General features: G+C 43.8%; 1 protein-coding gene across 1 annotated transcript; it reads right to left on the bottom strand.

Annotated features, from left to right (window-relative positions):
- Positions 1 to 39,698: 39,698 nt before the first annotated feature.
- On the bottom strand, positions 39,699 to 69,091 carry STYK1 (serine/threonine/tyrosine kinase 1). Its single transcript, XM_084618600.1, has 9 exons — positions 69,020 to 69,091; positions 52,789 to 52,926; positions 51,436 to 51,702; positions 50,652 to 50,833; positions 46,051 to 46,134; positions 44,424 to 44,632; positions 44,087 to 44,127; positions 42,740 to 42,836; positions 39,699 to 40,368 (listed from the first exon to the last, which is right to left on the bottom strand). The coding sequence occupies exons 1-9, from the start codon at positions 69,030 to 69,032 to the stop codon at positions 40,164 to 40,166; spliced, it is 1,236 nt and encodes a 411-aa protein (XP_084474726.1). The 5' UTR covers positions 69,033 to 69,091; the 3' UTR covers positions 39,699 to 40,163.
- Positions 69,092 to 72,089: the final 2,998 nt, after the last annotated feature.

Genomic DNA, 72,089 nt, shown 5'->3' with positions numbered 1-72,089 from the left:
CAGGAAAGCACTTAAGCATGTGACATTCAGGCATAAAACCCACTGCGATTCAGGAGTAAAAAGTAGACACAATTATTTTAGTTACTAAAGTCAGCCTGTACATGTGAAATTCTCTCTTTAGGGAGAAAGTGTCATTTTTACACTGCAATTTGTCAGAATAGAGCTACATGTAAAGTTCTTCAGAATATGGTACCTTAACTTTGCGTTTATATATTTTTCAGCATTTTTAAAACAAAGTTTTGTCTTCATGTACAATTTCTTCATGTTCTAATGTTTTTGTAAAATTTCCATCTTTTGATTTGCAATTTTGTAAATTGTGTTTGTTTGTTTTGCTTAAGTTATTGAAATGCATGAACAGCTTTAATTTCAGTTCAGCTAATTATTTTCTCTTGGAACATTAAATAGAGGTCAGACATTTTAAAGATTATAAGAAATACATCTCTCTGAGCTCCCTGCTCCAATTCTCTGCCTGGCTTCTCTCAACCAACCTATTGTGATATGAAATAGGCCTTGATATTATTTGTCTGCTCTGATGATAAATCAGTAGAGTCTGATTCTTCATGTAACTGCACCAGTTTTATTCTGGTGTAAGTCCATAGGTATCACTGGAGTTACACCAACATGAAACAAGTGTAACAAAGGGGAGAATCAGGCCCACAGATCTGTTGTCAGCCACTTCCATCCACTCAATCAGAGTGTAAACATTATATCCTTTAGCCCACCAGAAATGAGCGAGCAGGAAATAACCTACACCGAACTGAAATTTCACACTCCCACTCAACAGCAAATGTTGCAAAGAGCTGAGAAGACCAAGACCAAAGGTACTGTACATAACAAGCTGCTAACTCTGTACATGCTTTTATTTTACTGTCAAGAGTCAAACCTCTTGGTCCAATAACTTTCCTTAACTTAACCCCAGAATTACAATAAAAAAATCAATAATAATGGGGGAATTCAACTGTCCCCATATTGCCTGGGTATATATCGCTGCAGGACAGGTTGCAGAGATAAAGTTTCTTGAAACCTTAAATGACTGCTTCTTGGAGCAACTAGTCCTGGAGCCCACAAGAGGAGAGGCAATACTTGATTTAGTACTAAATGGAGCATAGAATCTGGTCCAAGAGGTGAATATAGCTGGACCGCTTGGTAATAGTGACCATAATATAATTAAATTTAACATCCCTGTGGTGGGGTAAACACCACTGTGGCCCAACGTTGTAGCATTTAATTTCAGAAAGGGGAACTACACAAAAATGATGTTAGTTAAACAGAAATTAAAAGGTACAGTGCCAAAAGTGAAATCCCTGCAAGCTGCATGGAAACTTTTTAAAGACACCATAATAGAGGCTCAACTTAAATGTATACCCCAAATTAAAAAAATAATAGTAAAAGAACCAAAAAAGAGCCACCATGGCTAAACAACAAAGTAAGAGAAGCAGTGAGAGGCAAAAAGGCATCCTTTAAAAAGTAGAAGTTAAATCCTAGTGAGGAAAATAGAAAGGAGCATAAACTCTGCAGATGAAGCGTAAAAATATAATTAGGAAGGCCAAAAAATAATTTGAAGAACAGCTAGCCAAAGACTCAAAAAGTTATTGCAAAAAAAAATTTAAGTACATCAGAAGCAGAAAGCCTGCGAAACAACCAGTGGGGCCACTGAACAATCGAAATGTTAAAGGAGCAGTCAAGGATGATAAGGTGATTGCGGAGAAATGAGATTTGTTGCATCGGTCTCCATGGTTGAGGATTTGAGGGAGATTCCCAAACCTGAGCAATTCTTTTTAGGTGACAAGTCTGAGGAACTGTCCCAGATTGAGGTGTCATTAGAGGAGGTTTTGGAACAAATTGAAAAACTAAACAGTAATAAGTCACCAGGACCAGATGGCATTCACCCAAGAGTTCTGAAGGAACTCAAATGTGAAATTGCAGGACTACTAACTGTAGTCTGTAACTTATCATTTAAATAAGTTTCTGTACAAAATGACTGGAGGATAGCTAATGTGACGCCAATCTTTAAAAAGGGCTCCAGAGGTGACCCCGGCAATTACAGGCCAGTAAGCCTGACTTCAGTACTGGGCAAACTGGTTGAAAATATAGTAAAGAATAGAATTGTCAGACACATAGAGGATGAATATAATTTGTTGGGGAAGAGTCAACATGGTTTTTGTAAAGGGAAATCATGCCTCACCAATCTACTAGAATTCTTTGAGGGGGTCAACAAGCATGTGGACAAGGGGGATCCAGTGGATATAGTGTATTTAGATTTTCAGAAAGTCTTTGACAAGGTCCCTCACCAAAGGCTCTTAAGCAAAGTAATCACTCATGGGATAAGACTGCAAAGAGCTACAAAAGGATCTCTCAAAACTGGGTGAGTGGGCAACAAAACGGCAGATGAAATTCAATGTTAATAAATGCAAAGTAATGCACATTGGAAAACGTAATCCCAACTATACATATAAAATGATGGAGTCTACATTAGCTGTTATCATTCAAGAAAGAGATCTTGGAGTCATTGTGGATAGTTCTCTGAAAACATCCACTCATTGTGCAGTGGCAGTCAAAAAAGCAAACAGAATGTTGGGAATCATTAAGAAAGGGATAGATAATAAGACAGAAAATATCATACTGCCTCTATATAAATCCATGGTATGCCTACATCTTGAATACAGCATGCAGATGTGGTCACCACATCTCAAAAAAGATATACTGGAACTGGAAAAGGTTCAGAAAAGGGCAACAAAAATGGTTAGGGGTATGGAACGGCTGTCATATGAGGAGAGATTAATGAGACTGGGACTTTTCAGCTTGGAAAAAAAGACAACTAAGGGGGATATGACAGAGGTCTATAAAATTATGACTGGTGTGGAGAAAATTAATAAGGAAGTGTTATTTTCTCCTTCTCATAACCCAAGAACTAGGGGTCATCAAATGAAATTAATAGGCAGCAGGTTTAAAATAAACAAAAGGAAGTATTTTTTCACACAACACACAGCCTGTGGAACTCCTTGCCAGAGGATGTTGTGAACGCCAAGACTATAACTGGGTTCAAAAAAGAACTAGATAAATTCATGGAGGATAGGTCCATCAATGCTATTAGCCAGGATGGACAGGGATTGTGTCCCTAGGCTCTGTTTGCCAGAAGCTGGGAATGGGCAACAAGGAATGGATCACTTGATGATTCCCTGTTCTGTTCATTCCCTCTGGGGCACCTTGCATTGGCCACTGTCGGAAGACAGGATACTGGGCTAGATGGACCTTTGGCCTGACCCAGTATGGCCATTCTTATGTTCTTGTGTTCTTGATATTACATGTCAGTATTCAGGAAGTTTAATGTATTTTCCTCTGATGTACCTGCCAATGGCATGTTACTGAAAGCTGATCATAGCCCAGCATGCAAAATGCAGGAACTAATCATGCATAGGAGGGAGAGGTCACAGACTTGGAAGCTAACAAAGGTGTCTGTCTGCTCTAGTCATTCTCATTTGCCCCCGGCTAAGTATCCAACCAGTCAGTTATTACTGGTCTGGATGAACTTGTTTTCTTTCTTTTCTCTGTAAAAGCCCTCATGTTACAGGTCCAATCACCAACTGTCTGTGGTCAGGAAGAAGCTTCCACAGTGGGCAGGCTATTCTATAACTGTCCATTATGTTAAATTCTCTTCTGAAGTAGTCTGTTCTACTCAGAGACAGTGTTCACTTTGCCTGTCTTGGTCTCTTCTCCTTTTGTTAGGTTCTCCCTCTCCATCACCACAGTGGAGGCTCATTGCGGCACTGCCTCTTGGGATCTTTTGCCTGCCTTTGCTGGTAACTCTGGGGATATTAAGCGCTCAGATGTGATACAGTAAACTGCAGGAGTTTACATAAGGAGTTCCACAGTTGTGCATACTCTTATCTGTGTAACTTTGGAAATATACAGTGAAATTTTGAGAGAAATTAGAATCTTCATCTTTTTTCCCTAATCACTGTTTTTTTCACTCTCTTTTCTACCCTCTTTTTTACTTCTGCCTCCCCATCACCCAATCAGGGAAATTAGATATAAAAATTATGTTAATGTTAAAAGTTTAATTACTGAAAAGTTACGGCAGGGAAAAGTTCACTCATTGCATATGCTGTCTAAGACAGAACTCTGTGGTGAGTTTGGGTTACTTTGCACCAAACAAGTGCAAAACAACCTCAAACCCAGTAGATACAGATCCTGGCAGATTCCCTTGCATAATTGGATTCTCAGGTGGTGGTGCAGAAATTCTAGTGACTCCTATGCCACCCACATCCTGGCTTCAGTGGTGTGGGCATAGCTGGGACATCTCTATAACACAATGTCATAAATATAAAGGGAAGGGTAAACCCCTTTAAAATCCCTCCTGGCCAGAGGAAAAATCCTCTCACCTGTAAAGGGTTAAGAAGCTACAGGTAAGCTCGCTGGCACCTGACCAAAATGACCAATGAGGAGACAAGATACTTTCAAAAGCTGGGAGGAGGGAGAGAAACAAAGTGTCTGTCTGTATGCTGCTTTTCCTGGGGATAGAACAGGAATGGAGTCTTAGAACTTTTAGTAAGTAATCTAGCTAGGTATGTATTAGATTATGATTTCTTTAAATGGCTGAGAAAAGAACTGTGCTGAATAGAATGACTATTCCTGTCTGTGTGTCTTTTTTGTAACTTAAGGTTTTGCCTAGAGGGATTCTCTATGTTTTGAATCTAATTACCCTGTAAGGTATCTACCATCCTGATTTTACAGAGGTGATTCCTTTACTTCTATTAAAAGTCTTCTTGTAAGAAAACTGAATGCTTTTTCATTGTTCTCAGATCCAAGGGTTTGGGTCTGTGGTCACCTATGCAAATTGGTGAGGATTTTTACCAAACCTTCCCCCAGGAAGTGGGGTGCAAGGATTGGGAGGATTTTAGGGGGAAAGACATATCCAAACTACGTTTCCCAGTAAACCCAGTTAAAGTTTGGTGGTGGCAGTGGAAATCCAGGGTCAAAGGATAAAATTAATTTGTACCTTAGGGAAGTTTTAACCTAAGCTGGTGAAAGTAAGCTTAGAAGGTTTTAATGCAGGTCCCCACATCTGTACCCTAGAGTTCAGAGTGGGGGAGGAACCTTGACACACAACAATCCCTAAATGCTGTAACAGCTTCTTTTGGTAGTTGGCAAATGGCAAAAATTAGAGGCAGCCTGCTCTAATTTATGTTGGGGACCAGCCTGTGCCCTGACAGCCCCATGACCAGAGAAGTAAAAGTAGTTTTTAAATCACCTTTACAGCATCTGTGCTGAGAGGTCTTCAGCTACAGTTCAGGAACTTGGTCATTGAATATTTGGATTACAAGTCATGCAGATAGATTTTTATCTTATTAAAAAATAGTTGCAACGTCAGTGAATCAACATAAGTAGGTAAATCTTAACTTCCTTGTTTCCAAAATTTTGAAGGACAGATCTTCAGGTGGTGTAAAATGTCAAAGCTCCATGGTATTTAAATTTCTAACTTTAACCATTAACATTAAATTAATATAAGCCTTTGCATTTCATAAAAGCTTTAATATTTTTCCAAAGCAAATTTAATATAAGTAGGTATAACTGAAATGTATAGGAAGGCAGTGATAGAGGAATAAATGTGCTTTTCCTGTTCTGTATTAAATAAAATTATGCATATTTCTATCTTCCTAACCATGCAGAAATCTCACATGGGACTGTAGCAGCTGGGGCCCCTCTTCCTCTGGATTTTTTTTGTTCACCTTTGATCCATTTCACTACAATCTCAGCATAACAGGAGAAATTGCATGGTTACTGCATATTCCAATAATTTCAATTGGATTTCTATTTTACCAGAAGAACAAAAAATAATGGAAGAATTTCAGACCTTGTCTCAAGACATGTCCAAATTCCAGTGGTGTGTTCCAAACAGCTGTGAAACATGAACTGTCCTTTCTGAATAACCACCCTCCCCAGAAATATTGGTGTAAAATATCTGTTTTACCTATTCAGATGATCATTGAAATGTCAGCAAAGTCACTCCTGCTGGGGAACTGAGGGGGGGATTTTATGGCCCTCATGGCTCTGGGAATAACTGACAATTCATTCACCCAAATGAAGTGTAGTGAATGGAGAAGGTAAAAAGGATCAGCTCGATATCTCCAGTGAAAGAAAAATAATTGCATACTGTCAATGCCTGTTATTTTAGGGCTGTTAGTTAAGCCTGGTGGAGCCTAGATACAGTTAATTCCACTGTGACACTGGATTCCCTGAATGTCTTTTTGTTTATTGTTTGCCTTTCCTTCCTGTTAGATTTTGCTTCTCCATCTTCCCCATGGCGATATGTTGCAGTGATTCTGGGGATCCTCTGTGTAGTATTGTTGGGAGCTGTGGGGTTCCAGAGTGTCAAACGTAAGTATTTTCAGGAAAAACAAAGAAAAGATTCCAGAGTCTCCAGAAGTTTCAGCAAAGGGGTAAGTGTTGCTGACAAATTTCAGGTGACTTGAGTGATCTCAGATCAGTTCAATTTTTTTTTCTACCAATATCACTTTTATGAAAGTCTTCCCCAGGCAAATATCTTGCAGGTCTCAGGGTGGCTTGGATGTGGTCTAAAACCATTATCAAATGGCATGATCATGAGCAATGCACTAACAAAATCAATCTATAAAATGTATTTCCTGTTGAAGGAGACAACTGCAGCCTTTGCCCAGAAAACTGGATACAGCATGAGGAGAACTGTTACCACTTTTCTACTGAATGGAAAACTTGGCAAGAGAGTCAAGATTATTGTTCTTCTCGGGGCTCCAGACTTTTGAAGATACACAGCAAAAAAAAACAGGTAGAATTCAATTGTGGGGACTTTTCAGGCTACAAACAGCAGATTAGTCAGACAAGGAGAACAATATTTGATTTCATGTCTGTAGTGTTGCATGGAAGAACCTGATTTGACTCCATGTTCTGGCATCTCAATTTCCGGGTTGCGCAGGTCTGGGAACACTGCAATTACAGTTCAGCTGGTGCTTAGAAAAGCAGGTCCTCACAATGGTCTGCAATGACTCTCATTAAGTATAAACAGGCACTGTCAGTCCCGTCTCCTCCCCACCCCAAGAGGCCTACTTACTCAGAAAGAGCAGGCGCTAAACGGATAGAGTTAAAAGTCCAAATACTGATGTGAGACTAAGACAATTTTTGATTGTTCCCATACAGGATTTCATAAAGCCTCTAGCATTTTCTTATCACTGGATCGGATTATTCCGTAATGGGATCAATGAATCCTGGGTTTGGGAGGATGGCACAGCTCTAACCCTTAACCTGTAAGTCTCTGGCATGCCTAGTTAGGGGCATTAATAACAACTTCTGACTTTGCCAGTACATGCCAGTTAACAGTACATGTATGTTTCATTTCCAGGTTTGCAGAACATCCAGATTTTAATAGCGGTGACTGTGCAGCTTTCAGAATTGGAGAAGCCCACTCCTATGTTTGTACACAATCAAAACCCTATATTTGTGAGCAGAGGGCCACTTAGAGGAAGCCTGTTATACCAGCATAAGAAAGACTGGAGAAAGACACTGAAGCTTCTTCAGTGGCCCTCAGTGCCTCACTGAGGCACAACAATTCATGGAGCTCTTGGTAACTGGAACTTTTATGCTGCCCTTTAACAAGGGGCGGCATGTGCTCCCCTCCTTGGCTGACCATGGACCTGTTTCCTCCCCACCCCTTTTGAGGTGATTAGTGCAGCTAGCTGCTTGAGGAAGGAGCACATCTTGTTATGCGGGGAAGAGCAAGAACTACAATAGCCATTCCCTGCTTGCACACTCATGCAGAAACTGATCAAAAATCTTGTCCATAATAAATCATCTCCATTTTCTGACAGATTTTCTTCCCAGCTGAAAATTACTAGTTGTATATAGATGGTTCTTGTTACCGAGAGATATGCATAGAAGTCGCCATTTTGTGGGTCGGTCTTATTAGTCCTGATTAAACTGACCATATTTTTGTTGTTTAAAAAAGTGTCCTAGTTTTCTATTATAATGCTGTCATAAAGTGGGCTATCTGGGACACGGTGTGGGGAGGAGCATATACAAGACAGTCTGGAGTGGGTGGGGGAAAGAGGATGAAATTAATTATTTTCCTCCAGTAAACTAAATCCAGCTAGCTGCAAGATTCCATAACTTCCTCTGGAGATAGACAGAGATAAGCTTGACATGAACTTTGAACTACTTTTTATTGTTATATTTAAGGAAAAACTTCAGTGATTGGTTATAACAACTTAGGGCCACATAATCTCTTCTGTGCTAGAGAAGTGCAAAAAGATTTTAAAATGTACTACAAAATTGAGCTTTGTAAGTTAATAAATATGTTTCTACTAATAAGAAGTTTGTAGTAATCAACAGTGGGCATAGCTACAAATACTCATTGAAGAAATTGCATATTCTTATGTAGATGTAGAATGCTTCACTACTGTATACATAGCAGAATCTACAGTAAAGAGTCATGATGTACATAAATATATAGCAATTTCTTCAAGATCTTTGTGTCACTGTTCAGAGCAACTGGACCTTTATACCTCCTCGATGGTTCAGCAAGGGCACCCACTCTAAGCTCCTGGCTCCTCAGCCATCACCTCTTTTGGATGGAGATGTGCATCTTTCTCCCTCCTGACTGGAATATTTCTGGATTGCACAGTTCTATGCATATACTGTGACCTCCCCAGCAAATTCAGACTGCCTAAGCCAGCCTGCTTTACTTTTATCCTCAGAGACAGTAAACAGTGTAATTGCCCACAGTTAAGTTACCACACAGCTCTTGCTAAGCAAACACATTCTTAAGGTGAAAGTATTACAGAGAAAACATTAAAAACAATAAAAGAACCTATATGCTTGCTAATAAGCTTACCAACTACAACAAGGGCTCTGGCCCGTGAACAGTTCTTCAAACACTACACAGAGGTTTCTCCTATGGTCACAAGGTCATCACAATTTTTGCTCAGAACCAGCACATCCAGTCTTATGGGGCCTCAGTAGGCCAAAGTCCTTCTAGCCTTTCTCTCAGGATTGGGGCATCCCTTGAACCAAATTCCCTGTCTGCTTGATGGAGCGAAAGAAGGCTTTAAGTCAGTTTGAACTGAGGCTATTTATTTAAAAGTCCTTTCTTTGTTGATTGGTCCCCAGAAATAGTTTGTATCAGTATTTGCTAGACTATCCAGGTGGTGGTATCTCTCTGGAGTTGCTGAGTAAATCTGTTTAATCATCTCCCACTGTTCTTAGTTCCCGGAAGCTGTGGTCCCACTCCTCCATGGAATTACATACAATCCTTCATCCACAATGACAAACTTAGTTCAATAAGGTTTGTCCAGGATATTGTTATATCTCTCACACTTTGCATTCAAAGATGCATTTGAAAATGTCTGCTGAATCCTTATCTACTCACAGAAACATTCTTATTTTCCTAGACTAAGGTGCAGTTTTCTTCCTATAGCAAATTACTGCTATCACATAAAACTCTTAATTGGAAGATCTTGATATGTTCCATCTTCTGCAATGACTCTTTCAGGGCCTGATCCAAACCCCATTGAAGTCAATGGGAGTCTTGGATCAGACCCTCAAACAACACAATCATTAAAAATAGAGGTGGATGAAATTTTCAAGATACACAACTTTCTTTTTTTTCCCTGTCCTTGCAAATTTCAATGAAAAAATAAGTTAGATTTTTTGACATTCTCAAGAAAAATGTATCCTATTTTTCAACAAGCTCCATAGCTGACTGAAACATTTTGAAATTGAAAAATGTTGATGTTTTTGTAAAAATTTCATATTTTAATTAAAAATTTGGATTATTTTTTAATCTCTAACTTAATTTTGTCATTCACTTCAGTCCATTAATGTAGCTTGACTGTCAGATCCCAAGGCTAAATTTCAGGACTGGTAGTTAGAAAAAAGGCATATTTTTACTTGTAGATAGAGCAAATTTGCTCTGAAATCACACAGACACAATAAATATGGGACTCCACAATGACATTTGTGCTATCATTTCTAAGAGCAAAACAGCATTTGAATTAAGTGCATTTATCATTTGAACCAGCAGCCTCTGTGTTTTTTGATCCTACCCTGAAATGCCAAAATAATACAAGAGACAGATAGTTCCTGTGGTGTTTCCAGCCCAACCAGAAGCAGAAAGCACTGGAAATCTAATGTTGGAAGTCTGCTTTCTCACAAGATTTGCAGACATGAGAAGTTCAACTTTTGCCTGCTTATCCAAACTAAGCCTCCAATCATTTTCTCATAAGATTTGTATATCACTAACTATAAGCAGTAACATAAACATCAGCCAAAATAATCCATATATATTTTAATGGATTCAGTCTTCTCTCAAGCTGGTAATAAGGAGATACATTGTACTCAGAGCTGGTTGGAGAAACTTTCACAGAACCATAGAATCATAGAATATCAGGGTTGGAAGGGACCCCAGAAGGTCATCTAGTCCAACCCCCTGCTCAAAGCAGGACCAATTCCCAGTTAAATCATCCCAGCCAGGGCTTTGTCAAGCCTGACCTTAAAAACCTCTAAGGAAGGAGATTCTACCACCTCCCTAGGTAACGCATTCCAGTGTTTCACCACCCTCTTAGTGAAAAAGTTTTTCCTAATATCCAATCTAAAGCTTCCCCACTGCAACTTGAGACCATTACTCCTCGTTCTGTCATCTGCTACCATTGAGAACAGTCTAGAGCCATCCTCTTTGGAACCCCCTTTCAGGTAGTTGAAAGCAGCTATCAAATCCCCCCTCATTCTTCTCTTCTGCAGGCTAAACAATCCCAGCTCCCTCAGCCTCTCCTCATAACTCATGTGTTCCAGTCCCCTAATCATTTTTGTTGCCCTTCGCTGGACTCTCTCCAATTTATCCACATCCTTCTTGAAGTGTGGGGCCCAAAACTGGACACAGTACTCCAGATGAGGCCTCACCAATGTCGAATAGAGGGGAACGATCACGTCCCTCGATCTGCTCGCTATGCCCCTACTTATACATCCCAAAATGCCATTGGCCTTCTTGGCAACAAGAGCACACTGCTGACTCGTATCCAGCTTCTCGTCCACTGTCACCCCTAGGTCCTTTTCCGCAGAACTGCTGCCTAGCCATTCGGTCCCTAGTCTGTAGCTGTGCATTGGGTTCTTCCGTCCTAAGTGCAGGACCCTGCACTTATCCTTATTAAACCTCATCAGATTTCTTTTGGCCCAATCCTCCAATTTGTCTAGGTCCTTCTGTATCCTATCCCTCCCCTCCAGCGTATCTACCACTCCTCCCAGTTTAGTATCATCCGCAAATTTGCTGAGAGTGCAATCCACACCATCCTCCAGATCATTTATGAAGATATTGAACAAAACCGGCCCCAGGACCGACCCTTGGGGCACTCCACTTGACACCGGCTGCCAACTAGATATGGAGCCATTGATCACTACCCGTTGAGCCCGACAATCTAACCAGATTCTGTTAGAATAGAGACATAAACTAAATGTATATCCCCAATTTATTTTTAAGAAAAAAAAACAGAAGACCAAAAACATGTCACCATGGCTAAATAGAGTAAAACAAGCTGTTAGAGACAAAAAGGCATCCTTTAAAAACTAGAAATCAAATCCTACTGAGGAAAATGGAAAGGAACATAAACTCTGGCAAGCCAAGTGTAAATGTATAATTAGGCAGGCCAAAAAAGAATACTAAACTAGAAGCCTAACTGCTGCAGAGGGTCTCTGCCAATCTGACCCAGTGGAAAATTCCTTCCTGACTCCAGATATGGTGGTCACTTAGACCTGCAGCACGTGGGCAAGACCCAGCAGCCAGACTCCTGGGAAAGAATTCTCTGTTGTAACTCAGAGCCCTCCCCATCTAGTGTCCCATCACTAGCTGTTGGGGATATTTGCAGTCGCAGGTCGGCTACATGCCAGTGCAGGCAGTCCCATCATACCCTCCCCTCCATAAACTTATCAAGCTCAGTCTTAAAGCTAGTTAGGTTTTTTTGCCCCCACTAGTCCCCTTGGAAGGCTGTTCTGGAACTTCACTCCTCTGATGGTTAGAAACCTTCACCTAATTTCAATCCTAAACTTGTTGTTGGCCAGTTTATATCCATTTGTTCTTGTGCCCAACATTGGCACTTAACTTAAATAACTCCTCTCCCTCCCTGGATGTATTTATCCCTTTGATGTATTGATCCAGACCAATCATATCTCCCCTCAGCCTTTGTCTGGTTAGGCTAAACAAGCCAACCTCCTTGAGTCTCTTCTTATAAAGTAGGTTTTCCATTCCTCTGAACCTCCCAGTAGCCCTTCTCTGCACCTGATACAGTTTGAATTCATCCTTCTTAAACATGGGAGACCAGAACTGCACACAGATTCCAGATGAGGTCTCACCAGTGCTTTGTATAATGGTACTAACACTTCCCTGTCTCTACTGGAAATACCTCACCTGATGCAGTCTACGACTGCATTAGCCTTTTTCATGGCTGCATTGCACTGATGGCTCATAATCATTCTGTGACCACCAATACACCCAGGTCTTTCTCATCCTCTGTAACTTCCAACTGATAAGTCTCCAGTTTATAGCAAAAATTCTTGTTGCTAGTCCCTGTCGGGGGTTGGCTACATGCTCCAGACTGGCATTGTCACCTAATGATGGCATTTCAGGGTGTAACGCCTAATGGTGAGAATCCAAAGGCTGCCTTGCTATAATTCAGGGAAGTGTTGCCCATTGTTGAGCCACTTTGCCTAGCAACTGTAGCTCAGGGAAGTGTTGGGGTGAGAAGGGTGTAGGGAAACCCAGGCCCACTCTACTCCACCAGGTTCTAACCCAGGCCCCTTTGAAACAGTAGCCCTTGTACAGGGCCTAGGGTCCAATACCCCTAAGCGCCCTCCCTGGGTCACTTCCTATCCTTATTCCAGTCCCATCGATGTCATCATGTGTTGCACTTAGGATCCCTCTTGTGTTCCACTTTTATCCATCTCTGGAGTCTCTTCTGCTGATACACCCCGTCACAATCTTTAAGTGCATGACTTTGCACTTTACAATGTTGAATTTCATCCCTCTTCTATAACTCCATTTTCAAGCTAGTTCAGATCTTCTTGTACGATATTCCCATCTTCCTCGGTACTGACAATACCTCCCTACTTTGTGTTAGCCACAAATTTTATTAGCACACTCCCACTTTTTGTGCCAAAGTCATTAATAAAAATGTTAAATAAGATTGGTCTCAAGATCAGTCCCTGAGGAACTCCACTAGTAACCTCCCTCCAGCCTGACAGTTCACCTTTCAATATGACCCATTGTATTTTACCCTTTAACCAGTTTCTTATCCACCTTTCAATTCTCATATTAATCCCCATCTTCTTCAATTTAACTAATAATTTCCCATGTGGAACTGTATCAAATGCCTTCCTGAAATCCAGGTAGATTAGTTCTACTATATTTCCTTTGTCTAAAAAAATCATTTATCTTCTGAAAGAAAAAGATCAGGTTGGTTTGGCATGATCTGCCTTTTGTAAAATATGTTGTATTTTATCCCAATTCCTCTTTACTTCTATGTCCCTAACTACTTTCTTTTTCAAAATTTGTTCTAAGACTTTGCATACAAGTGAGGTCAAACAAACAGGCCTGTAATTTCCTGGATCACTTTTTTCCCCTTTCTGAAAACTAGGTACTATATTAGCAATCCTCCAGGCATAGGGTAAGACCCCGAGTTTACACATTCATTAAAAATCCTTGTTATTGGGCTTGCAATTTCATGTGCCAGTTCCTTTAATATTCTTGGATGGAGATTATCCAGGCCTTCCGATTTAATCCCATTAAGATGTTTGAGTTTGACTTCCATCTCAAATGTGGTAATTTCTACTTCCATATCCTTGTTCCCATTAGCCACTCTGCCACCAACCCTATGTTGCTCAATACACTTATTAAAAACTGAGGCAAAATGTTTAAGTGTTGGGCCATGCCTAGATTACCTTTGATCTCCACCCCATCCTCAGTGCTTAGGGGTCCCACTTCTTCTTTCCTTGTTTTCTTTTTATTTGTATGGCTACAGAACCTTTTACTATTGGTTTTAATTTCCTTTTCAAGGTCCAACTCTGCTTGGCTTTTGGCAGTCTCACTTTATCCCTATACTTTCTGATCTCCAAGAGGTAGCTTTCCTTGCTGATCCATCCCATCTTCCATTCCTTGTAGGCTTTCTGCTTCACTTAGTCACCTGTTTGAGATGCTTTCTCATTCCAGCTTGGTCTGCAACCCTTCCCTATTAATTTTTTCCCCTTGCTTGGGATGCAGGCTTCAGATAGTTTCTGCAAGTTTGATTTAAAGCAATTTCAAGCCTCCTCCACATTCAGATCTTTGAGTTCTTCAGTCCAGTCCACTTCCCTAACTAATTCCCTAACTAATTTCCTTAATTTTTAAAAGTTTGCAGCTCTGTTTTTGTTTATCCTTCCATTTAGTTTAAATTGAATTAGCTCATGATCATTCAAACCAAAGTTGTCCTCTACAACTAGTTCTTCTATGAGGTCCTCACTACTCACCAAAACCAAATCTAAAATGGCATCACCTCTTGTAGGTTCAGCTATCACATCTAGGAAAATCTGGGCCCTACTATTATTAGTAGCATTTGTCATCCAACATATATCTAGGAAGTTAAAGTCTCCCATAATCACACAATTCCCAGTAGTATTTATTTCATTAAAAACAATAAAGAGGTCTCTATTCATATACCAATTAGGCCCTTGAAGTCTGTAGCATACCCCAAGCATTATTCCAGGAGACACTCTTGTAGCTTTCTTCCCCAAAGTTATTTTGACCCAAACAGCCTCTGTTTTATCCATTCCATCACTTCTAGTTTCTTTACAGTCTACCTCATCATTAACAGACAGTGCTACTCCACCACCTTTGCCTTTATTTCTGTCTTTCCTGAACAGCACATACCCTTCAATACCTGTACTCCAGTCATGACTACTATTCCACTAAGCCTATCATATCTGGTTTCACTTCCTGCACCAGTAGTTCTAGTTCCTCCATTTAGTTACCCAAACTCCCTGCATTGGTATACAAACTTATTAGTTGTTTCTGCTTGGCTTCACCCAGATTCCTCACCCGATTAGGTACAGTCATTCTACTGTGAGTATCACCTACCTGACTGTTAGCTTCATGGGTATTGGCACTATATTTCCTCTTAATGTCCATTCTTCTGCCCACTGCTGTTCCTTTCTCCATTGCTGTATTATCTCCTTCTTGATTTTCCTCCCAGTCAGTATTAGAATCAGGCGTAGACTACATGAGCATCTCCCAACCATCTCCCCCTAGTTCCTAATTTAAAGCTCTTTTAATCAGTTGGACCAACCTCCATCCCAGAAGTCCATTTTCCTCCCTACTCAGGTGGAGTCCATCCCATGAGAACAGTCCTCTGTCCATGAATGCCTCCCAGTGGTCAAACATCCCAAAAAAACCCTTATAGCACCACACCCTGAGCCATCTGTTGATCATCATAATCTTGTCTTGCCCTCACTCTGCTCCTCTAGGGACAGGTAGAATCCCACTGAAGATCACCTGAGTCTCCATTTCTTTAAGCTTCTTCCCCAGCCTGGCACAGTCTCCCTTGATACATTTCAGTGTGAATCTAGCTGTATCATTTGTTCCCACATGAAGGAGAATCAGTGGATTCTGTCCAGCTCCCATTAGGATCCTGTTCAGCCTCAGGTCCACATCCCATATCTTAGGTCCTGGCAGACAGCACACCCTTCTGTTCTCCAGATCACGTGTGGTGACAGGCCTTTCTGTTCTTCTTAGTAGGGAGTCACCAATCATATAAACCTGCCTTTTCCTGGTGTTGGTGCAATTCTATGGCCTTTGCCCTCCTGTTCTTTCTGGCTGCAAGTCTTCTTGTGTTCCAGTCTCACTTGCAATCTTCTGCATGTCATCCTCTTTCCCCTGGGGCTCCAAACTCTGGCTATCTCCATGGACTCTTCCCCTCATTTTGTAGGACTAGAAGCTTTTTTTTTTTCCTTTCTTCCCCTCTCACGTTCCATTGCTGCCTGCTGTGACACTTCTTCATTTTCCAACTCAGCAAACCTGTTCCGGAGCTCTATTTCTCCTTCACTGGCTGGTCTTTTCCTCTGCCTGATTCTTGTAGTCACATACTTCCACTGGCCACTTTCCTCACCCAGCAGTCTCCCCTCAGAATTCTTCAGTCCAGCTTGCATCAGCAAATCTTGAGTTTTCCCTTCAGCTTCCACGCACCTTCCCTCTGCCATCTGCTTGAATCCCCTTCGAAACTCAACCATAGTTTCCACCTGCATCTCCAAACCTCCAACACCACCCATCCACCTGCATACTAAAGCCAGCAACCAAAATCAGACCAACTATTATAACCCTCTGGAGACCAAGCTATTGTGTGTCACAGGCAATGAATAGGAAGCAGCACCAAGGTGCCCCAGTGCTCAAGGGTGGGGTGGGTGTGAGGGGGAAAGAGAGAAGCTGTTTTGCAGCTGCTGCTAGTTTTCTACAAGGCTGGACAAATCAGTTCAGATCCTCCATTAAGTTATGAAAGTTCTTCGTGACAGAGGATTCTTAGATTCTTCACAGAATGACCTAAATATATCTTGCCCTGGCAGCCTTCCATCATCCCACCTATTGTCATCAGAATTGGGACCATCACTAATTTTTGTATATAAATAAATTAAATGCACTTTGGAAACAGAATTGAGAAAAAACAAGTCAAATCTTAGATCCCTTAACCCTGTCAGAATCACTCTACTTCTTAAAGATATGAAAACCCCTTCGCTCTGAACATTTTGGGTAGCGCCAGCACATCAAATTAGCAGAATATGTCTAAGACTTCCTGTGTGGTTTCAGCCAGAACCTTCAAAGGTCATTAATATTTCTTCTATAAATTACTTCTTCCCTCTTATAACCGAACAGCCAATGTGCCTAGCTGTCAAGGGTAACTACCTGCCAGGGAGGAGCAAAAAAGAGGGTTAGCTATGGAGAATGAGGATGGATACACCACTTTAAAATTCTATTCACAAACTCCAGCTTCTGCCTTCAGATCTCCAGGTACCACTTACATATCTAATTATCATCTTATAAGAAGTCTAGCCATCTATTTGGGAAGCAGTGGCTCTGAAAAATATTTGGGGGTTGTGGTGGTTAATCAGTTGAATATCACTGTGGACAAAAGGGCTAATTCAATCCTTGAATGCATAAACAGGGAAAACTCGAGTAGGAGTAGAAAACTTATTTTAACTCTGCATTTGGCACTGGTGAGATCGCTGCTGGAATACTGTGTCCAGTTCTGGTGTCCACAATTCAAGAAGGATGCTGAAAAATTGAAGAGGGTTCAGAAAAGAGCCAGCAGAATGATTAAAGGATTAGAAAGCATGCCTTCTAGTGATAGACTCAAAGAGCTCAATCTATTTAATTTTACAAAGAGAAGATTAAGGGGTGACTTGATTACTATAAGTCTATACTTATAAACTATAAGGAAACGAATATTTAATAATGTGTTCTTCAACCTATCAGAGAAAGGTATTACATGATCCAGTGGCAGTGATTTGAAACTAGACAAATTCAGACTGGCAATAAGGAGTACATTTTTAACAATGAGAATAATTAACTATTGGAATTTACCAAGGGTCATGGTGGGGTCTCCACCATGGGCAATTTTTATTTCAAGATTGGAAGTTTTACTAAAAGATCTGCTCTAGGAATTATTTTGGGGGAAGTTTTATGGCCTGTGTTGTACAGGAGGTCAGACTAGATGAATACAATGGCCTTGGACTATGAATCTTTTCTATTGTCTACGCATTTATAATGTGCTTATCACTGTAGTGTTGTCAAATGCTCCTTTCATTTTTAAAACAGATAACCCAACATCACTTACTTGGCTCTGTGTTTCAGGAAATGAGTTTCAACATTTACACTTAATCCTCCTGCTGTTTTTCCTTCTGGGTATGTCACAGAATGGAAGTGATGTACCCCTTTCAATAGGAATTTTAGTAAAATGAGGATAAACAGGTTGAAACCTTTCTTCTGTCCACACTAATGTGTAATTCAGCTCACTCTCTATGCAGTTGCAAAATTTCACTGTCACAAATTACAAAAAAAAGTCCACTGAACTAGTTTGGAAATCACTGCAATATATCACTGTGACGTTCCCCTTGTGTTATCCGGACCGGTGATCTGCTAGGTCACTCCAAACCTTGACTCTGGGAGCCAGCCTTACCCTGCTCTACTGTGAGAACCCCCACTCCTGGGATGTTCACGCACAGCCTCTGGCATGAAAGCTTCTCCTTGGATTGTGCAACCGAATGAAACTAGCCAATATCTCCGGTTCCAGACACAACCCTAGGAACCTCCGTCTTGCAATGTCCAGTTATGCCCATTGGACGCTGCAAGCTTATATGAGTTCATCAATTTAACAAAGAAATTGATATGTACCAGACTTGTGATCCCAAGGGAAGTCTCTGACATGCTTCAAACTGCTTCAGGTAGAATAAACAAACAGATTTATTAACTACAATGATAAATTTTAAGTGATTATAAGTCAAAGCATAACAAGACAGATTTGGTCAAATGAAATAAAAGCAAAACACATTCTAAGATGATCTTACCACTTTCAATGCCCTTACAAACTTAGATGCTTCTCACCAGAGGCTGACTGGTTGCTCTTTGCCAGGCTCTCCCCTTTGATCAGGGCTTCAGTCGCTTGGTATGGTGTCTGTAGATGTAGGTGGAAGAGAGAGAGAGAGCATGGCAAATCTCTCTCCCTTTTATAATGTTATTTCTTCCCTCTTGGCTTTGCCCACCCCACTTCAGAGTCAGGTGAGCATTACCTCATCGCAGTCCCAAACTGACCAAAGGAAGGGGGGGTGACTCACTCGAGAGTCCAACAGATCCTTTTGTTGCTGCCTAGGCCACTGTCCTTTGTTCCTGTGAGGCTGGGCTGGGTTTGTCTCATACCTGCCCTGATGAGGTGTGAACTGCCTCTCTGCTGTTGGAGAGTTTTTGCCTGGGCTTATTTTAAGCCATGAGGATACATTTTCAGCCTCATAACTACATACATGAAATTATAACCTATAACATTACTGTAACAACAATGCTCAGTGCATCATGAAGCTTCCGAAGATACCTGATATGACAAACTTTGCATTGGATACCACACAATCATTTTACAAGGATGAACGTGGGGGTGCTGGGTGTTCCCCCGAGGTACAGAGAGTCACAATCACACATCAGCAAATTATTCTGTTATGGGAGGAAAGGAGAGGCAAGTTGGCCAGTACGCTCATGTACTGAAGGGGCCCATTGGCCAGTGCTCTCCAGCTGGGATAAGAGTGCATTGCACAGCACGTTCTAATGGCATAGGGGTATGTTGGTTGGCTTGACCTTTCCAATTTCCAGCCAGGGGCTGCCTACCTGGACTCAAACAGCGCAATTACTTTTCAGCCTGCCCATGAGTTCTTCCACCTGTCTTTCTGTTATTTTTCTCCCTCTTACATTCTCTATCACCATCTCCACAGTGGTGGCTCATTGCAGTGATTCTTGAGATCCTCTGTTTGGCTTTGCTGATAACTGCGAGAGTCTTTGATGCCAACTGTAAGTATCAGCAGGTAGATACTAAAGGTGATTGTTCTACTAATAAACATACAGCCACAGCATGGAGAAATCAACTCACATATTTCCTAATGGACATGCATTTAGACATATAGGGCCAAATTCTGCCCATTGTCTCCAGTGGAGTTATACCAGCAGAGAATTTGGCCTATAAACCATGCCAAATGCAAGCATTAACAACGTACAAAACCCTAAATCCAAAGTAAGTTATCCTCTCCCCTATACATATCAGGGCATTAGTCTCCTGTGCTTATCTGTCACCCACAGCCAGCTCTCCGAAACCTGGGGCGGGGTCCTGCTGGCTCAACATAGGTGAAGACTGATGGTTCTCTCTATTCCCCTCCCTCTCCATTCTGCTTCTTTATCACCTTCTATACCCCACTCTGGACTATTCCATTCTCCCTTCTGCCCTGTCCCCTTCCCCTTCTGTCACTTCCCCTACTGCCTTCTCTTTCTCCTCCTTTTGTTCTATCTGCATCCTTGTTCCCCTTCCATTCCCTCCTCTCCCTCAGTTATTCCAGGTCTCTGATTCTTACCTCTCCTGAATTCTTATAATTATTGTAAATTGTTAACAACGGTACCAATGGATTTTGAATAGAAGGGCCACTTAACAAGAAAACAGAAGAGATAAGCAACAGGTAGAGCAATAGGCAGAGGCAAATAAACTTTTCCTCCCTTTTTCCAAATCTCTCAACCATCTTGCATGCCACAACTTTCAATCCAGCAGCTGCTCAGCTCCTCCAATTCCCTCTCAGCCTCCAGTTCTGATGGCTGCATGGTTATTACTGTCCCTGCCATTTTCACCCTTGACCATGCTGGTCCCCTAAACCATTCTTGTCAGCTGCACAGGTCCCAGCCTTGGCTTCTTATTCATCACCATTACATCTGCTCTGCTCAGCTGAGTACTTTTGGAGGAAATTCCAGGATTTTGCTGACTTCCTTTGCTATCAGTTTGTCCTCTCTTCCTTCAGCTCTGATCTTGACCCTACAATCCTATTTCTCCTCTTATCTGCTCTCAGGTCTCTAATCCTTGACAGCTCTTTGTTGCCTTGGCCTCTGGTTAAACTCATCAGAAGTGGTTCCTTGTTCTTCCCTTTTGCACCCAGTATCTTTCCCCTTTATTGATATTCATATGTGAACAGAAGAACAGCCATACAAGGTCAGACAAATGGTGCATCTAGCCCAATATCGTATCTTCTGACAGTGGCCAATGCCAGCAGCTTCAGAGAAAATTAACAGAACAGGGCAATTATCAAGTGATCCAACCCCTGTTGTCCAGTCCATGATTCTGGCAGTCAGTAGTTTAGGGACACCCAGAGCACAAGGTTTTGTCTCTGATCACCTTGGCTAATAGCCGTTGATGGACCTATCCTCCCCAAAAATATGGTTAAAGATGCATGAAATATGGTTAAATATGCATGAAAACATGACTGTGTCACAAGTTAAGGGTTTCATCTAACCAGCCCTTGGCTAGTGCCATTTATCAATCTCTTTTTCTATTTAATGGTACTTTCATTTTACTCTCATTTTAAGATAGTCAGCTCATTTGACTTCTATCTGCTTATCACTCTTCGAAATCTGTTTGCTCCTTTGCACATTTGCTAGCTCACCCGTTTACACAGTAGCCAGACTAGCTTCCCAGTGACACACTGCCCAGCCATTAACTTCTTCTTCGTTATCTTGGCAAGCTGTGCAGGTTTGTGCTTCATTTGGCACAGCCATTAGACAGGAAACTGGCTTTTTAGGGAACTTCCAGTTTTTCACTTGCTCTCTGTAGGCTTGATTCGTCTCTTCATCTCTATCTGCTGATGCAGAACATCGGGGAATGACTGACTCAGGCAGAAACATTCCTTCATGATGTCTGATTCTTTACCAAAGCCAGGTGGATATCTTCCCTTTCCAGACATACATTAAACACAGTGTTCTTCAGCCTATTCACCATAATTCCGTGTTGCTAACTGATTATGCTGAGTCATAGACCTTCAGTGTGTCCAGTGGGTTGCAGCAAAGAGGTGAATGTTGTCAGCAAGTCTCAAGTAATTTCAGTTCCCCTTTCTTCTCACATAATTTGTCCTAAGATGTTCTCCAGGCAGGAGATGGACATCTTGAAATGGAGTATTTTCTTCTCATAAGTAGCTGACTCTCACATTGGAGTAATGTTTATTATCAAACTTTCTTTTACCATACCACAGCACCGTAGGTGTACATGGCTTCTTTCCAGCAAATGTAAATAGATGAGGCCTGATTCTGATCTGACTTACAATAGTTTTACCTCAGTGCAGTTTCTCCTAATTTCACCAGCCAGCATCCCCCCTCATAGCAGGATCTCCATTTCTAGTGCCATAGATGCTGGAACTAGGGATGCTGGGGGTGCTGCTGCACCCCCAGGCTTGAAGTGGTTTCCATTATATATAGGGTTTACAGTATGATTCAATGGCTCTCAGCTCCCCCACTCTACAAATTGTTCCCGCTCCCCTGTCTAGTGCCTCTTGCCAACAACCACTCCAATCCTGCAATGGTCTGATTCTTCTCATGACTTGGCTTTCCAGCCAGGTTGCATTCAGTCCCACCCCTTCCAGGGTAGGAAAGTCCCACAATTAATAGTCCAATGATGCTATGCCAGTTCTTTGGCTCCTAATTGTGGGCTCAGTGTTCCTTATACCCCTTGTCTCCAGGCTTTCAATAGTCCTTACCCCTTGTATCAGGGTTTACTGCCTCCTAGGACTGTTCCTACCTTAGCCTGTCGCTAGGTCCTTTTCCACAGCCCCTTTTCAGGCTCAACGACTTCTTTCCAGCTCCTGTTAGGAGGAATGTCTCCCAGGGCCTTCTCTTGGAGGCTGGCTCCTACCCTTTTATCATAGCTCACTACAGGACTTCACTCCACCACCGTGGCTTCCCTGTGTCTCTCCTGGCCTTTTACCAGAGTTCCCTTCCTAGAAGAGGATCCCAAGGCCTGGTCTCCCTGGGCTTCCTGCCTCCCTACTGTCCTGAAGCCCTTCCTTTATATTTCCATTTAGCTCTGACCCAGCTGGGACTCATCCTTAACTGGGCCTGACACATACTGTAGTTGCCACCAGATGCCTTAGTTGAGCTCTCCAGCTACCCTTAACCCTTTCAGTGCCAGCATGGGGTACACACCCCATCACCCATTAGTCTAAGTGAGATCAGAATATGGTCCATTGTTCCTGCCTAAAGACAACTATGATGCAAAATTAGACCAAAAACATTGCAGCAGCCTTGTTACCAGATGTGCCCGTTACTCTGGGGTATGCTCATTTATTAGGGTTACTCTTCTGGGGGGAGGGGTTTCTGTAATTCTATTAATGTACTGCTTGTGTCACTTGTGTGTTCGTATGGAGCTCTACTCCTTCCTTCTGCAAGTTGCCTCCCAATGGAACTATCCTGCAGGAACTAGGCTCCCCAGGATTGGGTTCCTCCAGCCCTAGGACTAGATGAACACACACACACACACTAACAGAACAAGTCTGAGTGGACCAGGTCATTCAGCACTCTCAAGCTGATCCCCTTATATGTCCCTGTACTCAATCGGCTGGGTTAAGCAGCACTTTCAGCTGCCCCCTGCCCCTTATGTGCCACAGGTTTAATATGTCCCTATCCCCACCTTCACGTCACAATTGTACCAGTAGTAACCCACTTGATGAGCAAACCCCACAGTATTTTGGGCACTACAGGGATCTTTATCTTAGGTAAAAGAAGCGCTGCTGCAGAGTAAATGGGGGAAGCTAAAAACCCAAAAGAGTAAAGTTCAGAGAGAGAGAGAGAGAAGCAACCAGCTTAACCATAAAAGTTATTTATTGAATAATAGTGATAACTACACAAGGAGAGCCTAAACCAACATAACAGTTACATTATTAAAGATTAATACCTGAGGTAGAAAAGAAAACAGAGAGAGAGAAAGAGGGGGATCTCACCCATTCCATGGAGCATGAACTGGTCGGGGTTCCTGGGTGATGGTGGTAGCTCAGGGTCCTGAGTGCTGGAGACAGGCAGAGCCCCCAGCACAATCACTCAGGAGATGGAGTCCCAGTGGAACTGATTCATAGTTTGGATCTAAGCATCAGAACGCTGACTGGAAGGTGAGTAGGGATTTTTGTAGAGAAAATACAGTGGTTCAAGGGAGAACACTAGATTTGTTTATAGGTAAATTGATGACTCAAGGGTTTTCTTTAGGCTAGACAAAAGGAGCTGATCACTCTTGGCACTTTCAAGCTGGTGGTGTTTTCTTCCAGGGAGCTCACAATGCAACTAAGCTGCTTCAGTATTTTGGATACCAATCAAGGATTTATTACTAGAATTGGTCTGATAATTGCTGACCTGGGTGTGTGCAGGCATAGGTTTATTAACATCTGGAGCAGAGATTCCCATGATACAGTGCTTCCCTGCTTTTCTGGTCCCAGAGTTCAGTGCAGTTCTCTGTTCTTCATTCTTTATGCTAATCCCTGTCCCATCTTTCATGCAGATGAGGCTAGGGAAGTTGTCTCTATTCTTCATTCTGTATGCTAATGGAGATGTCTTAATCTTGTCACCCTTGTCAGGAGGGGTCTAGGTGTGTCTCCCAATGACCTTCACTGCTCTCTGCAAGCCTTTTCTCTGATTGGTTTTGGTTCAAGCAGAGACTGGTGCAGGGTGGGGGTGTCTTTCATTAGTCAGACAGGCTAGATACTGCACCCTGATTCCCCAAAAACACAGAGCTGACTGGTATCAGCCTGCAGTGGCTGAGGGCAGGACTATGATGTATAACATAAAACATTACAGCTGTTAGAGTGATCATTGTTCTGTCGATTATTTCATTTCCTCCATGGCCCAGTAAAAACAATGTATTGTTCCCTTATTCTGATCTGAAGCCTCTCAGATGTCCTGCCTGGAAACCAGAGAGCATGACAACCTCACCCAGCAGAGGGAAAACCTGGAGAACCTCACCCAGCAGCTGGAGCTTCTCCAAGCACAGAACTTAAACCTTTCAGAGGCTGTCCAGCAGCTGGCAAGCTACTGAAGTACTAAACCATATTGGGGAATCTGCTGTCACCCCAAGGCAGTTTCATAATTGTATGCAAAACTATGTTTATACACTTGGAGCCTGCTTCTGCTCATGGTGAAATCAATTATAATTTTGCCATTGACACTTCAGTAGGAGTAGGGTAAGGCCCTTAATCATGCAACAGCTAATGCCATTTTTGGCAATAAGTCCTATTACAAATAGACCGAAGAAATAATGATGGGTGAGTGGTACTAAAGAGTTTTAAAATGCAAAAGTTTCCAGCCATAGAATGATATTTTGCTAGGTAAATTACTCTGAAATTAAACTGCATCACCCTCAAATGACTGATAAATATGGTGTAACCCTCAACTTGGTTTTGTTTTGAAGGCTCCAAATGCTGCCTTTGTCCAGATAAATGGCTACAGCACGGAGAGGATTGCTACCACTTTTCTAATGAATTTAAAATTTGGCAAAAGAATAAAGATTATTGTTCTTCACTCACTTCCAAGCTGCTTCAGACAGACAGCAAAGAAGAACTGGTAAATATTTCTTTCTTTTTTAATAGTGGTAGACATAAATCAACAAGATAAAAATGTCTTAATGGCCTAGGGCAGAATAAACTATACAACCCACTGTTATATGGGTAAAGGAAAGCTGCAGCTATTCATTATTTAGAACACAATGTAACTGCAGTATTTATTAGAAATGCTTTTCACTGTTCAATTATCTTCCTAACAGGCTGTAGTGCTGGTGGTGCTTGCTTCATTGGCCCAATACTGAGAATAACCCCACTGGTTTCCCCTCAACTGACATTAAAACACAAGTAACTGCTAGAACAGATGGACAGAACTATTTTCAGCACTGTTACAGAATATTAGTCCTGTAGGGGGTCAAATTGACATGTCCTATGCACCACCTGAGTCCCAATTAAGACCTATTGTGAGGGCTTATGTGGGACTTAAAAGCATTAAGGCTGCATGCTGGCTTTCTGCTTAGCACACTTTCGGGAGCAATAAAAATAATTGATAGTAGGGCTGTCGATTAATCGCAGTTAATTCACACCATTAACCCAAAAAATTAATCACAATTTTAATCATACTGTTAAACAGTAAAATTTATTAAATATTTTGGATGTTTTTCTACATTTTCAAATATATTGATTTTAATTACAACACAGAATCCGAAGTGTACAGTGCTCAGTTTATATTTTTTTTTATTACAAATATTTGCTCTGTAAAAATGATGGTCCACACTGCTTTGGATTGTTATTAAGTAGAACCCATCATCAGCATGGACACACATCCTCTGGAATGGTGGCTGAAGTATGAATGGACATATGAATCTTTAGTGCATCTGGCACATAAATATCTTGCGACACCGCCTACAAAAGTGCCATGCGAATGCCTGTTCTCACTTTCGGGTAACATTGTAAACAAGAAGCAGGCAGCATTATCTCCTGAAAATGTAAACAAATTTGTTTGTCTGAGGGAATGTCTACACTACAGAATAAGGTCAAATTTATAGCAGTCGTTTTTTTAGAAATCGGTTTTATATATTCGAGTGTGTGCGTCCCCACAAAAAATGCTCTAAGTGCATTAAGTGCATTAACTCGGCAGAGTGCTTCCACAGTACCAAGGCTAGAGTCGACTTCCAGAGCATTGCACTGTGGATAGCTATCCCACAGTTCCCGCAGTCTCCACTGCCCATTGGAATTCTGGGTTGAGATCCCAATGCCTGATGGGGCTAAAACATTGTCGCGGGTGGTTCTGGGTACATATCATCAGGCCCCCGTTCCCTCCCTCCCTCCGTGAAAGCAAGGGCAGACAATCGTTTCGCGCCTTTTTTCCTGAGTTACCTGTGCAGACGCCATACCACGGCAAGCATGGAGGCTCAGGTAACCGTCACCCTATGTCTCCTGGGTGCTGGCAGACATGGTACGCCATTGCTACACAGTAGCAGCAATCCCTTGCCTTGTGGCAGCAGACGGTACAATACGACTGGTAGCCATCATCGTCATGTCTGAGGTGCTCCTGGCCACGTTGGCTGGGAGCGCCTGGGCAGACATGGGCGCAGGGACTAAATTTGGAGTGACTTGATCAGGTCATTCTCTTTAGTCCTGCAGTCAGTCCTATTGAACCGTCTTATGGTGAGCAGGCAGGCGATACGGATTGCTAACAGTCGTACTGTACCATCTTCTGCCAGGCAGGCAAGAGATGAGGATTGCTAGCAGTCGTATTGTACCATCTTCTGCCAGGCAGGCAAGAGATGAGGATGGCTAGCAGTCGTACTGTACCATATTCTGCCGAGCAGCCATGAGATGTGGATGGCATGCAGTCCTTCTGCACCGTCTGCTGCCAGCCAAAGATGTAAAAGATAGATGGAGTGGATCAAAACAAGAAATAGACCAGATTTGTTTTGTACTCATTTGCCTCCTCCCCTGTCTAGGGGACTCATTCCTCTAGGTCACACTGCAGTCACTCACAGAGAAGGTGCAGCGAGGTAAATCTAGCCATGTATCAATCAGAGGCCAGGCTAACCTCCTTGTTCCAATAAGAACAATAACTTAGGTGCACCATTTCTTATTGGAACCCTCCGTGAAGTCCTCACTGAAATACTCCTTGATGTAAAGACACCCCCTTTGTTGATTTTAGCTTCCTGAAGCCAACCCTGTAAGCCGTGTTGTCAGTCGCCCCTCCCTCCGTCAGAGCAACGGCAGACAATCATTCCGCTCCTTTTTTCTGTGCGGACGCCATACCAAGGCAAGCATGGAGGCCGCTCAGCTCACTTTGGCAGTTAGGAGCACATTAAACACCACACGCATTATCCAGCAGTATATGCAGCACCAGAACCTGGCAAAGCGATACCGGGCGAGGAGGCGACATCAGCGCAGTCACGTGAGTGATCAGGACATGGACACAGATTTCTCTGAAAGCATGGGCCCTGCCAATGCATGCATCATGGTGCTAATGGGGCAGGTTCATGCTGTGGAACGCCGATTCTGGGCTCGAGAAACAAGCACAGACTGGTGGGACCGCATAGTGTTGCAGGTCTGGGACGATTCCCAGTGGCTGCGAAACTTTCGCATGCTTAAGGGCACTTTCATGGAACTTTGTGACTTGCTTTCCCCTGGCCTGAGGCGCATGAATACCAAGATGAGAGCAGCCCTCACAGTTGAGAAGCGAGTGGTGATAGCCCTGTGGAAGCTTGCAACGCCAGACAGCTACCGGTCAGTTGGGAATCAATTTGGAGTGGGCAAATCTACTGTTGGGGCTGCTGTGATGCAAGTAGCCCACGCAATCAAAGATCTGCTGATATCAAGGGTAGTGACCCTGGGAAATGTGCAGGTCATAGTGAATGGCTTTGCTGCAATGGGATTCCCTAACTGTGGTGGGGCCATAGACAGAACCCATATCCCTATCTTGGCACCGGAGCACCAAGCCGGCGAGTACATAAACCGCAAGGGGTACTTTTCAATAGTGCTGCAAGCTCTGGTGGATCACAAGGGATGTTTCACCAACATCAACGTGGGATGGCCGGGAAAGGTACATGACGCTCGCATCTTCAGGAACTCTGGTCTGTTTCAAAAGCTGCAGGAAGGGACTTTATTCCCAGACCAGAAAATAACCGTTGGGGATGTTGAAATGCCTATATGTATCCTTGGGGACCCAGCCTACCCCTTAATGCCATGGCTCATGAAGCCGTACACAGGCAGCCTGGACAGTAGTCAGGAGCTGTTCAACTACAGGCTAAGCAAGTGCAGAATGGTGGTAGAATGTGCATTTGGACGTTTAAAGGCGCGCTGGCGCAGTTTACTGACTCGCTTAGACCTCAGCGAAACCAATATTCCCACTGTTATTACTGCTTGCTGTGCGCTCCACAATATCTGTGAGAGTAAGGGGGAGACGTTTATGGCGGGGTGGGAGGTTGAGGCAAATCGCCTGGCTGCTGGTTACGCGCAGCCAGACACCAGGGCGGTTAGAAGAGCACAGGAGGGTGCGGTACGCATCAGAGAAGCTTTGAAAACCAGTTTCATGACTGGCCAGGCTACGGTGTGACAGTTCTGTTTGTTTCTCCTTGATGAAACCCCCCGCCCCTTGGTTCACTCTACTTCCCTGTAAGCTAACCACCCACCCCTCCTCCCTTCAATCACCGCTTGCAGAGGCAATAAAGTCATTGTTGCATCACATTCATGCACTTTTTATTCATTCATCACACAAATAGGGGGATGACTACCAAGGTAGCCCAGGAGGAGGGAAGGAAAATGCCACACAGCACTTTAAAAGTTTACAACTTTAAAATTTATTGAATGACAGCCTTCTTTTTTGGAGGCAATCCTCTGTGGTGGAGTGGCTGGTTGGCCGGAGGCCCCCCCACCGCGTTCTTGGGCGTCTGGGTGTGGAGGCTATGGAACTTGAGGAGGAGGGCGGTTGGTTACTCAGGGCCTGTAGTGGCAGTCTGTGCTCCAGCTGCCTTTGCTGCAGCTCAGCCATACACTGGAGCATACTGGTTTGGTCCTCCAGCAGCCTCAGCATTGAATCCTGCCTCCTCTCATTACGCTGCTGCCACATTTGAGCTTCAGCCCTGTCTTCAGCCCGCCACTTCCTCTCTTCAGCCGGCCACCTCTCCTCCCGGTCATTTTGTGCTTTCCTGCACTCTGACATTATTTGCCTCCACGCATTCGTCTGTGCTCTGTCAGTGTGGGAGGACAGCAGGAGCTCGGAGAACATTTCATTGCGAGTGCTTTTTTTTTTCTTTCTAAGCTTCACTAGCCTCTGGGAAGGAGAAGATCCTGTGATCATTGAAACACATGCAGCTGGTGGAGAAAAAAAAAGGGACAGCAGTATTTAAAAAGACACATTTTATAAAACAGTGGCTACACTCTTTCAGGGTAAACCTTGCTGTTAACATTACATACATAGCACATGTGCTTTCGTTACAAGGTTGCATTTTGCCTCCCCCCACCACGTGGCTATCCCCTCAACCTTCCCCCCTCCCTGTGGCTAACAGCGGGGAACATTGCTTTTCAGCCACAGGCAAACAGCCCAGCAGGAATGGGCTCCTCTGAGTGTCCCCTGAAGAAAAGCACTCTATTTCAACCAGGTGACCATGAATTATATCTCACTCTCCTGAGGATAACACAGAGAGATAAAGAACGGATGTTGTTTGAACGCCAGCAAACATACACTGCAATGCTTTGTTGTACAATGATTCCCGAGTACGTGTTACTGGCCTGGAGTGGTAAAGTGTCCTACCATGAAGGACGCAATAAGGCTGCCCTCCCCAGAAACCTTTTGCAAAGGCTTTGAGAGTACATCCAGGAGAACCGCGAATGCCAGGGCAAAGTAATCCTTTCACATGCTTGCTTTTAAACCATGTATAGTATTTTAAAAGGTACACTCACCAGAGGTCCCTTCTCCGCCTGCTGGGTCCAGGAGGCAGCCTTGGGTGGGTTCGGGGGGTACTGGCTCCAGTTCCAGGGTGAGAAACAGTTCCTGGCTGTCAGGAAAACTGGTTTCTCCGCTTGCTTGCTGTGAGCTATCTACAACCTCATCATCATCATCATCTTCTTCGTCCCCAAAACCTACTTCCGTATTGCCTCCACCTCCATTGAAGGAGTCAAACAACACGGCTGGGGCAGTGGTGGCTGAACCCCCTAAAATGGCATGCAGCTCATCATAGAAGCGGCATGTTTGGGGCTCTGACCCGGAGCGGCCGTTCGCCTCTCTGGTTTTCTGGTAGGCTTGCCTCAGCTCCTTCAGTTTCACGCGGCACTGCTTCGGGTCCCTGTTATGGCCTCTGTCCTTCATGCCCTGGGAGATTTTGACAAAGGTTTTGGCATTTTGAAAACTGGAACGTAGTTCTGATAGCACGGATTCCTCTCCCCAAACAGTGATCAAATCCCGTACCTCCCATTCGGTCCATGCTGGAGCTCTTTTGCAATTCTGGGACTCCATCATGGTCACCTCTGCTGATGAGCTCTGCATGGTCACCTGCAGCTTGCCACGCTGGCCAAACAGGAAATGAGATTTAAAAGTTCGCGGTTCTTTTCCTGTCTACCTGGCCAGTGCATCTGAGTTGAGAGTGCTGTCCAGAGCGGTCACAATGGAGCACTCTGGGATAGCTCCCGGAGGCCAATACCTTCGAATTGTGTCCATAGTACCCCAGATTCGAGCCGGCAAGGCCGATTTAAGCACTAATCCACTTGTCAGGGGTGGAGTAAGGAAATCGATTTTAAGAGCCCTTTAAGTCGAAATAAAGGGCTTCATCATGTGGATGGGTGCAGGTTTACATCGATTTAATGCTGCTAAATTCGACCTAAAGTCCTAGTGTAGACCAGGGCTGAGTGATTGGCTGAACAAGAAGTAGGACTGAGTGGACTTGTAAGATAAAAAGTTTTACATTGTGTTATTTTTGAATGCAGTTTTTTGTACATAATTCTATATTTGTAAGTTGCACTTTCATGATAAAGAGATCGCACTACAGTACTTGTATGAGGTGTACTGAAAAATACTATTTCTTTTGTTTTTTTACAGTGCAAATACTTGTAATCAAAAATAAATATAAAGTGAGCACTGTACACTTTGTATTCTGTGTTGTAAATGAAATCAATATATTTGAAAATGTAGAAAACACCCAAAAATATTTAAATAAATGGTATTCTATTATTGTTTAACAGTGTGATTAATTGCGCAATTAATCACAATTTATTTTTTTAATCATGATTAATCACGATTATTTTTTTAATCGTTTGACAGCCCTAATTTGATAGTAATTAATAATGGTGAAAACATGATTGAGACTCAGGACAAATACAACAGCATGAACTTAGGTCTTGGGAGATAAGGGAAGGAAGAGATGAGTTTCACTATTTCATTCTAAAATTATATAATTTTCATATGGAATGATAGCCATTAAAAAAATAAACTTTGTCATCCATTAATACAAAATTACCACATTGTTACTACAGTTATTTCCTGCTGAAAATAAAGAAAACAATGTATGCTGACTGTTGACAAAAAGCGATTTGCTAATGGCTACAATTATATTTTGTTACTGATCTGAAAACTTAAAAGTGCAGATCTACTCTCCAAAATGACTTCATAAAAATGGCAATTTATTATTTCACAGATTAGCTCCCTGTGTGTGCAGTCAGAGTCAGAGCTGCTTAGCTTAGTGATAAAAGTGATACTTTGAGATGAAATTTTCGAAAGCACCTATGTGATTTGGAAGTGAAAGTCCCATTTTCAAAAACAAGTTAAGTGCTTAGGAGCCTGAGCCTCATTGAAACTCATTGAGTCTTCGCCTCATAAGTGCCTGGGACATGTTTCAAAATGGCACTTTGGCTCCCAAGTCATTTAGGTGCTTTTGAAAATTTTACCCCAGATCTTCAGCTAAAGTAAATCAATGTTGCCCCATTAGCTTCAATAGAGCTACACCAAATTACACCATCTGAAGATCTGACCCTCAGGCTCCAGGTTGAGTTTACAGGGATGGCAGTTAGATAAAGGTATATTTTTACCTGTAATTTGTCAAAATTTCATCTTGAGTTACTGAGAGACAATGGACAATGAACAATAAAGTTTGTGATGTCATTTTGGCAGACGTACTGAATAATAAATATGCATTTCAATAATAAAGCATGGTCCCAGTGCTGTTGTGCTAGTGATTATATAAACATATAACAAAGAGACAGTTCCAGCTCTGGGCAATTTATAATCTAAACCTCTCAAACGTTAAAAGTTCTGGGCCTGATCCTCAGTTGGTATAAACTGGTGCTAAGTCTATTGAGGGTAATATAGCTATGCTGATTTACACCAGTTGAGAATCTAGCCAATTATCTCCTAATAGCCTCTGAAAACACTTTAATTTTATTTGAGAGAACCAACTATAAACCTATGTCACCATATTAGCCCGTCTGGCTGGAGTTTGAGATACAGGCTTTTGGCTGTTTGGCAGCAGAAAGCTATGCTACTTAATTAAACTTTTGCACACAAACAAGCTCTCTGCTCTCTCATATAGCTATGCTGATTTACACCAGTTGACAATCTAGCCTATTGTCTCCTAATATCCTCTGAAAGCACTTTAATTTTATTTGAGAGAACCAACTATAAACCTAAGCTTCTGGTATGGGAGAGAAAAAAGGAATGGGGGGCTGATAGACAGCTAGCTATTTTATTCCAGGACACTAAACAGAGGGACTCAGCTGACTTTATTTTCCTTCTGGTTAGCATATCCTGAAGGCAAGAATTTTTCCAACCTGAGTGAGATCATCTTTGGCCTGTGAAATCATTAACTGCATGAAACTCCAGTGATGATACATATCACTGTGCAAGAGCATTAACATTAATTACTCTAATGAGACTATCCTGTCATTTCCAATGAAATATTCAAATAGGAGAAACTTAGTACTTACATTAGTTCTCTTGTTCTTGTGCAGGATTTCATAATGCAGGAGTTATTTAAACTTTCTGATGTTTGCCAAGGTCTTCGTTACCATGAAAATTACTGGTTTGGACTGTCATATAACACAGCCATTAAGAAGTGGGTGTGGGAGGATGGCAGCACTTTATCCTCTCATCTGTAAGTATCTCTTGGCATTTTAACTCATGTTTGCAATAGGATTAAAGGTATCTGCCTTAAATGAAATGTGAAATCTGACTTTGCATTCCAGATTTCAAATCCCAGAAAATAATTATAAATTTTATCGGAATGGGGTTTGTCCCTATTTTCAAGGTGAAAAAGTCCTTGCTGGAGATTGTTGGCAATTGGGATATACTATCCATGAGAAGAAAGGAAGATTTAGTGCCTGACTGGATTAAGACACCAAGAAAAGAAGATGAAGCAGAATGGAACAAAGATAAGTATAGCCCAGGACTTTTGAATTGATAAGAGACTGGTCCCTTGGGATGTTACAAAACAACATATATTGTTATGTACAATTTTATTAAACAAAACTGGTTTTAATGATTGGGGCAAATATTGAGGGATTAGGAATGTGGAGCAGCAGCCTCATTTGATACACTACATCTTTGGGAATGTTCCTTATCTGGTCAAACTTCTCCCACAAGCCTGAATAAAGGAGAGATTCTGCTCTTAGTTACACAGGGGTAAAATGGTAGTAACTCCTTTGAAGCCAATGGAGTTACTCCTGATTTACACCTCTGCAAATGAGAGCAGAATCTCTCAGTTCAGAATCACAGGGAGCTAAACACGAGCACACTAAAGAGGAGTTTCATCACTAGAACTGATTTTAAAGCAAAAGAAGAGTATTGATGCACCCTAAAGTTTCTTTGGCTTGTCATTCCTACCTGCTTTCCTCTTACCATTTTTAGAGCCATGAGCTCAAACCAGTGACCTGAACCAGATCTGAACCCCTGCAAAGTTTGGGAAGTTCTGACCTGGGTATTACTTCTACAGTTTGGGCCTATCTCTCATTATTTTAAATGACTGTTTGATATAGTCTGTCTCTCTCCCTTCCAGCATGGTTCTTCCTGCTGCTGGAGCTTGGAGTGATGTCGGAACATTACTAGATAGTAGGAAACAAAAGGACATCAAAAGCTCAGCTTTATGACCTCACTGAAAGATGAGATTAGATGGGCTGGGAAGCAGCAAGCCCACTAGACCTAATGGGTCACATTCCATTCGCACACCAGTGCCATCTCTAGGGCCTCTTGTGAATGCAGAAAGAGATTGACTTAAACACTTCTTGGAACCATATTTATAATTAGAGCCCTACCAAATTCACAGTCCATTTTTGCAAATTTCATGGTCACAGAAGTTTTAAAAACTTGAATGTCATGGTTTCAGATATCGAAATCTTAAATGTCATGGTGTTGGAACAGAGCATGAATATGTATTTTTAAATGGCAAAATATAAACATGTAAAGTCTTTAAGTCAGAGTTGCTCAAACTGGGAGGTTGTGGGGTGAAGGGGGGAAGGTTGCTAGGCTACTGTCGGGGGAGTCGCAGTATTGCCACCCGAACTTCTGTGCTGCCTCCCCAGCCAGGTCGCCAGAGAGCAGCAGCACCAACGCTAATGGCAGCGCCAATGCCCGCAGCAGCAGAGAAGTGAGGGCGGCAATACCGTGCCGTGCGGTGTTCTGCCGCCTAACCCTCCACCCCTCAGCAAATGGGATTGGAGACACTTTCCGCATCCACGAACATCTGTCACCAGTTATGACAGGGTAAGGTGGCAGAAATTCTTTAGTGGGCATTTACACTGGCAGTGGATCTGGCTCTTTTTCTGGCAATCAGCCACCACAGTGAGAAAAGTTGGAAAACCACGTTAAGGGAAACAACAAACAGACACAGAACTGTAGCATGTATAAGAGACAGAAAAAGAGAAAACAGTGACTCTGTCTGTAATATTTTGCATCTGAAATGAGCTGCTCTACAAAAATGGAAAAAAATCATAGCACTGCTGCCACTCTGTATAAATGCCTTGTATTTAAATTGACGACAGAATCCTAACATCTCTTTATGCATGTGTGTGGGTACACACATACACACTTATCAAATTTGCCATTCTGTGCTAAGAATCTTCATCCATATTTTTGTAAATTTTCCAAGATTATGTAAACTTTTAGCTGATCAAAGCCTCTCATGCATCTGGAGTTTCCAGGCACCGTGAGCGCCTCAATTAATACAAAAGACAAACCAGTACTTTAGCAAAGGTTTCAGAATAGCAGCAGTGTTAGTCTGTATTCGCAAAAGGAAAAGGAGTACTCCTTTTCTTTTTGCTTTAGCAAAGTGAATTCCAAGGTGGTCAGGCAATTCAAATTGAAACTCTCTCTTGTAAAGATACATATGTCCACCCCCGCAGAGCTTTGGTGAGAAATACAGCACATATACAAGCCAGTTACCACTTCCTGTGTAGTGTCAGCCAAAGAAGGCACATAAGAGTCCAGTTCATGTACATGATATCTGTGACAGACCCAGGGTTGGACACTGCTATGGCGTGATATGCTGTTCTTTTTCTCCCCTTTAAATATTCTTTTGTTTGAGGAAAAAAGCCCTGCAAGATAGAATGCTAACAGTCATTTTGGGCCTCCTTTGTTCACTTCAGTGTAAAATCAGGGTACTCAGCACCTTAGGATCTCACTTTGGGAAAGCAAAATACTTCATTGCATCTTAAGAAATAAAAGTATTGACCCAAACTGTATTGATGGACCCTAGCCAGCTACCAAAGGACTGTGACCTGGATTCACAAAAGGTCCTTAGATGTTGTGATGCTGAGCATTGAAACACCTCACTTTTGGGCACCTAAAAAGACATAGGAACACACTGTGATATACATGCACACTGAGTTAGGTGTCTAGGCTCCTTATACAAGGAATGGAGAGAGACAAGCAGAATGGGATTCAGAGAAGCCAGGACACTAGGCAGGGATGTGTCTTAAGCCCCACCCCACTCAGGGAGATAGGAGCCTGAGTCCAGACTGCACAGAGGTGCTTAGCCCTGATAGTGATTCACGCATAGGAACCCCTGTTCTGGAGGCAGTCAGCGTAGGCACCTAAGCTACTTCTTGTGAGAATGAGTTAGTCAGGTGCCTAACTCCACACAAAACAAATGGAGTAGAAGATGGTGGTGCCTACCTCTAACCAGGGGTTAGAGTACTTGTTTGGAATGTGGGAGAACCAGGTTCAATTTCCCTCCCTCACTTGGTAGGGAGAAAGAATTAACACCAGGCTCTCCCACTACTCAGCACAGCATGCTCTAATCATGGGGTTAAAGGCTATTCTTATAGTCACCTTCCTCACTCTCTCCTGTTGAAGTTGTTCCAGTCTGGATAAATAACTAAAAAGTGACTGGAGCAGGGGGACTGGACCCTAGATCTCCCCCTCCCAGCTGAGTGTCCTAACCCATGGACTAGAGTCACTGTCTTGGTATTTAAAGTTATTTTACTGTGTCTAAATACTTAAATAATCAATAAGAAAAGGAGTACTTGTGGCACCTTAGAGACTATCCAATTTATTTGAGCATAAGCTTTCATGAGCTAGAGCTCACAAGCTTATGCTCAAATAAATTGGTTAGTCTCTAAGGTGCCACAAGTACTCCTTTTCTTTTTGTGAATACAGACTAACACGGCTGTTACTCTGAAACCTGTCATTAAATAATCAATGGGACAGGAAGAGAATGGCTGCAGGGCCCAGTTCACCTGCTCCATTCACTCTTTAATTATTTGTCCAAACTGGAACAACTTCATCAGGAAAGGCAGAAGAAGCCTCACATCAGATTACTATGCCACAGGAAACATAATCCCAGCAAAGGATGTTTTTATGGTACACCCAGCTCCACTGAAAACAGAAAACTGTGGAAACCTCATGTGAAAAGTCTGTTTGCTCAGGGTCTGAGTCTGCTTCTTTTGAAGTTAACGGTAAAAAATGCCACTGACTTCAAGACTAGCAGCCTCAAGCTTTGTAAAAGTTTGGATGCCTATTAAAAAAAAAATCTTACAAGCCCCCAGATATTTTCAGATAAGATTTATATGTCACTAATTATAAAATAGACTATAAAGCATGCAAAATAATCCATATGATTATTCTAATACATTTATCCCTGTTCCATGCAGACACTTCTGAGATGAGGGTGGCATGGTGAAAAATAGACTTAGCCCTTCTCTCCACTGGGATGTTAGTCACTAGTGTAGTTGCCCTGTGGCAAATTACTAGTGTAGACACAACTGACATCAGTGCAGTGAGGTTTGCTCTGGGACAGCTTCCCCTCAACTGGAGTAAGCTTCCCCAATGTAAATCATACTGAACCAGTATAGATCACCAATGCAACTATACTGGTGACTAAAACCCTAGTATAGACAAGGCCTGAAATTCACAGTAAAATGACATGCACTTGTACATGCCCTGAGCAAAGGGTGCCATATAAAGTATAATATCCAAAGCCTCTGTCACCACTAAATCTTGACTTCAAATCCAGCAGCTCATTGTTATTCGCAGAGTACCTATGCTGTCACAACATTAAGACAAAATAGCGATGTAGTCATCAATTTATTCACGCAGCACATAAGGCATTGCCACATTTGTCACAGAGTAGCCATGTCTGCTATTCACACAGCAGATTAGATATCACCACCATGTAATTTTCACAATACTCTACCATCACCTTTTATTCTTACCCTATCCATGTAATCACCATATTGTTTTCATATTAGCTGTGTCATGACAGTAACCAGATGTATTTTACAATGCTAAAATAACATCTCAAAAAACTAAAGCAATTACCCCAGGAACTAGAGACTGAAAGAATAAATGTACAAGAAAATAAATTGCTCTGCATCACTTGGGCAGAACAAAGGCTCATCAGATGCCTTCCCTGACAGTGTGATCTCAGTGAGGATTTCTCTCTGAGATGGTGGGATGGGAGCTTTTACTCTTGAGCAACCCTTTGACGCCTCAGCCATCACTCACCAGGGACGGCAGGTTTGTATAATTTTTGGTAGTGCCCAGAATGGGTCCAAGTCCCCCCCTCCTCCACAAGGCTCTGGGAGGGAGTTTGGGTGCAGAAGGGGGTTTGGGGTGCAGGCTCTGGGACAGAGTTTGGGTAGAGGAGGGGTGCAGGCTCCGGTAGGGAGTTTGGGTGCTGGGTGTGGGCTCTGGGCTGGGACAGGGGGTTGGGATGAAGGAAGGATGCGGGGGTGGGAGGGGGGTTGGGTGTGGGACCAGGGTGTGGGGCTGAGCCAGGGATGAGGAGTTTGGGGTGCAGCAGGAAGGCTGCCCTGGGGCCGGGGTAGGGGGCCAGAGAGGAGGACTCCCCCAGCCCTCTTGGTGCCGGCAGCAGCAAGCTCTGGGGGAGAGAGGGGCCCCTCCCCCCAGCCTGACACTCACCCAAGCCCCCCGAGGCTATTGCTCAGGAGGTCCAGCCAAGATAAGCCCCTCCCCACTCGGAGTCACCTGCCGGGGGGGGGGGGGCTGCCATGCACCTCCTCCCTCCGCAGGCGCAGCAGCCGCCTTAGCCTGCCCCCAGTGCTGCTCCCTTGTAGCTGGCAGCGGCTGGTGAGGAAGTGCAGAGTGGAGCTGCAGGGGAAAGCCGCCCACTGCCCAGGGCAGGCAGGGACACTCCCGGGGAGGCACGCAGGGGCGACAGGCAGGGCCGGGGTGGCAGGCAGAGCTGAGGGAGAGACCTGGCCCAGAACATTGGTGGAGCTGGGACCCCAGGCCCTGAATTTGCTGGAGCCTGGGCACCACGGGCTCATACAACTAGCCACCCCTGCCACTCACCACAAAATAAGACACATTCCTGCATCAAGTGGTACGTTAATATAAAGAAAAGGAGTACTTGTGGCACCTTAGAGACTAACCAATTTATTTGAGCATGAGCTTTCGTGAGCTGTAGCTCACGAAAGCTCATGCTCAAATAAATTGGTTAGTCTCTAAGGTGCCACAAGTACTCCTTTTCTTTTTGCAAAGACAGACTAACACGGCTGTTACTCTGAAACCTACATTAATATAGCTATTTCTGCTGCATCCCTTAACATTCAGGGTATTTCATTCTATCAGAATACACAGGGTCCACTATTCTGCAGTTGGTTATGGCATAAAGCACCTGAGAGGTCCATCCATGGGGTGGAATGTTTACAAGTAATGTTACCCTTCATCTGATTGGGCCCTCAGTCAATAGAGGAGTTAGAGATGGAAAAGACTTATTTGGTAACACCTAATCCATCCACTTTCTTATCTCTAGGGCCAGTTCAAGATTGTGTCCTATAGCATATTCTCTTTTAAAAGGTTCAAGCAATGGCACTTCCAGCACTTCCTTGGAGGGGAATGGGAGTGGGGGGAGCGGGTAGGATGACTTCCAAAAATCCTCACGGTTAGGAAATGGTTCTTGATATCCACCTGTAATTTCCCTTCATTCATTTTCATCCAGTTTCCTCCCACTTGCATGCTTTGGAACCAAAGCAATCCCTTGCCACCTATGGTGTCCACCTCTTGTAAATCCTTGTAGACAGCTTTCATAGAATCATAGAATATCAGGTTTGGAAGGGACCTCAGGACGTCATCTAGTCCAACCTCCTGCTCAACGCACGACAAAACAACTTTCAGTCCCATCCACATAGTTGCTATTGCTGCAGGTCGGAGCCTTCTCTTCACATGTATGACTGGAAAAAGCAGCAAAAGTGGGGGTGTCATGGGTGACAAGACTTTTAACCACCCCCACCCTTCTCCCTGTGGTGGTACTGGAATGCTTCCTTGTCACAGATTTCATTCACTCAAAGCTGTACAACTTCATAACTGAGCACCACCTTGAGGCCACTCAGAATGATTGTTTCTGTTTGGTTGGTCCCCTTCAGTGCAGCCAATCATGATGTAGAGAGGCGTTTGAGTGGTGCAGGATATATTTCTCAATTCCGAGTTGGGAGTCCCTTCTGGATCCTAGTGTTTATTTCAGAATTTCCCACCCTCCTAACTACATTCTGCATTAAAAAAATTAGAGGAACTTTCCCAACACACACTCCATTCTGATTTCCAGAGGGGTCAGCCCCTTGTTTCCCCAAAGAGGGGCAAAGTCAGAGATCCACTCCTTCCCAGTACACAGAGGCATGCTTCAGAGCACAGTGTAGTCCCTGTCGAGACTCCTCAAATCAACGCCAGCCACATCAGCATATAGTTCAGGAACCACCAGCTCAGGCACCTGGAGCACCACTTGGTCATTGCTGCTCTTGGCTGCTGTTTGCAGGCGCTTGATCAGCTCTCTGGGTGGCGGCCGGTCTGTAGCACTCCACCGCCAGCAGGACTTCATGATACCATACCTGTAAGACAGAGGAGTGGTGCGAAGCCAGGAATGAGGCACAAGGACAAATTTATGCTACAAAGGAATCCCCACCCCTCAGTGAAAACTCTGGAGACCACACCTTGATCTCATCTACATACACAGCTAGCATAAGGGACCTTTGAAATCGCACACTTGCTAGTATTAGAATTCACCTATGAGAATGGAACGGGGGAGAAGGGGTAATGTTCATTAAGTCATACCACTTCCTTGATTATTGAGAGAGCTACCAGGACTCCTTGTTGAATATCCAGGGGCTCTTTTGTCCAGGACTGATGTCAGCACAGGAGGTACTGTCCCACTAAGATTATTCATTCATTTAGGGGAGAATTCAAGTTATTATCAAGGAGACTCCTGTACCATTTGGAAGACCTGATCACTGCTTTGACATTTCCTCTAATTTCTGAGAGTCAAGAAAACCAGGTTCAAATTGGGGTAGACCCAGATGGAACAACAGCACAGCAGGACAGATGGGGGATCAAAGTGACAAGAATAAACTTCAAGAGAAGGAAGGAGACCTTTGGGCAGTCAAAGTTTCATACAGTAGCATCCCAAAGAGATTAAAGAGATCTGTTAGAGCACATCATGTCCATCCTCCCATATCTCCTTAGCCAATAAATGATTGCTGCCTAGTCTATTCTCCAGGCTTTTTTTGAGTCCTAGTTTTAAGTGTTCCAAGTGACTGGCCTCCTCTGTTTCCTTCCTTCCTATAGTCTCATAGCATGTGATTTTTAAAGGTATTTAGGCACCTAACTCCCACTGAAATCTATGGGAGTTAGGCACCTACAAATCTTTTTTTAAAAATCTGTTCCATAGTCCCTCACTGTTATTTAATGTTCCTCAATATCCAACCTCAACTTTCCCTTTACTCACTTTCATTCAGTTTAGCACTTGCAATACTCTCTTTTACCAGTACCAGAGTAAATAACTTAGCTCCCTTATTATTTACATCCTACAAATATTCTAGTCCATTCTATCCCCCTCAGATATAAGAACATAAGAATGGCAAAACTGGATCAGGCCAATGGTCCTTCTAGCTCAGTATCCTGTCTTCTGACAGTGGCCAATGCCAGGTGCTTCAAAAGGAGTGAACAGAACAAGGCAACTGTCAAGTGATCCACCTCCTGTCGCTCAGTCCCAGCTTCTAGCAGTCAGAGTTTTAGGAGTTGCATCTCTGACCATCTTGGCTAATAGCCATTGATGGACCTATCCTCCATGAACTTACCTAATTATTTTTTTTAACCCAACCATATTTTTGGCTTTCATGATATCCCCTGGCAATGAGTTCCATAGTTTGACTGTGCATTGTGTAAAGAAGTAGTTCACTATGTTTGTTTTAAACATGCTGCCTATTTTCATTGGGTGACCCCTGGTTTTTGTGTTATGTGAAGGGGTAAATATCACTTCCTTATTCACTTTCTCCCCACCAGTCATGATTTTATAGACCTCCATTATATCCCCCCCTTAGTCAACTCTTTTCCAAGATGAACAGTACCAGTCTTTTTAATCTCTTCTAATATGGAAGCTGTTCTATACCCCGAAGCATTTCTGTTGCCTTTCTTTGTATTTTTTCCAGTTCTAATATATCTTTTCTGAGAAGAGGCGATCAGAACTGCACACAAAATTCAAGGTGTGGTCATACCAAGGATTTATATAGTGGAATTATGATATTTTCTGTCTTATATATCCCTTTCCTAATAGTTCCTAACCTCTCTATTCAAATCTTTCCTCCACTCCCTTAATCATTCTCAGAATTCCTCACTAGTCTGTCAACATCTTTCTGGTAGTGAAGTGCTCAGATATAGACTGAGACTGAAAAAAAGAAGAAAACCCTTAGCAAGTAGTAGCAAGGACAGTGTGTGATCTTTGAGGGTAGGTGTAAATACTGTAAGACAGTGGTGTGCAAACTGGGGGATTACCCCTCTGGGGAGGGGGGTGCAGGAGGTTCCCTGAGAGGAGCATAAAGAAACTTGTATCCCATGGGTCCCGCTGGACCTGCCGCCATAATAGCAGGAGCAGGGAACGGAGTGGGTATTGCAAGATGGGTGTGGAATTAATAAAATAGTCCTCCCATGCCACAAACAAAATGAATGCCCTGGCCAGCAGATGCCGTTCTCCAGCGCCCAGCTCTAAAGAGAGCACCATAACCAGCAACAGCACAAAAGTAGGGGATTACTTCAGATTACAAGTAATGGTGGGGTGGGGAGACAAATTCAATGAATGGTAAGAGGGATGCGACTGGAAAAATTTGCAAACCGTGGCTGTAAGAGCTTCTCCATGCAGCTCTGAGCTGGGAGCAGAGTATAAGCCCCACCACTCAGATCAGGTTAGAAGAAGAGGAAGCCTCTTACATAGCTGGCTGGCAGGTGGAGGGCCTCTTCATGACCTTCCTTCTCTGAAGGTGTTGTAGGATATGAGAAGGTGGCACCTCAGGAAACGGTGGAGCCCCTGGAAGAGAAAAATGAACAACAAAAGTTAAAATTATCAGAGAAAATGATTTCCAAGTTCCAGCTCCTACATGAGGCCTATCCTCTTTCCTACCACAAATAAACCAGTGAAGGTGTGATGCCATCTTTCCTTTCCCCTCAAAGAAATGCTGAGTGATGAATCATGAAAGGTTAACACCTGGTGGCTGGACAGGGTAATTGCACAGAGCAAAAGTAGCATCTGTAACTAGGTTAGGGTGGCCAATTGTCCAGGTTTTTCCAGGATGATTCCTTTAACGTCGCTGTCCCAGATTAAATGGTTCGGATGTCCCAGTTTTTTGCAGCTCAGAAGTGACAGCCCTAAACCACAGTGTGGAAATGTGCAGCATAAAGTAAGGTGAGGAATAAGGGTGACACACTGTGGCAACATACAGGAACTGCAGTCTTTTAATCACTTAAATTTTTTATTCTTTTTTGGTCTTTCCTATCTCTCTCTTCTTCCCATGTTTGTAAGGCCAGAAGAAGAGAGGCACATTTTTAGATACAGCATAAGTTGCATCCTTATTTGGGGAATACGAAGATAACTGCTGGAGAAGCCCCTCTAAAAATGTGCTTAATATCAGAAATGGAATCTGGAGTGATGAGATAGCACAGAGTTTAAAGAATGGGATATGGAACCTTTCATTTCTAGGGCAATGTTTCCAGAATAACTAGGAGGACTAGATGGCTCAGGAAGATTGTGGAATAGGAGGCAGAGCCTTTCTTTTTTAAGTTATCTGACACTAGGTGAGTAAACGTAGAAAGATATTCTCATCTGAAGGCTGTTCTGTTGTCTCTGTGAAATGAGTTGTAGAGGTCTCAGTCCAGTTCCTAGCAAACAGAAGTGACCACATGACATAAAAGACACCATGGCCATTTCCCACACACTCTTGATTCTGATGTTGCATGCAGCAGCAGTAGAATGTAGCCTATCTTTTTTTCTGTAGCCATACTGCCAATGTAATTCAGGCCCATAAGTCAAAATTTTCAACCTTGGGTGCCTAAGGTTAGGCACCAAAATCCATATTTATGCTCCTAAAAGGGCATCCTGATTTACTAAGGTAAATCCCATTGACAGGAAATCCAAAAGGAGTAGTGGATGATATACACCTTTGAAAAAAATCAAACTGTTTATTTAAACACCTAACTGTACACATTCAGGTTTGAGACTGTTAGCCTGAGCTGTCCCTTGACACTCCAGCCTTTCCCTAGGATTTTATTTTTTCTTCTTACCTAATGTGATCATCTCATACAGTAAGATTCCAAAGGACCATCTGTAAGAAAACACAGTGTCAGTTTCACTGGCAGGTCTTATTCCAATCTCTAGCCTGAAAGCAACTGAAAAAAGCAAGATAATAATTTAAACATATGATAACAATGAGGGTGAGCTGGGGAGGTGAGCAGAGGGAGGAAGGGGCAAGCCACCAGGTGGAGCTCCATGCTGGAAGCAAGGGTGAGCCCTACAGTGGAGTTTTGATCTGTGGATCAGAACACAGTGTTGTGTGAGGAATTGAAAGTGATAGATAAGGTTTGAAAGCTAGATATAGTTTCACCCCAGAACAAACCATACATGTCTGCCTTGATGCTGGGAGGTTTCATTAATAGCCGCTCTGGTGCCTGCCACTTGAGTGGCACAATCTGTCTGACACAGCTGGTGCCATAGGTGTGGGTTTCACACGCCAGACCCAGCCCACAGAGTTTGGCAGTGAAGTCAGACTGAATCAGGACATTTCTGGCTGCCACATCCCCATGGAAAAGTTTCTTCTGCTGGAGAAATTCCTAGCAAGTTGGAAAAAGGGGAAAAGTTAGTTGTTTTTCTCTTCAACTGACTGAAAAAATCAATTAATTTATGCCCTTTGCCCCCACCAATGATGCATGCACCACAGTGACCTGGGTCCCTGGCAGCCAGCCATGTGGTGAGTATACCTGGCACACCTACATAATATCACGAGGAGCTTTTATCAGAGGAATATTCTCATTGGTTAGACCAAGAAGTTCCAATACCACACAAAGATCTATCATGCTTCCTCAGCCCTTTGGCCTTTCATGCAAAATTCCTAAGGAAACTCACTTCAGCTACCACCACTGAAAGCAGCCACCTATAGTGAATATCCATCAGCAGGGTCCACACCTAATCCACCAAGGGGAGGTGGGGGTGGGAAAATCCACCAATAAAGGTCCTTGCTCCTACTGAAGGGAAAATCCACCAGTCAGGTGATACCCACTTCTACTGGATGGGAAAATCTGCCAAGGAGGACATTCTATTCCTAAAAGAGTGAAAATCACTAATTGAGAGACCTTCCTCTTCCACTGAGAGGGAACATCTGTTCTAACTAGTAAGAAGGGGGAGGGTGAATCCATCCAGTGGGGGAATCCAGTCCTGCTGAAATGGAAAATCCAACAGTGGGGAAACCCATTGCCTCCTATCTTTTCCCTGTTACTCTTGTGTGTGCTTCCCCCTTTCTTTGCTATAACATTTTCATTCATGAAACAGAAGGGCATTTTGGGTTTCTCTAATAATATTCTGTTCAGCATTATTATTGTATTTGTGAGATTCGCAAATCTTTTTCTAGCTGGGTTAAATATTTGTATTCCAGTAGTGCCTAAAGGCCGCAACTAAGATCAGGCCCCATTGTGCAAGGCACTGTACAAACACATAGTAAGAGAAACCCCTGCCCCAAAGAGTTTACAGTCTAAATAGAAATGCATTATTATCCCCATTTTACACACAGGTGACTGAGACACACAGAGCTTAAGTGACTTGCCTAAATTTGTGACAAAGCTGGCCATTGAACATTGATGTTTTGAGTTTTTGTCCAGTGCCTTAATCATACTACCATCCTTCCTCCATTTTTATCTCTTCTGTTTCTTGGGAACTTCCATTTTTAAACTACAGTTTTTCTACTTAAATGTCAGTTTGTGCTACTACAGCAGGTAAACAATACAGATGCTTGAATGAAAGTAATTCCTGGCCTGTTTCAAGGATTAATAGAAACAGGCAGTAACAGTGTCTTATCAAATCTAGGAGGAACTAAAACCATTTGTGCTTCCTATTTAAATCTAGCACACATAATTTTTAGTGGATTCTAAATTTGAAAGAATAGAGTTCCCCCAGGTTGGACTCTGACGTTAGAGTGGGTTTCTGTCTCTTTTTTTGTCTCTCCTATCATGGTAAATGAATCAAGATGTAGACTTACCAAGGCAGCTGCAACCTGCTGCCCAACTTTATATACCTGCCTCTCCGTGAAGTCATATGGGATACCATCCATGGTCATTACATCCTAGAGAAAGAGAAGCAGAAAGCACATCAAACAAATGCGACAGTAGAGAAAAAGAGGGGGAATTCTGCTTCTTTCTGATGAGATTCTGGTTTCAGCAAATGGCACCATATCCATCTAACCCTTGCATCCTCCCACAGGCACTTTGTCTGTACAAAGTGCAAGCTGGTCTCCATATTGGAAGAGAAGATTGAAGGTCTGGAGCAACAGATAGCAACCCTGCGTTGCATACGGGAAACTGAGGATTTCCTGGACGAAACTCAGGATAGGCTTCTAGGGGCACAAAGCTCTACAGATATAGAGCAGGTTGCACAGAGGAGCCAAGAGACCAGTGAAGAAGCTTGGCAACATGTGACCTCCAGAAGAGGTAAGCGGAATGTCCGGGTTCCAGTAACACAGACACAGGTAACTAACCGCTTTCATGTTCTCTCCACAGGTATCGTTGCGGAGAGTGGACCAGATGATATGTCTGGGGCGAGAAAGCAGAAGGAGACTCCGCTGGTTGGAAGGCATGAGATGCGCTGTCCTGAGGTTGGGGGTTCCACGACCACCACCCCCAAGAGGAGAAGGCGGGTGGTGGTGGTCGGGGACTCTCTCCTCCGGGGGACTGAGTCATCTATCTGCCGCCCTGACCGGGAAAACCGAGAAGTCTGCTGCTTGCCAGGGGCTAAGATTCGTGATGTGACGGAGAGACTGCCGAGACTCATCAAGCCCTCAGATCGCTACCCCTTCCTGCTTCTCCACGTGGGCACCAATGATACTGCCAAGAATGACCTTGAGCGGATCACTGCAGACTATGTGGCTCTAGGAAGAAGAATAAAGGAGTTGGAGGCGCAAGTGGTGTTCTCGTCCATCCTCCCCGTGGAAGGAAAAGGCCTAGGTAGGGAGCGTCGAATCGTGGAAGTCAACGAATGGCTACGCAGATGGTGTCGGAGAGAAGGCTTTGGATTCTTTGACCATGGGATGGTGTTCCATGAAGGAGGAGTGCTGGGTAGAGACGGGCTCCATCTTACGAAGAGAGGGAAGAGCATCTTTGCCAGCAGGCTGGCTAACCTAGTGAGGAGGGCTTTAAACTAGGTTCACCGGGGGAAGGAGACCAAAGCCCTGAGGTAAGTGGGAAAGCGGGATACCGGGAGGAAGCACAGGCAGGAATGTCTGTGAGGGGAGGGCTCCTGCCTCATACTGGCAATGAGGGGCGATCAACAGGTTATCTCAAGTGCTTATATACAAATGCACAAAGCCTTGGAAACAAGCAGGGAGAACTGGAGGTCCTGGTGATGTCAAGGAACTATGACGTGATCGGAATAACAGAGACTTGGTGGGATAACTCACATGACTGGAGTACTGTCATGGATGGTTATAAACTGTTCAGGAAGGACAGGCAGGGCAGAAAAGGTGGGGGAGTAGCACTGTATGTAAGGGAGCAGTATGACTGCTCAGAGCTCCGGTACGAAACTGCAGAAAAACCTGAGTGTCTCTGGATTAAGTTTAGAAGTGTGTGCAACAAGAGTGATGTAGTGGTGGGAGTCTGCTATAGACCACCGGACCAGGGGGATGAGGTGGATGAGGCTTTCTTCCGGCAGCTCACGGAAGCTACTAGATCGCATGCCCTGATTCTCATGGGTGACTTTAATTTTCCTGATATCTGCTGGGAGAGCAATACAGCGGTGCATAGACAATCCAGGAAGTTTTTGGAAAGCGTAGGGGACAATTTCCTGGCGCAAGTGCTAGAGGAGCCAACTAGGGGGGGTGCTTTTCTTGACCTGCTGCTCACAAACCGGGTAGAATTAGTGGGGGAAGCAAAAGTGGATGGGAATCTGGGAGGCAGTGACCATGAGTTGGTTGAGTTCAGGATCCTGACGCAGGGAACAAAGGTAAGCAGCAGGATACGGACCCTGGACTTCAGGAAAGCAGACTTCGACTCCCTCAGGGAACGGATGGCCAGGATCCCCTGGGGGACTAACTTGAAGGGGAAAGGAGTCCAGGAGAGCTGGCTGTATTTCAAGGAATCCCTGTTGAGGTTACAGGGACAAACCATCCCGATGAGTCGAAAGAATAGTAAATATGGCAGGCGACCAACTTGGCTTAATGGTGAAATCCTAGCGGATCTTAAACATAAAAAAGAAGCTTACAAGAAGTGGAAGGTTGGACATATGACCAGGGAAGAGTATAAAAATATTGCTCGGGCATGTAGGAATGTTATCAGGAGGGCCAAATCGCACCTGGAGCTGCAGCTAGCCAGAGATGTCAAGAGTAACAAGAAGGGTTTCTTCAGGTATGTTGGCAACAAGAAGAAAGCCAAGGAATGTGTGGGCCCCTTACTGAATGAGGGAGGCAACCTAGTGACAGAGGATGTGGAAAAAGCTAATGTACTCAATGCTTTTTTTGCCTCTGTTTTCACTAACAAGGTCAGCTCCCAGACTGCTGCGCTGGGCATCACAAAATGCGGAAGAGATGGCCAGCCCTCTGTGGAGATAGAGGCGGTTAGGGACTATTTAGAAAAGCTGGACGTGCACAAGTCCATGGGGCCGGACGAGTTGCATCCGAGAGTGCTGAAGGAATTGGCGGCTGTGATTGCAGAGCCACTGGCCATTATCTTTGAAAACTCGTGGCGAACCGGGGAAGTCCCGGATGACTGGAAAAAGGCTAATGTAGTGCCAATCTTTAAAAAAGGGAAGAAGGAAGATCCTGGGAACTACAGGCCAGTCAGCCTCACCTCAGTCCCTGGAAAAATCATGGAGCAGGTCCTCAAAGAATCAATCCTGAAGCACTTGCATGAGAGGAAAGTGATCAGGAACAGCCAGCATGGATTCACCAAGGGAAGGTCATGCCTGACTAATCTAATCGCCTTTTATGATGAGATTACTGGTTCTGTGGATGAAGGGAAAGCAGTGGATGTATTGTTTCTTGACTTTAGCAAAGCTTTTGACACGGTCTCCCATAGTATTCTTGTCAGCAAGTTAAGGAAGTATGGGCTGGATGAATGCACTATAAGGTGGGTAGAAAGCTGGCTAAATTGTCGGGCTCAAAGGGTAGTGATCAATGCCTCCATGTCTAGTTGGCAGCCGGTATCCAGTGGAGTGCCCCAGGGGTCGGTCCTGGGGCCGGTTTTATTCAATATCTTCATAAATGATCTGGAGGATGGTGTGGATTGCACTCTCAGCAAATTTGCGGATGATACTAAACTGGGAGGAGTGGTAGATACGCTGGAGGGGAGGGATAGGATACAGAAGGACCTAGACAAATTGGAGGATTGGGCCAAAAGGAATCTGATGAGGTTCAATAAGGATAAGTGCAGGGTCCTGCACTTAGGACGGAAGAACCCAATGCACAGCTACAGACTAGGGACCGAATGGCTAGGCAGCAGTTCTGCAGAAAAGGACCTAGGGGTGACAGTGGACGAGAAGCTGGATATGAGTCAGCAGTGTGCCCTTGTTGCCAAGAAGGCCAATGGCATTTTGGGATGTATAAGTAGGGGCATAGCGAGCAGATCGAGGGACGTGATCGTTCCCCTCTATTCGACATTGGTGAGGCCTCATCTGGAGTACTGTGTCCAGTTTTGGGCCCCACACTTCAAGAAGGATGTGGATAAATTGGAGAGAGTCCAGCGAAGGGCAACAAAAATGATTAGGGGACTGGAACACATGAGTTATGAGGAGAGGCTGAGGGAGCTGGGATTGTTTAGCCTGCAGAAGAGAAGAATGAGGGGGGATTTGATAGCTGCTTTCAACTACCTGAAAGGGGGTTCCAAAGAGGATGGCTCTAGACTGTTCTCAATGGTAGCAGATGACAGAACGAGGAGTAATGCTCTCAAGTTGCAGTGGGGGAGGTTTAGATTGGATATTAGGAAAAACTTTTTCACTAAGAGGGTGGTGAAACACTGGAATGCGTTACCTAGGGAGGTGGTAGAATCTCCTTCCTTAGAGGTTTTTAAGGTCAGGCTTGACAAAGCCCTGGCTGGGATGATTTAACTGGGAATTGGTCCTGCTTTGAGCAGGGGGTTGGACTAGATGACCTTCTGGGGTCCCTTCCAACCCTGATATTCTATGATTCTATGATTCTATGATCATTCTCCTTACGTGCCCCATAGCAAATTGGCATTATTGGCCCTGCTTGAGATAGTTATTCTTTATAAGCATTTATAATGCTCAGGTACTGCATCAAACACAAACATGGAAGAGGTAAAAAGGTGAACGGTTAGACAATTGAAGGGTAGGTGGTACGTTGGAGGAATGGATGGTTGGTGGGGCAGGTGAGTGATATAGTGGGGATAGCTTGTGGGTAAGCAGCAAGAAAGGGGAAGTGTGACAGGAGGTGAATGACTAGGTAGAAATATACATACATAAAAAAGCAAGAGTTGTATTGTGAATGGATGGATGGTTAGAGAAGCCTAAGGATGGATGGATTAAAAGAACCACACATGATAAAGATATCTTCTTAAATAGATGTATGTAAGAGACATGGACAGAGGTGAAGGATAGACATGATAATTGGTCTGGCATTCACTTCCTCAGACTCACCCTGCGGCAGGTCCACAAGAAATTCAGGAGGTCCCCATGGGACATATCCTCCAGGATCATATAAAGGGGCAGCTGGACTACACAACATCCTATCAGTTCAACCATGTTATCATGATGACCAAGGGACTGATGGAACTTAATCCTTCCCAGGAAATCCTTCACCTCACTGGGTCCAGCAGTGTCTGAAAGTACCAGAGAAAAAGACAGCATCACCACAGGGAGGCAAAGAAGAGAAAAGATCATATTCAATATTCTCAACACAGAATCAAAGAATGATAGGACTGGATGGGACCTCAAGAGGTCATCTAGTCCAGTCCCCTGCATTCATGGCAGGACTAAGCATTATTAGACCATGCAATACAACCTCCTTTAACATGCATATATACTGCTTGTGACTAAACCCTGCTAAGACCAAAGTTTAACCATGACTAGCTGACATAATGATTAACACTACTTGTGCTTGCCTACAGTGAATGCAAATTCATGGTCAGCATCTTGTCATCTCACACCTTTACAGGTATATTCAAATATGATCAAATTCTGTAGTGAAGTCAAGGCCATAGAGAGAGATTGAGAGGGTACACAGACAGAGAGGAATCACTGGGGGGATGCACACAGGAAAGCAGGGAGCAGTAGCTCACAGCAGAGAAAGGGGAAGCCCCTTGTGCAACTGCTAAGAAAGAAAACGGACTCAGAGCTAGAGAATGGGGAATTTCTAGTGGATTCACACAAGTGGGAAACAGAGAAGTGTATAAAAATGGAGCACTCCTGCCACCTCTGTTACCCTGTAAGGCTTTCAGGATGACTGTCTTAGTTTTCCCAGGGTTCCCAGTCTCCAATTCTGCTCTGTAGATTCCCCCAAAACTGCCATTGTGTATCAGCTTCGAGGACCCTGGTATGAGTCTGTCTCGTGGTATTTCCAGCTCCTTCAGAGTTAAGGCTGCAGATCTCAGTAGACTCTCCACAGTTGTCTCACTCAGCTGGATGTAGGTGTTCTCTGACTCACTGTGTTCCTTCTGGTTCTTGTCCTCTGCTGGCAATGGGGCAACAGCTGTTGCAAAAATAAAAGCCAAATGATATATAAGTGTTTGGGGGATGAATTTTCCTCCTTTACATTTTGCCACTGGCTATGAACTGTTCCCTTAGGCTCATGCTCTATTTTGATTTTCAGAATCATGGCTGGGGAAGTGTTATTTGGTCTCAGCTGGGCCAGCCCACAAGTAGACAGAGGACTCTGCTTCCCCAGGACTCCCACCCAACTTGGCTGAGAGGCAGGAGAAACTGAGACCTGAAATCTATGGTGTATGTAACTTCTAAACCCTTATTTTCTGGATACTGCATCTTTACATGTCTAAGAACTCTGACAGTGTGTAGATACAGCAGCCATTTTGTTCTCAGAATTGCTGTAGATTGTTACAGAGAAGAGACATACAGTGTCCTTAGAGACTTTACTTTCGTTCTTTCTTAATTCCCTTAATATATACCAATTAAAAAATACCAATTCACTTTAGACTGTAAGTACTTGTTCTGCTCTTTGTGCATGGATATAAAACAAGCTCAGATCTGGGTTTCTTGCTTTAGCCACTTTGCAAACCCCAATTCTGTAGCGTTGCCAGCTACAACTGAGTGGACTCCTGGGAATTGGCCACTATAACCGGGAATCAAATTTGTGATACCCACACAGAATATGCCAACCAATTTAGCCTCATAGTGTTCCTAGCCATAGGACACCATGACTGGAAACTGAATCTGGATCTACTGCAGTGCAGAGTATTAACGTCCAGATGGCACTGTGGTCAGCCTACACTGGCCCTGAAGGAATTGAGGCTAAAGCTTGAAACCATGTCCCCTGCATGACAGGTTTCAAGTGATTTTACCACTACGTCATCTAACTGTACCCCCAGCAGGGTGAGATGACACAATGCTCTATGGACCTGAGTCTCCTCTATGCTACAACCTCCACCATGGCTACCATTGGTGGAGCTGTACTAGTGGTGAACTAGAGGTCCCAATTTTCCTAATGTAGACAAGGCCATTGAGTTCCAAGCTCAGGCTCTTCAGTTCTCCTTGTCTCTGACAGCCCTGGGGGTGGGAATGAGAGACTTTCCATTGAACCCAGCTCTCCCCTCTTTGTTACCTTGGCGTCTGGGCAGTTGCTGTTGCTTCGACCTCCAGCTTCGATAGCGGAGCCAAAGGATCACACTTAACAGGATGACAAAGACACCCACTAGGAAGACAGGGATGATGATCACTTCAGTCTGGTACTCACGCACAACTGTCAATGGGAAGAGAAAACAGGAAACAAAGAGTAACCGTTATTGCTCAGTGAAATAACCGTGTGTACAACACTCCCACACTGAACAAAGCCTGTACAACACCATAATAATAGTCCATTCTAGTAATTTTCAACATGAAGGAGCTATCTATCCATGCTGTGCTCATTGCAGTAGTATCTAAGCACCTCATCAACTGCTAGCCTGATTTCCAGAGGGGCTGACTATTAAGACTCCCACTGAAGTCAATGGGAATTCTTCACCTCTGAATATCAGGCCACTTCTTTAGGTGCCTTGTGGTGGATGGGATCTCCTGGCGTCCCCCACAGACCACGGTTTGGGTTGCTTCCTTCCTCTGACACTCACAGATTCCTACCCCTGCTTGGGGTAGACAAGAGTCTCTCTCAAAAAATAACAACACACACACACACACACACACACTTTTCCCCCTCTCCGGGGGCAGGGAAGACCAAAATAAAGAAAAGGGAGATATAAGGCATTCAGTATCATGGGTAAATCTTGGTCCCAGCTTAATCTATAGGCATTTTATTGTCATGATCGGGGTAGAGTCCTTCCCTAGACCCCGGCCCCCTCCAGCTTTTTGGGAAACATCCACTCTGTACCTGGTCCAGGCAATCCCAGGATCAATGACTGCCTCCCCCTTCACTAATCTATTCCTGTAATCAGCTGTCTCTGAGGCACAATAATCTTCCCCAGTTACCAACCCTTGGACTGGTGTTCCCTTCTTAAGCTTCCTCCTCCAGGCACAGGAAGTTTTGCAGATGTGTGGACGAACCCAGAAGAGTTTATTATCTTCTTCCTCAAAAGGGTGAATGCATGACACCCACTGCTCTGCCACATACTTGTATATGAAAGTGTTAGCCAGTGCATTTAGGGATCACTCACCAATGAAATGCAGCTAGCTCTGGGGTGGAGCCTGGGCAGCCATTCTATGTCAACAATGCTGTAGAACAGTGTAATTGAGGTGAATAACTTCTCCCATTAAAACACGGTCGGGGGGGGGGGGGGCTGGAATATTAGAGCGGAAGAGTAAATTAACTGGTTTGGAATTTGGCCAGAATGCTGGGGTTAACATCCTTACTCTCTTGGGTTACAATACTCTGGGATACCCAGAGACCGTCGAATTGTGGAAGTCAACGAATGGCTATGCATGTGGTGTCAGAGAGAAGGCTTTGGATTCTTTGACCATAGGATGGTGTTCAAAGAAGGAGGAGTGCTAGGCAGAGACGGGCTCCACCTAACGAAGAGAGGAAAGAGCATCTTCACAAGCAGGCTGGCTAACCTAGTGAGGAGTGCTTTAAACTAGGTTCACCAGGGGAAGGAGACCAAAGCCCTGAGGTAAGTGGGGAAGTGGGATACCGGGAGGAAGCATGAGCAGGAGCACGCGAGAGGGCAGGGCTCCTGCCTCATACTGAGAAAGAGGGACGATCAGCGAGTTATCTCAAGTGCCTATACACAAATGCAAGAAGCCTGGGAAACAAGCAGGGAGAACTGGAAGTCCTGGCACAGTCAAGGAATTATGATGTGATTGGAATAACAGAGACTTGGTGGGATAACTCACATGACTGGAGTACTGTCATGGATGGATATAAACAGTTCAGGAAGGACAGGCAGGGCAGAAAAGGTGGGGGAGTTGCATTATATGTAAGGGAGCAGTATGACTGCGCAGAGCTCAAGCATGAAATTGCAGAAAAACCTGAGAGTTTCTGGATTAAGTTTAGAAGTGTGAGCAACAAGGGTGATGTTGTGGTGGGAGTCTGCTATAGACCACAGGACCAGGGGGATGAGGTGGACGAGGCTTTCTTCTGGCAACTCATGGAAGTTACTAGATCGCAGGCCCTGGTTATCATGGGAGACTTCAATCACCCTGATATCTGCTGGGAGAGCAATACAGCGGTGCACAGATAATCCAAGAAGTTTTTGGAAAGTGTAGGGGACAATTTCCCGGTGCAAGTGCTGGAGGAACCGACTAGGGGCAGAGCTCGTCTTAACCTACTGCTCACAAACCGGGAAGAATTAGTAGGGGAAGCAAAAGTGGATGGGAACCTGCGAGGCAGTGACCATGAGATGGTCGAGTTCAGGATCCTGACACAGGGAAGAAAGGAGAGCAGCAGAATACGGACCCTGGACTTCAGAAAACCAGACTTTAACATGAGGGGGAAAGGAGTCCAGGAGAGTTGGCTGTATTTTAAAGAATCTTTATTGAGGTTACAGGGACAAACCATCCTGCTGTGTAGAAAGAATAGTAAATATGGCAGGCGACCAGCTTGGCTTAACAGTGAAATCCTTGCTGATCTTAAACACAAAAAAGCAGCTTACAAGAAGTGGAAGATTGGACAAATGACCAGGAAAGAGTATAAAAATATTGCTCAGGCATGCAGGAGTGAAATCAGTGAGGCCAAATCACACCTGGAGGTGTAACTAGCAAGAGATGTTAAGAGGAACAAGAAGGGTTTCTGCAGGTATGTTAGCAACAAGAAGAAAGTCAAGGAAAGTGTGGGCCCCTTACTGAATGAGGGAGGCAACCTAGTGACAGAGGATGTGGAAAAAGCTAATGTACTCAATGCTTTTTTTGCCTCTGTCTTCACCAACAAGGTCAGCTCCCAGACTACTGCACTGGGCAGCACAGCATGGGGAGGAAGTGGCCAGCCCTCTGTGGAGAAAGAGGTGGTTCGGGACTATTTAGAAAAGCTGGACGAGCACGAGTCCATGGGGCCAGATGTGCTGCATACGAGAGTGCTAAAGGAGTTAGCGGATTTGATTGCAGAGCCATTGGCCATTCTCTTTGAAAACTCATGGCGATCAGGGGAAGTCCCGGATGACTGGAAAAAGGCTAATGTAGTGCCAATCTTTAAAAAAGGAAAGAAGGAGGATCCTGGGAATTACAGGCCAGTCAGCCTCACCTCAGTCCCTGGAAAAATCATGGAGCAGGTCCTCAAGGAATCAATTCTGAAGCACTTAGAGGAGAGGAAAGTGATCAGGAACAGTCAGCATGGATTCACCAAGGGCAAGTCATGCCTGACTAATCTAATTGCCTTCTATGCCAAGATAACTGGCTCTGCGGATGAGGGGAAAGCGGTGGACGTGTTGTTCCTTAACTTTAGCAAAGCTTTTGACATGGTCTCCCACAGTATTCTTGCCAGCAAGTTAAAGAACTATGGGCTGGATGAATGGATTATAAGGTGGATAGAAAGTTGGAGAGATTGTCGGGCTCAACGGATAGTGATCAATGGCTCCATGTCTAGTTGGCAGCCGGTATCAAGTGGAGTGCCCCAAGGGTCGGTCCTCGGACTGGTTTTGTTCAATATCTTCATAAATGATCTGGAGGATGGTGTGGATTGCACCCTCAGCAAGTTTGCAGATGACACTAAACTGGAAGGAGAGGTAGATACACTGGAGGGCAGGGATAGGATACAGAGGGACCTAGACAAATTGGAGGATTGGGCCAAAAGGAATCTGATGAGGTTCAACAAGGACAAGTGCAGAGTCCTGCACTTAGGACGGAAGAATCCAATGCACTGCTACAGACTAGGGACCGAATGGCTAGGCAGCAGTTCTGCAGAAAAGGACCTAGGGGTTACAGTGGACGAGAAGCTGGATATGAGTCAACAGTGTGCCCTTGTTGCCAAGAAGGCCAATGGCATTTTGGGATGTATAAGTAGGGGCATTGCCAGCAGATTGAAGGACGTGATCGTTCCCCTCTATTCGACATTGGTGAGGCCTCATCTGGAGCCTCATGTGTCCAGTTTTGGTCCACACACTACAAGAAGGATGTGGAAAAATTGGAAAGAGTCCAGCAGAGGGCAACAAAAATGGTTAGGGGACTAGAACACATGACTTATGAGGAGAGGCTGAGGGAACTGGGATTGTTTAGTCTGCAGAAGAGAAGAATGAGGGGGGATTTGATAGCTGCTTTCAACTACCTGAAAGGGGGTTCCAAAGAGGATGGATCTAGACTGTTCTCAGTGGTAGCAGATGACAGAACGAGGAGTAATGGTCTCAAGTTGCAGTGGGGGAGGTTTAGGTTGGATATCAGGAAAAAAAATTTCACTAGGAGGGTGGTGAAACACTGGAATGCATTACCTAGGGAGGTGGTAGAATCTCCTTCCTTAGAAGTTTTTAAGGTTAGGCTTGACAAAGCCATGGCTGGGATGATTTAGTTGGGGATTGGTCCTGCTTTGAGCAGGGGGTTGGACTAGATGACCTCCTGAGGTCCCTTCCAACCCTGATATTCTATGATTCTATGATTCTCATATAAAGTGATAAGTACCTTCAACTGCCCATGAAATTAATAGGGGCTGGTGGGGCTTGGCACCTACCACTATCGGTCCCTTGAAAAATACCATGCGATCTTTAAAGACCATATGTGGTCAAGACCTCATCTATATACCTCAACCAAAATATGATTTCCCCTAACCTCCTGCAGGGGCATTGATTTCAGTAGTGATTCAGAAAGAAGAGATTCTCCTAATGAGTCACAAACAGCATTTCTTGCAGCATCTGGGTTTCCCTTGGTGATCTGCCAGAACAGTTAAGGCTGCCAAGCCTGCAGATGCAGGGCATCCCAGTGAGAATGCTTTTGTGTTGTTTATTTCTTATACTCTAGTGCAGGGGTGGCCAACCTGAGTCTGAAAAGGAGCCAGAATTTAACAATATACATTGCCAAAGAGCCACAGTAATATGTCAGCAGCCCCCCATCAGCTCCCCCATCCCCCACTCCCAGCACCTCCCACCCATCGGCAGCCCCGCCAATCAGCGCCTCCCCCTCTTTCCCCGCACCTCCCGATCAGCTGTTTCGTGGTGTGCAGGAGGCTCTTGGGGATGGGGGAGGAGCAAGGTCAAGGCAGGCTCAGGGGAGGGGGCGGGAAGGGGTGGAGTGGGGGCAGGGCCTGTGGCAGAGCCAGGGGCTGAGCCATGAGCACCCCTGGCCCACTGGAAAGTTGGCGCCTGTAGCTCCAGCCCCGGAGGTGGTGCCTGTCCAAGGAGCCGCGTGTTAACTTCTGAAGAGCCACATGTGGCTCCGGAGCCACAGGTTGGCCACCCCTGCTCTAGTGCTACTGGTGTGAGTGCAACACTGATTTGGGCTGACTCAGAGCTCTGTGATGATAATAATTTGACCCCCCCCCCAGGTGGAATTAGTATACCTCCGTCTGAACTTTGATCAGGGTGTTACATCGCTTCTCCTGTTTAACAGGAAATCTTCATCCATCATTCCCCTATCCTTTCCACCCAGCCATATACACCAGTGCTGGAAACATATTCTTTGTTCTCCACCCTGAGTGAAAAAGCCAATACACTCAGCTGAAAAGGCAAAACAGATGGGGGCAGGTGTGAAGAAGAGGTCATGCATTGGGATTTACTGCAGGGGAGGCCCAATCAAATCACTCTCTGGAGGTGAGGGTGGCTCACAGTTGACTGAGCAGGTCCTGCTGCTCAGCTTATGAGACCTGGACACACAAAAGTAAAAGGCAAGGAGACAGTTGCCTGGAATCTTACCACATAACTTGTCACTGTTGTTGCATTCCAGTAGCATGCGTCTGAGTCTCCTTACGTTCCCTGCCATGATCAGCTGGGTGTGAGCATGTCCTTCATCTCTGGAATTTCCACTGCACAGATATGAAGCATTACTATAAATACAGTGGCAGGACAAGATGGTTGCTGGGAAAGTGGGTGAGAAGCTATGCTCTTCACCCTCTTTGTCACTGGTTCTAATCCAGCCTCAGATTAGTGAGAGGAAGTGAATCAGAGACTTGGGGAACTATAGGCACTTAGGTGTTAATGGTCTAATATGGCATAGTCAGAATCAATTTCTGGTGATGGCATCTCAGTACAGGAGCAGAGGCTAGGTTTGTTCTGCAGTACCATGCGGGAGAGTCAGGTACCTCTCATTCCTCAGGAAGGCATAAGTTGAAAGACATTAGTTTACTTATATTTTAAATTATCTGTGTAAATCACATTTCAGATGCAAGAATAACTCAGTCTTTTATCTCCAGGCCTGTAAAACATCAGGCACATGTGCATAAGACACCACATCACACCATTCTACCTGGCATTCCTGACCGAGTGCTTTCACTATGTTATTGCATCATGAACATATACTAAGAAATAGCAGCTTTCTCACTAAGGTCTCCAATACTGATTCCATATTACAGACATAATCAGATCTGTAAGGAAACGTCATACATATGATTCATTACACCTGTAATTCTCTCTAACGTTCATTACACCTGACATTTCGTGCAACATGCAAATATGCACCTTTACACCTGTAATTATGTATAGTGACCCTTTATCTATGGAAATCTCTATAACTACCATTTGTGCACCCTTGCATACATAGGACTAGATTCACCAATACACACCAGTTGCTTTGTGCTACTCTGGCATTGCAAAGCAGCTGTAAACCTTCTTTAACCATCCAATTAATATGGATTTACATCAGTTTTGCATTACTTGAGATGCGTAAAGCAGCCAGAAGGTACTGGTGAGTCTGGTCCATAATGCTGTGTAGTATCTAGGTGTGGCCATAACAGCTGCAATTCTGTACAATATGCAGGGGTACAGTTTCATACCAATAATTCTGTTCATCACTTTTCAAAGATCCATTTACAAATATGTGAACCATCAGATAACATATGACAGCATACCTATAACTTCGAAATATCACCTGTGCAACAGCGGCATTTTCTACTGTGCAACTCTGTTTTTTTCTACTATACTTATTTCACATTCTATCTGTCTTTAAATTGTCTCACCTGAACTCCAGTAACAGGGTGATAGTATATATATTTGTGAAATACAGGCAGGTGACTATTTACCATGTCAGTAATGCTTACTCAGTGACAAACTTGCATCAGCTCCAATGCCAATATTAGTAAACATTTCCAGGTATGTGTCAGCTTATTGGTAAAACTATAAAACATACAGGTATATGTGTCATTTGGCATAGGATGTTATGAGCCTTGCAAGATAACATAGCTGTAATTCCTACATATAGAGTGGGGTGAAAAATGTTTCTATTGTAAATAATGGGTCCTTTTAATTATTTATTGATTGAGACATCAACTGATCAAGATCAAATTTGGTTTACTAATCAAAGACTACAAAAACAATGAGGAGTCTGGTGGCACCTTAAAGACTAACAGATTTTTTTGGGCATAAGCTTTTGTGGGTAAAAACCACTTCTTCAGATGCATGGAGTGAAAATTACACATACAGGCATAAATATAGTGGCATATGAAGAGAAGGGAGTTACCTTACAAATGGAGAAAGAGTGATGACAAGGCCAATTCAGCCTGTAAGGTTCCACTGGACTCCTCGTTGTTTTTGTGAATAGAGACTAACACGGCTACCCCTCTGATACTAATCAAAGACTAGACAGCTAAGATCAAACAGCACAAGGTTAATTTACCAATTCTGAAATATCAGGCCTGCCTACCCACACTGGTATGCATTACAGCAGTTTCAATGGACTTTTATAGACAGGATATTTATCCCACATTACAATTTGTGGCAAGTGACATGATTGGTATCATTTAATCATTGACAAAGGTCAATTTTGTTGCCAATGGCTTATATATTACATTTGCTCTAAATTTCCAGCATAACAAAGTATCACAACAGTGTAACCTTTTAACTGCAGAGTTTAGTGTGGGTTTAAAACAAGAGTTTTAACCAATTAAAGATTAATGTCACCTTTATAACTAATATTCCCTATGCACCTGTGAGACATGCTATGTTTTCCATATACGCCTTTCTTGTGTTTCAGTTATAATCAGAGTTAAACACAAAGGTGTTTTTTTTGCAAAGCACAGCTAATCATAAAGTATAAAAAATGTAAACAGCAGGAAAAAAATAGGCTATACCTTAAGATATATTTTCTGTTCTATAAGCAATATAAAATCTGCTTGCTAATAACTCTTTATTGTCTCTCTTAACCTGACTGTGCAAAGCTTCCTGGGGAATTTTTCTTGACACTTCTTTAGCATAGTCATGAGAAATGCTTAGGTTTTAGGCCAACATGACAACCCTATTCTGTTCAATTCTAATTTAAGTTCAATTTGACCATATTCACATCACATCCATTCTTATTTGCTTACTGCAAATATTTGTGCAAGCATTTGTTTGCACCAATATTCAGGGGAAACTCATGACCATGCAATCCTGCATACTCCTGGGAGAATGCATATGTGCATTGGAAGGGTTCCCGTTGTCATCCTACATTTCTTTCTTTCTTTCTTTCTTTCTTTCTTTCTTTCTTTCTTTCTTTCTTTCTTTCTTTCTTTCTTTCTTTCTTTCTTTCTTTCAGATTGAAGATACAAGGAGGGAGGGAGAGAGAGAAAATGACTGTAGTGAATTAGAAAATGGAGACCAGTAATTTGATCAGTGCTCTTGGAGTAGGCCACAACACAGCTGTGGGATAGTATTCATGAAAACCTTGATCACAGCCCTGCCACTGATGCAATTTTAGTCAAATGAGACAAAAATGTGTGCCCACCCCCTCCCTTTGCAGCTAGATCTAGTCACTCACACATGAGGCCAGAGTCTCAACTGGTGCAAATTGGCATAGTTCCAATGGAGTTGCACTGAATTACACCAGCTAAAGATCTGGCCCATTATATCTAAATTGTTTGAGAGAGTTACTGTGGTGAATGGTAGCAGCTGACAGAAAGGTGAGTAAATTCATTCAAGGTACTTGTATTGGACCAGTGGGACATTGTTCACAAAACTCGTGCCCAGAAGCCTGGCCCTGGGAACCCACTAAGACATTTCATGCAGATCATTACACAGCTGCTAGGGCCTTGATCCTGCAAGTTCTTGCATGATTTAGAGCTGACTGTGCAAGGCTGCTGCATTTCAACACAATTGTTAGTGTTGCACTGTGTCCTTACAGACACAAATAAGGTTTATAGCCTTTGGTGGTTCAGAAAACACTCAACAGAGTTGACTTTGGGATACCATTACAGATGGGTGTTTGACATGTGCATAGGAAAAAAGATGGGAAGAAACAAAGTGGGATAAAGCTAGGGCCTGCAATGTGCTGGATGATCATGATGGTCCCTTCTGGCCTCAAGTCTATGAGTCTACAAGCAGCAGTTTGGGAATTCCCAGCTGGCACTGTATTTCATTTTTTAATTCTGTTCCTGCTCAGTGCAACAGCAGATTCATCTGTTTTTAGGGAGTGGCTCCGAAGTGAGCAAATCATTGAAACCAGAGTCAACCAGAAGGACGACTGTTACTGAAAAGTCAATAAGATCAACCCAAACCTTTCAGCCCTACCTTGTAAGCAAGCAAACTAAGTAAACCCACCTCAGGTATAATACACGCACACTGTCATGGACAAATACATGGACACAGTCAGTAATAGGTACAATCTTAGGCACTTGGATTCCCAGTTACACACAAGCACTCACACAAATAAATACATGCATGTGGTCCCCGATTCAGACACACATGCAGATCCACACAAAAAAATGCACATTCACACTTATACACATATGCACACCCAGAGACGTGTGTGCACACAGACTTGTATCTACACACAGATGTGCTTGTGTGGTCACAAAGGTGCTCAGAACCAAACAAATTCACACAAACATCTGGACACAAAGGCTGTATCTACATCATCCCTTTCTCTGAAAAAAATCCCAATGTTGTTTATACGGGTGCACTCTATCAGCAACCGCTGTGGCGGGAGCATTAATACAGGAAGGTGTCTATCCATGATCAGGGCAGGTCTACGCAAGCTGGTGATAAAATAGATGGCAGCGACCAGCACCTTATTTGCACTGGCACTCTCACTGTTACTCCTTTTGGTGGAACTGCACTGCTGTTAGCGATGGAAAGAATTTTTTTCAGTCAAAGGCTAGTTTAGACAAGCCCATTCACATAACAGCCCCTCCAGCAAAGCTGAACCAAATGGGGACAAAATCCAGAACGCCATTCCATTTAAAACAAAATTATAATAATCTTCTGAAATATTTTTCAGTGTTATTTTCAATATAAAGCACAAATTGATTCTAATGACTTGGCACTTTACATGGGCCACTCTTCTGATCTGCAGTATAGCAATTCTTGTGTGCTAGGATCCCAGCTTTGAAGCATAGCACGAATATTAACTGATTGATCACAAAGCCCCCTGTGTGGTAGATAAGTATTATTATCCCCCTTTTAGAGCCTTGGGAACAAAGAAGGGTTACATGGAATTTAACATTTCCCAATTCCCAGTTCCGTTCTAAATACACTCTTTGCTAATTAATTGTGTAACAATCATGAAACTGTATCCAGAGGTATGAAGTGTTCAACTTACATGGTGTTTAAAAAGAGTTTAAGCAAATGAATCCCTGGGGGGACTGGCTGGCTTAGCACATTTGCTACCAGGCTATAGACACTCGCACTTTTTGGTAGGCAAAGTGAACCCAGCTCAGGTCAGTTCAGTATTGACTGAAAGTTGTTACCATCGGATAGTTTTTGGGTGGTTTGTATGAAATGCATTGGTAGATCTCAGTCCAGTTCCTCTTATTTCAGGTGTTCACATCTCAAATACTAATCGGCCTCCTGCTGACTGTCTCAGCAGAGACCAAACATGAAACACGCTCTTAAAACTAACCTACCTTCTGTCTTAAAAATGGTCCCTCCAAGGTCAGGGTTAAGGCACATTAGTGGAGGCACAATGAGGAACCTTGCATTGCCACTGCCTATTCCATACCTCTTCTGTGAATAAAGACAGCACTTCAGTCTCCAGGGTTGCCACCTTGCACCAGCACCATGTTCTCAAATGTTTCAAAAGACAAATTAAATAAAAGACAAATTCTCTCTAATAACAATACAGGGGTATTTCTTGAACTACAATATTATTCTAGACAGTATGTGTAGACATACAAATGTGAATCTATATAGAGATTTACAAATATGTAACAGAGAGTGATTGCTCTTAAAACCACTCTTAATTCCATGGAAACTCCCTGATTCTCTGGGTACCAGTGCTACTTACTAGCCCTTTCCTCAAAAGCAGAGACTAGAATGAATTCATATCTCCTGTTCCTTGCTCAGTAAAAAAGATAGATAGATACATAGATACATAAATATTAAGGTGAGAAGGGACCATTATGATCATCTAGTCTGACCTCCTGCACAATGCAGGCCACAGAATCTCACCCACCGACTCCTGCGATAAACCTCTCACCTATGTCTGAGCTTATTGGAGTCCTCAAATCATGGTTTAAAGACTTCAAGGAGCAGAGAATCTTCCAGCAAGTGACTCGTGCCCCATGCTACAGAGGAAGGCGAAAAACCTCCAGGGCCTCTTCCAATCTGTTCTGGAGGAAAATTCCTTCCCAACCCCAAATATGGCAATCAGCTGAACCCTGAGCATATGGGCAAGATTCACCAGCCAGATACCCAGGAAAGAATTCTCTGTAGTAACTCAGATCCCACCCCATCTAACATCCCATCACAGGCCATTGGGCCTATTTATCATGAATATTTAAGATGACTGCTGACACTTATGAAAAGTAGCTCTGAGGCTCTTGAGTCGGATGCAGCAAGGCAGCAAAGGATATTTCGGCAATATCTGAGAACAGTGATAGATAAAAACCAACAAGTGAAGGGTTTTTTTCAATAATCTATTTTATTAAATGCAAACAAGCATTCAATATCAAACCCGTATAGCAAATTTACACAAGCATAGGTAACAGAGATAATATTTTACAGTTCATACAATGTGTCTCACTGAGCTTTTCCCATCAGCGTAGGTACTCCACCTCCCAGAAGGGAGGTAGCAATGTTGATGGGAGAAGCCAGGATTTTAGTTGGGATAACTACATCGCTTAGGGGTGGGTATTTACCATACTCCTGAATGACATAGCTATGCTGACATAAGTTGGTGATGTAGACCAAGTCTGGGATTCCAGACTACCATGTCTCTGTTATATGAAGAGATGTAATACCCTAGGTACAGATGTGAGGGAGCTGGAGAATAAGGGGCAGTCCCCATTTATAATATTGCTCTGTGATTAAGTGTTGCACTGGCAACTAGTGCAGTTGCTGGTAAATTGTTGGGTCAGCTGTTCTGACATCTCTTCTTGAACCTCTTTGTACACAATGAAAACTTCACTTTGGAGCTGTCTGTCCTCCATTCTCATTTCCATCTCCTTTCAGAAGTAGTCTTGCTTCAGTTCCTTGCCCTCCTGCTTGGGCCTGTCCTGTTTGTCAGAGGTGGCTCTTGTTTTCTTCTCTTCAACCCGAAACATTTGGTCTGAGTCTCTATTCATGTGTCTGTGCATATCCACAAATAGGTCTTCCCCGTTTTTCATATTCCTAGACCTGAGGTTTCTTATCCATTCCACTACCGTGAATCCCATCCACTTGCCCTTTGGGACAACCATAGCCCAGTAGTAGACAGTGTATTAAAAAGTAAGAAATGATAGTTAATTGCCAGAGCAACAGCCCATTCTTCCCTCAGAATGCAAGTAAGAAAAGTGACACTTCAGTTCAGTTTCAAATTTCAGTGCCTTCTGGGGAGCAATGAGGAAAGGAGCAATGGTCTCAAGTTGCAGTGGGGGGACGTTTAGATTGGAATTAGGAAAACTTTTTCCTCGGAGGGTGGTGAAGCACTGGAATGGGTTACCTAGGGAAGTGGTGGAATCTCCATCCTTAGAGGTTTTTAACACCCGGCTTGACAAAGGCATGGCTGGGATGATTTAGTTGGGGTTGGTTCTGCTTTGAGCTCATGAGGTCTCTTCCAACCCTAATCTTCTATGATTCTATGATTCTTACAAAGCACTTTCTCATTGAAATTGATGGTAAGAATATAAAATTAGAATTCGTACCTAATACTCCTCATAATAAATGAATTGGTGGTGGTAGCTTATTGTGAAAATAGGAGCAAAACAATTGTTTGGAAGGGAAGAGGAGTTGTGGAGGTCAGTGTAAATAGATGTTTTAAAGGTTATATTTTGTAGGTGAACAGAGACCTCAGAAAAACTCTGTGTTGAGGGTCCAAGAAAAAGAAAAAATAGACGTTTTCGAGAGAAAGAGGGGAAATGCTGCTGGGCTTGCACCAGAGACATTTGTACAGCTGATGCTGGAGAAAAAAGTCTGTGAATGAAGAAGCTGATGGAGGTTCTGTGATGATACAAGGAATTATGCATGACCCCTAAATTTCACAGCCAGGTTTGATCATTTACTTTATGAACAATTTTCAAATACTAAGGACTTGTTATGCCATCCAGATGGTCTTTAATTATTAGACAGTCACACAGACCTGGTTAAAGCTGATGGGTGTGCTAAGAACTTTTTCCTCAGGCTAAATGGAAGGAACCATTCAGCACCTTTTATGCAATGACAACAATAGAAGCCACCATCCAAGGGACTGCGCCACATGGAAAGGCCAGAGCAACAGTCAACTCAAGGGGAGTTAGGCCATATCTACACCACCACTTATGTTGGTATAACTTATGTTGCTCAGCAGTGTGAGAAAAATACCCTCCTGAGGACAAAAGTTACACAGACATAAGCACCAGTATGTACAGTGCTATGTTGGTGGGAGAGCTTCTCCCGCAAACATAGCTACCGCCACTTGTTGGGGGTGGTGTAATTATGTCGACAAGAGAGCTCTCTCCCCTCAGCATAGAGCAGCTACACAAGAGATCTTACAGCAGCGTAGTTGCATCAGTACAGCTGGGCTGCTGTAAGCTCTCTAGTGTGGACAGAGCCTAAGAGGGTTTCTGTTGGGGCTGGTTGCAAACACAGGTACTAAAGGATTTTTTGGCAAGAATCTGAGTGTCTGAGAGTTAGGAAGCCCACAAAACCAGAGAAGCAGTCATGAGCATAGCCTTGAAAGGGAGCAGAGAGACAGAGCTCCTTGGGCACAGAACACGCTGGACATGCAGGCTTGGAAACTCTGAGGAAGGAAACTGCCGGCTGTTTGTTTCTGTAGTGTTCAGAAAAACATGACTTTGTGTACACACTTTGTAAATAAACAGGATTGCACCAAAAAATACATCTGACGTGTAGCATCCAAAATGGTTGCTGACAGAAACAACCCAGCAAGGCCCCACATACTGGCTAACTATTCAGATAAAAAGGGGCAACAGACTGAAATTAATGACTAGGAAAACTTATTTTCCACTAAAGGAAACATTCATAATAACTCTTCCCCCAGCCCTTAAGCCTGCCAAACTGGCCTCCATCAGAACATATTTAATCAAAAGCTACATACCTGGTGTACAGGGCCCCTTGTCTGCTGATTCCTCCTGTTCCTTCAGAATACCCCAGCTATCATTTCAACTGCCCTGTCTGGATCCTGGGACTTCCCAGAGATATCCTGAAAACCTGGTAATGTCCCTCTGGTACACTCAGGCTTGATCTACACTAGCAACTTATGATGGTATAAAATCCACACCACTGAGAGACGCGGCTATACCAACCTAACTCCAGGTGTAGACAGCACTAAGTTGATGGGAGGGCTTTTCCCATCAACATAGCTACTGCCTCTCGGGGAGGTGGATTACCTACTCTGACAGGAGAAGCCCTCCTGTAGGCATAAGTAGAGTCTTCACCGAAGCACTACAACGGCGCAACTACATCGGTGCAGCCGCACCGCTGCAGCATTTTAAATGTAGACAAGTCCATAGTCCATGGAACAAGAAGTATTGTCCTCTTCATCCCTCACCTATCATTGCAAGTTGCTTCCATTCTATTACGCAGCTCCTCAAGCTGCACTGAAGGGCGAGTTCTGAGGATTCAGTCCAGCTCATCATAAAATGGACATGCTTTCCACCCTGAACCAGACATATACGATGTAAAGCTCATGTAAATTAGATCAGAATCAGATCCATAGGTATGTATCACACATACGTAACACAGAACTTATATACAATGTGTACAGCATTTCTCTACATTAGAGTTCTCAACTCCCTTGTTTCTGATGGACAGACCTTAATTTTGTGCAAAAATCTTCCTCTTCACCCAAAAAGTCCCCTAGAAGTCATTTCACTTAGACAGAACTGAGATGAATGTCCCCTGCACAGCTCCTTTCTTCCCTCCCTCTCTCCCAGCCCCACTGCCCCAACATCACCGTTACTATTGGCATTTACAAAGACAGGTATTCTCAGCACAAACAGCTGAATAGCTAAAGAGCCACATCATAGAGTAGGTGACACACAAGTAAAATTTCTTTCAAAGATTTAAATATACATCATCTATTATCTTTCAGCAGTGTTTTCTCTTGCCTACCTGAGTTAACCCCCTTCTACTGACACTGTAGCCTTTTCCTGAAGCTCCAATCTGTTGCTTCTTTCCTAGGTATCTCACAACAGTGCTGACGGCTATGTTGCGTGTTTCCCACCAGGACTAGTTCCTTCCTGGTGATTTTTGTACCCTGGACCTGGCCAACATCCCTTCTTTGCTCCTCAAAGTCTTCTCAGCTGTCTCCCCAGGGAGATCATGTGATTGTATTTCTAACACTCTGGCTGACTGGTACACCCACACTGGTAAAACGGGTCTGCCTGGCTCTTCCACATACAAATACCCCCTGCAGCTTTGACAGCAAAGGCCAGAGAGAGTCCTGGAGCGGGGACCTCAGAACATAGTGATCAAGAAAGAGAAAGAAAGGCAGACACAAACACAAATCAACAGAGGCACAGAGAAAGAATGAAAAAGAGAAACTGGGGAACAAGAAAACACCCAAAGTAACACACTTCTGTCATATTTTTCAGAAAGAATTGGTGCACAGAATAAAGAACCTGTAAAAAAAAAAAAAATCCCAAAAGCTAAAGGCTCCAGACACCAGGGAATCTTTCTCAAGCAGAACAGATCCTGAGGGACAATATGCAGGGATTTTTCCAAATATTTATTCTACTTTTTTTTCTCCCTTTGTGGGTGAATTAGTGACTCAGAGAGGGAGACAAAGACTGATAGCATTGGGTAGGCTGGCCACATAGACAGAGGCCAGTGCAAGCTTTCTTCACATGTAAACCTGTCACTTCACCTCAGTCCTACCCTGTAGCCCCTCTGCTATTGCAGTCCTGGGCTCACACACAGCTCTGTCAATGCCCCGCAACCCTGACCTACCACAACTCTTCATCTCAATACAGCTATTTCAGTTCTTCACAAAGCTCTGCCCATGCATCTCATATCTGATTCCTGACTAGCAGCTCCGCCTGCTATTCAAGTCCTGTGTCGCACACCCAGCTCAGTCAGTGCACCTCAATCCTGATCTGCAGCACACACTGCTATTCCAGTTCCAGAAGTCAGCTCAGCTGCCACTGTAAAACCTTCCATTCGAGTTTCATGTTACTGCTATCAAGTTATGCGAATGGGTACAGGATTATTTGCTCAGCTATTTAATAAAAGTGGGTGGTGGTTATATTACAACAGGAAATTACATATCACCTGCTGTTGAGACACAGAGTCCGTTTCCCAGGCAATGACATGCTGCAGGTGGCTTTGGAGAGAGATGCATCCTGATATGATCACAATCAACCACCTGGAGCAGAATAAACCTTTTCCCTACTAACACTTGGTGTTGTGCTTATGATTTTCTTTTGGGTAGATTTTAGCGGTGGTAAAAGATGATGGTTTGACAACGCTGGAGAATGAGGTAGTTCATTTGGCCACAGAAGAGAAACAGCAGAGATGGTCGTGGTGTTCCCTGAACCTCCCTCGGCCATTGTGCCTTAGCTCTTCACAGTACAGCCTGCCTGTCAGAAGTAGGAAAGAGAGTTGTTGGTTCTCTGGTCCATCATTGCTTGGTCTTTCTAATGAGACTGGCAGTAAGGGCAAATTAGTGTCAGTGAAAGTGTTTTTTTGTGATGACTCTTGCCCACTGGGAACCAGTGAGGCCTTACCTGCATTGAAGATTTGCCCCAGTTACCAATATTGATATAACATCATCAGTGCAAATCAGTACCAGGCACTATTTCTTATTAACATTGGTGCAAGGGAAGATGAGTTGAATCTGAGGGGTGTCTCTTCTGTGAAAACAGTAGGAACTCCATTGTACACCCTGTTCCCTATTGAAAGATGGTAGAAAGAGCAGATGAATCATAAGGGTCTGTTCTCTATTTAATCAGGGTGCAAGGTCTGTGAGGTGACACCTATGGTTACATTCCTCATGGAGAACCTAGGGAACATGTTCAAGTTTCCTGTTTCTATTAATGGACAACCTGCTTCCCTTCTTCCAGTCTCATTTCTCCCACCTCCTGACTCTAGGCAGAATGGTGGGAGAGATAAGGGGTTCATATTCGAAGCCTGCTTTTGAGCAGCTGCTTCTGTTGTTATTGATTTCCCCTTTTAAATCTACTTCCTGTGCTATTCCAGTCAGACTGGTTGAAGGAGATATTTGCAGAGTTCAGAGTTCAGGTCTCAGGACATGGCTCCCTCCCTGTTCCACTCTCCTGCCCCTCTTCCTGTTTGGTTCAAGGGACAGGAATCAGTCACTTTCAGATTTTCTCTTGTGAAAAACAAACATTTCTGCTAGGAGAAAACCTCTCTCTCTCTCTCTCCACATCATAAAGAAAACACAACATTGTTTAAATACTTTTGTTTAAGTAGATATTTTTAGCTCTGGTGAAAGGTAGTGGATTGACAGCCCTGCTAACTCAAGTTGTATTTTGATCTCAGAACAGCAACAGCACAAGCAGTGACAGTGCAAACTACACAGACATACACCATCCCTACCAATATGCTTATGGAGGTAGGATGATAATTCAGTCACTGTGGTCATTTCAGTCCTGGGCCTCTCTGATCAGACTGCCAACAAGAGTGCCAGTTTTGATAGCCCAGTTCCTAATGGCTAATACAATACAATTCCTAATACAATAGACAATAAATCATGCAATCTAAGACTGGAGTGGTCTCACCCTTAATTATTTTATCATCAAGCCACTATTGCAGATATAGTTTTGCTAATATCAAAACCTGCCTGGGCTTATTCAATCCTTTCCAAAGTGCCAACAAGACATTGCCTTCATAAAAATAAGTTGTTTGGGGTTTTATATTTTAGGACCTGATACTGCCCAGTATTCAGTGGGACTACTCAGAAATGAAGGTAATCTGCAAGGAAAGTGTGTCCAAATCAGGCCCTCAATATATTTGTAAAAGCATGGAAGTTTTCTGTATTATTTTTTATAAATAATGTTTGAACCTCATAGCTAAGGTTAAGATTCTGTCACAGGTATTTTTATTAAAAGTCAGGGACAGGTCACAGGCAACAAACAAAAATTCATGGAAGCCCGTGACCTGTCCCTGACTTTTACTAAAAATACCCTAGGGGGGATGGGGTGGGGATTAACTCAGAGTGCTGTCGGCAGCTGCTCCAGCCCCACTGCTGCTTTGGGGCCCCGGGCCAACTGCTCTGGGCGTCAGCCCACCGGCCAGTTGTTCCAGTGGCCTCAGGGACCACTGCTTTTGTGGCCCCAGGGCTGGCAACCAGCTGCTGTTCCAGCGGCCTCAGGGCTGACCACGGGCTGCTGTTCGGGTGACCCCAGGGCTGACCACTGGCCACTCTTCCAGTTACCTGACAACCACTGCTCCGGTGGCCCCAGCTGCTCTGGTGGCTTGAGGGTCATTGTTCCTGCGTCCCTAGGGCTGACTGCTGGCTGCTGCTCCAGACCCACCACTGCTCCTGAGGCAGGGGCTGACAGCTACTGCTTCAGCCACAGTGGGGCTGACCCAATCCCAGTCGCTGCTTCAGCCCTTGAGCCACTGCTCCAGCAGCCTTGGGACTAACAGCTGCTCCACACTGCCCCGGGAGAAGTCCCGGAGTCCCGGATAGTCACAGAATCCATGACTTCCACGACAGAATCATATTCTTAATGTAATATATAGATAGGCATTCTAAAGCCTAAGCTGAAAAGAAGTCTTAAGGATGCTCGTATACTACAACTTTTAAACAAGTTTTAGCCAGTCAGGAATATAGTTGGTGCCAAACTTAGTTTGTACCCAGACACACCATTAATACATAGGGTTGCTAACAGTCCCTTAGTATAAGGGACATCCATTTTTCATCTCTGTACAAATTGGGAGTTGCTGAGTGCTGCAAAAAGTAGCAAGAAATGCCTCTGTCAAAAACAGGGGAGTACTGCTTATTATTATTGTTGTTGTTAGGAGAAAGGGTGGGGCCAGGGTGCTAAAAAAGCAA

This window comes from Lepidochelys olivacea, assembly GCF_965140295.1.
Source record: "Lepidochelys olivacea isolate rLepOli2 genome assembly, chromosome: 1".
Classification (NCBI taxonomy): Eukaryota; Metazoa; Chordata; order Testudines; family Cheloniidae; genus Lepidochelys; species Lepidochelys olivacea.
This window is presented reverse-complemented; position numbering and strand designations above follow the sequence as displayed.

Excerpts from the sequence above, each read along its gene's own strand:
- STYK1 (XM_084618600.1), bottom strand. Across the intron at positions 51,703-52,788 it reads GCAACTGCCCAGACGCCAAG|CTGTTGCCCCATTGCCAGCA; the intron begins GTAACAAAGAGG and ends TTTTTGCAACAG. Across the intron at positions 50,834-51,435 it reads CATCCTGAAAGCCTTACAGG|ACACTGCTGGACCCAGTGAG; the intron begins GTAACAGAGGTG and ends TGGTACTTTCAG.